This window comes from Sander vitreus, unplaced genomic scaffold (genome assembly GCF_031162955.1).
Source record: "Sander vitreus isolate 19-12246 unplaced genomic scaffold, sanVit1 ctg369_0, whole genome shotgun sequence".
NCBI lineage: Eukaryota > Metazoa > Chordata > Actinopteri > Perciformes > Percidae > Sander > Sander vitreus.
Window position 1 is genome coordinate 1,733 of NW_027595501.1, and position 72,089 is coordinate 73,821.

Genomic DNA, 72,089 nt, shown 5'->3' on the forward strand with positions numbered 1-72,089 from the left:
TAAGAAATAATTTCATTTCTCAATAAAATAAAAACACATATGAAACAATAAATGCAAAAATACAACATAAGAATATAAAAATACTTTTGTAATATATAGCCTATGTAAAACTGCTCTCAGATGTCTCACACTTTAACTGCAAACTCACAGCATTACAAAATACACATTTTAAATCACAATAAGTCCTGTGCAAATAACATACGTGTTGAGTTTTTTAGAGAGGAGAAACACAGCATTGGTAAAATTCCCTCAACACACGCCTAACAACATAAAGAGAACATACATATACTTATACGGGTGCATTGCAGGACACAAAACGGCAAATGCCAACGCAGATACATATGAAATCATAGCATGTAAGCTAGCTCACTAAAACACTCAGAACTGAATAATAAACAGAAATACACGAAAGAGAATGAAACAGTCCAACTGCTAAAAACCTATACTAACCACAATCAGCCTGTCTAATCACTTAAATACACATTAAATATAGTATTTTATACATCCGCCTCGCGCTACACAAAGTACCTACCGCTCTCGGCCAGATCCAACATCGTCTGACGAGAGCCGGGAAAATAAATAGTACGTCCACAAAACAGGGCTACAGATTAGGTGTCACTAAAGAACCGCGTGTCTGACAGTAGTTCTGCATTACATTAATTCATTTGCATGCAAGTTTTATTTATTTTTATACCGTGTATTCTCCGTGTAAATTCATGAACCGAACTGAGACACCCGTACCGTTTTGGTTCAATATGAATACATGTACCGTTCCACCCCTAATATTTACTGTATTAAATCAATAAATGACCATAGTATGTCACCAGATATTAAGCAAACATGCTAAGTTGAAATACTATCTTCTCTGATAACAATGCTAAAGCAAGTATTTTCTCCTTGGAAATTTCCATTCTGGTCCCAAAAGTCTGTTCTGGTGTGTTTTTGCCCATTTTGACACCGGGGTTGCCAGACATGAAACGCAAACACACCAAACCAACGTGCTGCAGCCATGGTAACAGCAACCACACCAACTGGATGAACAGAGACAGACTCATTCTACCCAACCTAAAAAAACTCTTCATCTTTCTAAACAGTTGCATGACCAGAGACGTGGTAAAAACCCGGTAAATATTGGACCATAACTCCAACATGTCAACAAGGTAAACAACACATCTTACCTCGCCACGTTGTCCAGTGGAAGAGCCTCTGGCAGCACCACTTGAGTGGTCACAGTTGCTCCTGGCTCAGCTGGGTGTGAATATCACTCACTATGCTAACTGAATAAGCAAGATATCCTTAAAATGGACTAGGTCTTATGACATGTTGCTCACGTCTAGGAGCAAAAGTGTTTATAAATTGCTACACTTAAAGGCAGGGCGAGAAGTCTGCTGTCATAGTGTCCTACTGCCTCCCCGATCTCTCTCCAAGAATTCTGGATAGCAGTGCACACTCTCCTGGATGGCATTCGTTGTATAGCACTCCATGTTGTACACTTGATGAGTGAGTTAAAAAAGCGCTCAAGAGAGAAGTTCAAATCCTGTGTACTTTCTCACAGACACCTGGCCGTTCGCTGCCTGTATTGGTTTGGATATTTATTGACAAGTTCAACAAATTGTCAGATGCAGCCCACCTGATTCTGACTTTGGATTGGTGTGGGGGGAGGGGGTTTGAGATGTAAGGACTTTTCTGTATTGTTGTTTTTTCCCTGTTTACCTAAATCCTAAACAGGCATCAACTCCCTGATGATGAGAAGCATACCTATGATGCTGCAACCACCATGATGTTGCTTGGCAAATGTTGTGCACAGTATTAAGACCAAAGAGCTGACTTTTTGTCTCATCCAACCACAGAAACATTTTTCTCATGTTTTCACATTAAGCGCAGTTAGGTAAACTCCAGGTTGGCTGTCATGTGCCTTTTACTGACATGGAAGCCAGAATAGCAGAGTGCTACAGGGATAGTTTTCCTTCTGGCAGCTCGTCCCATTTCTGCAGACAAACTCAGCAGTGAGAGGCCATTGATTTCTTGGTTGCCAGCCTGACAAGGGCCCTTCTTGCCCATTTACTCATTTTGGCCAGATGTCCTACTGTAAGGAAGAGTCTTGGTGGTTTCAGCGCTAGTCTAGATATAGTGGGTTTTGATCTGGACCTGGTCCAATGTGGTCTACATTCTGCATTTTCACAATAGAGTAAAGCTTTCACAACTCTGAAACTGTGTTTTTAAGATTCTTTAGCATCTCTGGGATAATGTAGTCCTTATTTGACAAGTGTAGGTATAATGACCTGGCCCAATAAGCTCTATGTGAAAAAAACAGTGTAATCTCCCTTTATTGCATTCTCATAAATATAATAAATCTTTCACAAATTGTAAAGTTTGTCTCCGACATTCTTAACGCTTTACCTAAAAGTTCTAACATGGCCTTGTTTGGCCTTGTCTAATGTGAATTCACATAAGAGTAGGGTTCCAAAGCCATTTAAACCTGGGCTGAAGGAGCACTGGTCCACTGGCTGGCGCCGTTGCCTTGTAAACACCAACATCTGTTGTTTACAACAACATCTGTTGTCAGAATATGAATACAAATATTTTTTGTTATGTGAAATAGACAATGAAAATCAAAGAATTTTTTTAAATTCCGTTCGTCACTTTTGATCACGAAAAGGTAAAAATTCCGTGTATTTCAATTTTCAAATTTAGTAGTTTTAAGAATAAACAACCATTAATCTTTTTTGTTTTTTATTACCCATTATTAAAAGTAAAATTGAATAACCAAAAGATACACGGTCAATTTACTACAACAAGTAAAATGCTGATGTATTGTCAGCTGTGAGAGCCGACAGCTGTCTGCTCTGAGCGCTGACACCGTCACTCTCTCTCTCATGTACACATTAAGCACTGAGCTGTTCCCTAAAGGAGCTATGCTTCTCTTATAATACGACGATAGCCTGCCAGATCCTACTGTATTTGGGCAAAAACTCCCAAAAAAATGCTTTCACACTAGAAACAAACCAGACCATGGTCAGTTTGATCTGGACTGAGACTACCTCTTTTGGTCAGACAGAGTTTCGGCTGTTTGGTCCAGACCGTGGTCCGGGGGAGGTTTCACACCTGGAATTTTGAACGTTTTCAAAATTAACATTTTGTTGATGTGTTTTGGTGCATTAGGAAAGTCTGGTGAATCTCCAGTTGGTTTTTGTTGAGAGTCTACAATTTTTATGGACTATTTGAGTGAACACGGCAAGCCAGTACTGTGATCATCTAAGAAGCAAAACACATACTACAACCCGGGTAGAATCCTCTGATGGGCTCTTAATTGAGTAAACTGCAAGGTAGATTATCAAGTGACAAATAAACTGTGTTGTTGTTACATTTTGAAATCTGATTATTTGTTGGGAGAATAGGTCAAGTATTTCACCAGTAATTAAAAATGATTTACTTCAGTTAATGTCTCTGGCAAAAAGGAACATTTGAACTGAACATTCTTGGTTTCTTTTGGAGGCCATTATTTCCCATTATTATCCCAGTTAGATACTCCCCTGCATGCCTTCATCTGAGCCAGCGCTTGACTTTGTGGGTGCATGAAGCATTGGCATTAAAAAATGTTTTCCCTACATGTTGTCTGTGCTTTGCATGTGTTTTGTGTTTGGCTTTTATTGTTTAAATGTAGTTGTCTTTGCCACCACAAAATGTGGTTGCCAGATTTCTCATTGTAAATATGTATTTTTTCTCTATGCACTGGGGTTGTTTTAGAGATATGTTTGTGTTTGTGGCAGCAGTTTGTTCAGGTGAGAAGGGAAGGATGCTTTGGTGAAGGGGACCTCTTTATTTCTCTACTTTGTTCTCTCTTTCTCCCATGTATGTCTCCTATCCTCTGGTGCACCACTTCCTCAACCCTCCCCCCTCCTGCTCCTTGTGCGCTCCTCTTTAGCCAACACGCCTGCCATCCAAGAGGAGAAGGGGTCTTGCTTCCGTTTGGTCAGCTCAGGGAGGCAGTGTTTGCACCCAGTGTCTACCCAACTGAGCAAACAGCTCTGCTGCTGTAGTGTTGGCAAAGCCTGGGGCCCTCATTGTGACAAATGCCCTCCTCAAGGAACAGGTAAGGCCCCCAGCCACGTTAGACATTTAACCTCAATAGGGACTAAAGGCCCTAAATGTTCTTTTCTCACTTGTATGATAAGAAGATAATGACAAACACCATTCAATGTTGCAATTAAGTTTGGTCTTGAAAATCAGCAAAGTTTTGTACCTCAATGCAACGCACATAGTCACTCAGTTCTGCCCAGTGGTCCAGTGTGCTGCAAGACTCTGTTCCTGCTAGAATTAACAAGCAATGAGAGTAGACGAACTGAGTACCAGATTTCTAGAGCATAGAGCAAGTACTTTTTATGGCACGCTGGCGCTGTGGCTCCAGAGAAGGAAATGTTGGTCTGTTATTCGGTCCAATCACATGAGTGAAATATGTCAACGACGACTAGATGGATCGGCACAAAATATTGTACAGATATCCATGGTTCCCAAATGATGATCCCTTGACTTTGATCTAGAGATACCACATAGTTGATATTTGTGGTTTTGAGTCAAATATTTTGACAACTATTGAATGGTCAATCAGATTTGATACAGACATTCATGTCCCCCCTCTGGATGAATTGTAATCACTAGTGATCCTCCGAGTTTTCATCTAGCGACATAATCGGGTCAACATTTTATTTTGACCAATACTTTGGTTTATGACCAAATACCTGCGAAACTGGCATTACCATCAAGCTCTGTACTTCTTGTTTAGTGCTAATTAGCAAATGTTAGCATGCTAACATTATAAACTAAGATGGTGAACACGGTAAACATTACCTGTTAATCATCAGCATGGTAGCATTCTCCCTGTAAGCATGTAGTATTTATTTAGCTGAAAGCACTGCTCTTCCCAAGTACAGCCTCATAGAGCCAACAGCATGGCTGCAGACTCCACCTACACACCACTGTCATTCACTATGTATTTTGTAGATTATTGTAGCACAACTAGGTGAATCTAAATCTGGCTGATGCACTCTGCACTATGAAGACAAGATGTCCTGATATACAGAAATATTTGAAGTACGAGTTTCTAATTAAATGTAAATATGTTTAGAATTATGAAAAGACGTGATATAGAAAGAATTGCCCGCAGAATTAGGACTCCCATCTTCTTCACGTTAAAGTATCCATGAAGACCTATGTTAGAAACCTGCAAAACCTTTAGTGTAACATAATCATCATTCATCTCAAGACAGTAATATGTAATAAACTTTAACATAACTTTAAAACATGGATGTTGAAATCAATCAGCATTGTAAATGTAGAATGGATGGGCAAACTCACATTACCTTCTACAGCCAGAGAGGTGATGTTCCACATCCCTAGAACCAGTCTGCAGTGCCAGGAGACCTGAGACTTGGGAGACCCTACCAGGAGCTATTGCTCCTGATAACACAGGGTCAAAGGGACACGCAAACCTCTCCACCACATTAAAGTGGTGATTCTTGGACAGGCCAGTATTTATTACAACAGCAAGATGTACTTCACATATTTTAGGATTATGAATTTCAATAAAAGACAAAAAATCAGAAACAAATTGGAAAAAGATTAGATTTGTGTCCCATTCGTTTATCACTGATACTTCCTGTCTGCATGTTTTTCACAGCCTGGCTGAATTGTTTCCTTAAGATTTCTTTTTAGATTACCTTAGCAAGGCCTTTTGCAGTAGCCATTATAGGACCCACTTTTGTTACTGTCCTGTTTGTTTTATTTAATTTCCACCAAATTTTCAATTTTCATTTCCAGTTTATTCCGGCAATTATTGTTTGTTTCTGGTAGTTGCAGTTAGTTGGATGAGATGCCTGTGCATTGTAAGGCTATTTTAAATGTTTTGTTGTGGCAGACACTTGTCACCTTTAAACCTCATGTTTTGTCAGCAGTATGTTTTGTGCAGTGTGTGGAGATTTAGTTGGAAAATGAAGTATGCAGTTTATCTTCTGCTGTGCTGATGCATTATGTCATTGTCAAATGTGACATGACAGTGCATATAGAGAAATAAGCACAATTTTTCACAATTTGTTGATGAGTAAAGTTGAACTTACTTAGGAGTCAGAACTTAATTATTCCCATTCAAGAATTTCAGACACTTGTTCTTTCTTATCAAGATAATCAAAGTCATCCCCTTTATTACATGATGTTATTTAAATAGATCTAATTAGATAGATTGCAAGTTAATGTAAATCTTAATGATGGTAATTAGAATCATACGATGCACCTTGTACCACTGACCTTTTACTTTCTTTACCAGCGTTAAGTGTTTTTCATAGCATGAATGGTCTTCATATTGATTTGGCTCTCAGTGCAGAAGAGGTTTGCTGCCTCCTTATGTTTACACTACACCAAAATATTGTACCATTGATGACAACAAGCCAAGCATTTTGCTACGCAAGGACATTTAGTCTTGGAACAAGCATAAGCCTTGTCTCTGTCATAGCCTGAACTACTAACACATTCTGGGATGCGTTTAGACATACTTCAAGTAGAAACTATTGTTTTTTTAGATTCTTCAGGTTTCTTTACTTACCAGTTCTCAAAGATTTGCGAACATGTAATTATGATTGCAAGGGCTGGTAGCAGTATTATTGATCAGATCAAAATGGTTCTCTGCATCATCGCAGCAATGCAAGTTGTTTCCAGCAATCATTGGCATGATTTATGGTAGGGACGGTCGGAATATGTCCCTACCACTTGTCTGATACCTACAATTGTCCCCACCACTAATTTGATATTAATTGCATCGGCTCTACAAAGTGTTCTCCCTCATGTTACCACTGGATGTGAAGTAGTTTCTATTGGTGTTTGTTTGCTTTGTTCCTGCCTCCTTTAAATGCAACGATATGATTGCTTGAGTGTATGTTCATGGATGAATCAGAAACAGCGCAGTAAAGAAGGCTTAATACTAGAGCCCAAGACAATCCAGGCTGTTGTGCCCCAGGTGCTTTGCCTTATGTTAAGTTTTTTTTTTGTGAGAACATTAAGCCACACAATGGCTGATCAGAAGTGTTTTTAGTTTTGGTTTTCCACCTCCGATGTGCAGCATACAGCAGCTTCTCTAAACTTTGTTTCATCTAAAGAGAGTCCCAAACAGGGTTCTGTGTCTGTTTGAATAACATGATGCACAGCAGAACTTTGTGTTTTCCTTTACATTCGTTCCATTTCCACCATAAATTGATGTATACAAATTCACCAGACTGCAGGAAATTAATTGTTTGATGCAGGATGAGGACCCCCCTCTTATATGTTGAAACAAAACCTACACCCTTGTCAGCAATCAGCTAATGCATAATCTTTAGAATATTGTATCACTGATTCATTACTATAATAGACACTAACACATGTGTTGTTAGAGCTTCATTCTACCTTCACAAGTTTTAAGAGTTATCCACTCTACCACTTTGCCTATATCGTATATGCCTTTATCTCGGCTATGAACTACAGTGAAGATGAACTCTCGGGGGGACTGAAGTCACTGTCACTGCTTTAGATTTCAGCTGGTAAGAAAGAGTGAAATAAGTCAAAATCAGAGTTGCATGATTTGTCGACCGTCAGAGGTCATATGAAGTTATTAAAACTTCTTTAAATGGCAGGAAAAAAAATGTCTGTTTAGTGTTTAGACAGGGGCAGAGATGGAGGAACACAAAAGCAATGACAGTCACAGAGTACCACAGCAGTGATGGGAAGGGTTGTGGTGTGTGTGAGGGTTCCAATGCATTTTTGTAATTATTTTCACTTCTTATTTTCACTTGTATGATAGCACTTGTATTTTTTATTATGTAGCTAAGTTCAAAGACATCTGTCCCGGTGGAATGGGCTACACAGTTCTACCAAATCCGCCTGTCAATAAGCCAGTCACCGTTCACCAGGCACCCATTGAGCCTCTACCCCTCCAACCCCTACCAACACCAGAGAGACCAGTGGAGGCTTTTGGGAAACCAGAAGAGATTATACCAGGTGAGTCTAAACCATGTTTCATCACTAGTGCATGTACACATATCAAACACATATTATTGTTGAGTGTTTGAAATACAGGTTATTGAAATCAAATCACAAATAATAACTTTTGTGCAGTTTAATAAGATAAACATTATGACGGACCTGTATTTATCCATTTTTAAGACACTTAGTCCTAGTCAAGGTTGCAGTGGTACCAGAGTGAGACAAGCAGCCCAAACATCTTTTCACCCTTCTCCCGGGTATCCCCAAGAATTCCTAGTCCAGCTGGGAAATGTAGTCCCTTCAGTGTGCACCAACGTCTCTCCCACAAGTATCATGCCCAAAACATGTACAGTATAAAGGAAGGTGGCCAGGAGGCAGACCAGTTGACCGAACCACATCTATTGGTTCCTGTTAAAGAAACGGATCTGCGGCTCAAAACCACAGCCATCTGCAACTCTTGAACTCCTCACTCGTTATCATGTTTGGCAACTCCTGCAGATAGCTATCTTAAACAGTCAAGCTTGCATCACAGCAGCTGACACTAACAGGCTGTCAATCTCACGTGTTTTTTATCATGACTTGTGAATAGGATCCCAAGATACCTGAACTGCTCAACTTCGCAGACATATTCTTTCTAATATTTACAGTAAGTTATATAACTATATTACTTGGGGGACCACACTGCAAAAGCTGTGTCCTCTGGCCTTCAGTCTAGACTTTTGGATTTTATTTCTGTATATATATATATATATATATATATATATATATATATATATATATATATATATATATATATATATATATATATATATATCAAGTAAATCCATCTCTGTGTTTGGAATGTCAAAAACTTTACATTTCCTTTCAGACCAACTCATAATAAAAGTTCACCATCAATGATGCAAGCGGTAAGCTGCCAATATAAAGACTGTGTGATATTCTCCTTTCTGTTTTAATAAGCAACATAGCAGTATTTTATACAAGCTGTAGATGAGATGATAATAATGATGATGTGACGTTTTTAAACTGCTTGTTTTGTGTAACCAGCAAAAGCCAATAATATTCAGTTTTCAAGTATATAAAACGGACAAAAGCAAACAAATTCTCACATTTGAGAAGCAAGAATCAGCAAATGTTGGGCATCTTTGCTTGATTAATTATCTAAATCTATTGCACACTGGCTGTGAACTAAAAGTCCAATGCCAAAATGCAAAGAGGTTCGACTGAATAATGCACACCAAACTAAACTCTACAATTATTGTTTTCTATTTCATTTTGTTTTCTGGTAAGCAACTGAGTCTGTATTCTCTGGTAGCCATGATGACATTTTGCTGTTGACTTGGTTATGTGTGACTATAGTATCTCACAATACATTAGGACTCTGGTAGAAATACTTTTAAACTATACATTGATTATCAATGGTTTGTGATATGTTTTCTGTCAATTGATTAATCAAGAAATCACTACAACAGTTTCCGTTGGGTTCCATTTAGGTGATTTGTTGCATTTGAAGAAGTGGATGGATTCATATGGCCTGTTGCTAGCATAAGACACACATTTGATTTAGGTTGATCATGAGGAGGCATCATCACCTTTCAGCTGGACGTCTTTCAGCGGAGCATGCCCCCTGAGTGGAAAGCCACAGTCTCATTCTGACAATTACAGAATTTGCCCTTCAACAGCTGGAGTTACCGAGACATTAATATTTACATGTCTGAAGTCAATGCCCTGTCAAAGAAATCAGCACCTTTGATGGATTGCATTAGGCATAGGGGATGCTGAAGGAGACGTGTGTAATGCATTTCTGTGCTTTTCTTTAATGAATGATTAAGAAGTAAGCTCCCCCCAACCACCACTAACTCTCTGTGGTCTTAATTTATCAGCCTCACACTGCCAGAGTCCCAGTGACAAACAGTAGTGTTCTTTGGCATGGGCGAAGCGGGCAGCAGCCCGGGGCGGCATTTTTTCATGACACATGGGGGGTGGCACGAGCACTTAAAAAAAATCCTCAAAGCGGTTTTCTACTGTATTATCTATCATTTAACCGTGTGGGGAATTGGCAAATTGGCGCCCCTGCTTGCTGAGAAGGTACCGTGCACACTGCACAGAGAAGCTGTGAGAAGGGGGAGCGGGGGACAGTTGACCTCCGGGTCGAATGGGTTGCTGGGCATAGGCGCTGATACCGTTGGTGCTCCACTAATACTGAGCACCCACGAAGCTGATCATGGTTATGTGTCAGTTAAACTTTTCGTCTCCAATCCTATCCTGAGTTGAAAGACTTCACGGCTTTATTATCGAGTTGATAGGCTTGTGTGTTCGTGTCGGCCATCTGAAATGCAAACATTTTTGGACTACTTTTTTTTTAAAGGGCGTGCGCCCATGAGCACCCATGTAAATAAATAAATAAATCGGCACCTATGTTGCTTGGTCTCCCTAATGGAACGGTCCGGACAAGGGGGAGGACGGGGGATGATAAGGATCTATCAGAGATCTACCCCAACTTTTGGACTGCTCTGAGGATTGCACTTCCTCTGCCAGTCACTGTGGCTCAAGCAGAGAGGAGCTTTTCAAAACTAAAGTTGATCAAGTCATACCTGAGGTCAACCATGTCCCAGGAACGGATCACTGGCCTTTCCGTCAGTACCAATCACTCAATAGGGGAGCAGATTTCATACGATGACATCATTGATGATTTTGCATCAAGGAAGGCCAGAAAGGTCAGGTTTTAGTTTTAGTTTGTGTTTTCTGTTCTTAATGCTATAGTGTAATAATTAGATTCTCTTTAGTGTGTTTTCACATTTGTGTGATGAAGGATTTGTTCTATTTGTTCTATTTATTCTATATTTTATTTGCATATTATTCTTAATATTTTATATTGCTCTATCTCTGCTCTTGTTACATTTTTTATATATCTGATTGTATATATTTTTGTATATATTATTATAACAACATAAGTTAAAGAGAAAATTATATTTCTCAGTTGCACAAATCCTTCATTAGAACAATTGAAAAACACACTTAAGAGAATCCAGTTATTTAACTATTGCAATTACAACAGGAAACACTTTTTAAGGTGCACAATCTCCACCTCCAACCTTTTCAAAAGACAATGAACACAATTCTGCACACAATATGACAGTATAAGTTATCAGAACTTAAAATAAATATACACTATAATATAGTAATTCTGCAAAATTCTGCAATTGTGTGTTTTTTTGTGTTTTTTTTAAGGGGGTCTCGCCCGGGGTTTGATTCAATGTAGAACCGCCACTGGTGACAAATGTCTACACTGTGGAGTGAACAGCAATCTCACTTGAAATCTCAAATGACAGCTCCCAAGTAACACTAGAAACCCTGATCCATGATCTGTCTTTCGTGTGATTAGGGACCCAAATCTTCAACATTCCCCATGTTATACTTGTTTGTAGATGACGAAGATTGAAGTGCTTTGACTCACTTCACATTCCCTTCAAACACAGCCCAGGCCACATCCCGTCAGAAGAGAGAGAGAGAGTAAACGTTGCTGAGAGATGGAGAGGAGCTTCCCCCTCCTGTTAGTATTCAGGGTCAGGGTCAGCCACAACAGAAAGGAGAAACTCTGCAACATCTTAGCCAAAGCCAGACCCAGTCCAACATGCTGCTAAGCTTCTCTGGTGTTATATTTTAGACCTAAGAATGTGGTCTAAACCTTGGAAACCTTGGTCTGTGAATAATGATATGGCATTTAGTAAAGGGATAACAATGGGAAAGAAATGGTCATTAGCTTTGAAGGTGTTTCACATAGCTGAGAAGAATTGCTTTTTCTTGTGGTCACAGAATAATTATTATTTTAGGATTAGTTTTTATTTTATTTTGTAAACTGTCTTCTCACGATCATTTAATAAAACTCTAACCTGCACACATAAGCTGTGTTCATATCAGATGTGTAGGTATGGACATTGTGGGGAAATCCCCACACAAGATGATAAACTGATAAAGTTAACTACTAGAGATAGTTACATAATTATGTCACAAAATTAAAACTTTGTTCTTTTTTCTGTGTTCAGTAGCAACAGCTGCACCAGATGAGGTAGGTTGGGCGCTTCAGAGAGTAAAGATGTAGTAGGAGTTTGCATGTACGCAGACACTGAAGAGTTGCACAATCACATTTGCATGAAGTCAGCAACATCACTGCATGACTTTGAGCTGGTCAACACTGAGCAGTGTGTAAAGCTTTAATGTGTTTATGTATACATAAACTACATAGAAATCCTTGACACTGTCCTAAATAAGTTCCAGACAGAAGTCTATGCAGAAGTGGCAGGTATCTTTTGCTCTCTGGCTTGCTCGCTGAGCTGTTTATTTTTGCCCTGTTTTTAAACTGCAGTCAGTTGTCATGCAAGCTGAATGCTAATGCTAATGCTTCATAGCAACGCCTGTATTGCATGATAGAAGCAGTGTACAGAGCTGAAATAATGGACCTTGTCCATCTGGAATTCTTGTCTGTGTCTTGTCTTCGAAGGAGCTGGTAGTTCCTGTGGTTAGCGATAGGCCACTAGTTGAACCTATCCTGCCCCAGCTATCTCCGGGTGTATCTACTGTCAAGATCGAGGCAGCCTACCCAGGTGTCTGCTTCACTTCCCTTAAAACGTTGTGCTACGGTGGGCAGTTTAGGACATCTCAGACACTGCTTATCAAGCTCAGAGCACTTTATAGTTTGTCAGGTCCAGCTGTGCTGTAATGTTAACATTAGCACACTTATAATTTTAGCAAAACATTTGAGAAAAACACTTGAAACAATAAAACGCATGCTAATTTGTGCTTAAGTGTGAGAATGTATAGCTAAGGACGAAGTGCAGCTCAGACTGCTGAGAGTACAGAGGAGTCCACTGCTGATAACATTAATCTGAGAAGTCCTAAAATGTAATCTTTACACCGGCATTAAAAGAAGTCGTAATTCATATATTCATTCATTCATTTTTTTAGTACTGCCATTTGTATATCTTCTTCTAGTGTTTTATCATTTCAAGCCACAGCCATGCTTTCAGAACAGCAGAGCTCCTTTACCGATGGAGCTGCCAATTTTCTGGAGGCCTCTCTACTTTCTAGGCCTCTATAAAAGATAAAGCCAGATTGATTCTTATACGATCATAGATTTATATAACTTATAGGATTGTTAACTATCACGCATATCAGTGTAAACTTATACTAAACTGTTCAAACAACAGAAAATCTAATGTTTCTGTCATCCATTTAGCAGCCACAAGGGAGATACATTTTCAGTGCAGAAGATGTGTGTGCAGCGGTTATACAGGCAAAAACAGAGCACCTAGAATTTATGTATATATATATTAGACTTAACATTTCCATTTTCCTCTGAATATGTAACTGACATTCAACAACATCCCACCACAGACAATATTCATGATGGGTTGTTTTTCTTATGAGCATATGTAATGATGTACAGTGAAAAACACTCATTGGGCCCTCCATTAGATTTACCACCCTGCTACCAAACACAGTCCCTATGTTTCTGTAAATGTATCAGCTGTTCATAATGCACTGTCTAGTTAAACTTCATCCTGAAAGTGCTCCCTCTGGAGATTAAGATGTGGAAACCGATTTGTAGAAACATGAAACAGGTGATGCATGCTTGATTGTGACCATAGACTGTAAAAATGTTGGACGAAGCTTCCGGGTCTGAAAAGTGAAGCCAATGCTGAAGCCCCTTAAAGCTGCATTCTCTCTAACTTCCAGCAGGGGGAGACTCCGCTGTTTATAAAAAAGAAGTCTGTTTCTATAGAAGTCTATGAGAAAATGGGTCTACTTCTCACTGGATTTATTACCTCAATAAACATTTTCATAATAAGTTTAAGGACTCAATCGCTAGTTTGAAGTCTTCTTCAATACAGCATGATGTTCATTTTGTAAATGATGGTCCCATTTATTCTAAAATAGAGGATAAAGCAGGGGATGCTTTAGGACCTGTCAATCAGGCCAGAGGCTTATTACTTGCTAATCATGCTAACACTGGGGACATTACAATAGACCTCAACTTGTTTTTGGATGTTGTCCGTGTTTTCATCTCAAACTTTGACCCTCGCACTGTGTGTTCTCTCTTCATCAAAGTTAACTGGAAAATTTGGTTGGCTAAAAATTTCTTGTTCAGTCAAGCTACCTAGCTAGCGCTAGCGTTAGCTGATAACTTAAGGGAAAGTCTGCAGATTTTCTTGTCTGTAGTAATGATCAGATGGTATTAAAGGTATAATATGTGCAATCTACTCCCTATTCTGTTAGTGCAGCACCACAGACCACAAATTAAGTCGAAACCTTGCATGCATGCTGTTTATGCCATATTTTAACCCTATCATCATCAGCATGACCAGAACCAGAACAGTTTTCTAAGATTCAGTTTGGGTGATTCTGACAGCTGTTGCCTCACATTTCTCCTGATAGCTGCTGAAGATGGTACCCAAGTCTCCTATTCTACTTAGAGGTTCAACAAGCGGAATATTCAGCCCTTCTGCAGAGTACTGAAGTAGTTTTCTTTGCCTATCTGTAGACTTCCTGTGATGGAGTCTGGTCATTCTCCTTTAACCTTTGTCATCGTCAGTGCATTTCCATTCACAAAACTGCCGCTGATGGGTTAGGGTTACCATGTCATCAGTGAAGGATGGCAACGTCAATTTGTCTGCATCTGTCTGTCTGTTTTTTATGCAGGGCAAGGTATCTCAGCCACCACTCCCTAGATTGCCACATACATTTGGCAGGGATATTCAAGGTACTCAGATTATGACACTGAATATTTTGGTGACACCCCTCCTTTCATTCAACACATTCAATCAGAAAAAGTTGGCCAATGGTCCCTAATCCCTCTGAAAAGGCCACATTGTACATACTTATTGACACAGCTGAGAACAGATTGTCGCAGTGAAAGTCTTTACAAGAGAGACATAAACAGGCAGAAGAAAATAAAGTATAGCAGTCATCGGTTCAGGGAGATTATAAGATATGCAAACATAATTAAGAAAATTATATGACTTGTGTAAAAGTGACAGGATGAAAGCATGGCATTACTTTTTTGAAGGAAAGCAGGACCGTACAATCCACATGTTCTATTGCAGATGGAAAACTCATCTGTTGAGACTGCACCATAAATAATAGAAGAAAAAAAAACACATGTTGACTTAATTAAACATCTACTGGATGGAATTAATGTCTTTTATTGTGTATTTTTTGATTTGGTAGAGGTTGTTGAGAGGAGCTCTCCACCTGAACCAGTGGAGATCCTGCCATCTAACGCAGGCCAGGACATCGCCCCCACCCAGTCAGCTGGTAAGACTAAACACACACACACACACACACACACACACACACACACACACGCACACACACACACACACTGGGATCATGTCCTTGGTATGCACTAAATCTTAAAAGGGACGGTCACAAGTTATAGGTGAAGAATTTACAAACAGATTTAGATTTTTGGTCTTCTGGTGGCTTCCTTAGCACTTCCTCTGTCTCTTCTGCAGTAGGAATGTATTTTCACGCTGATATTTTTAGCAGTATGGCGCCTTCATTTTGTGATAATGTTACAGTTAGCAAATGTTGCCATACCAACAGCCTTGTTTAATAAGACAGCTTTGGAGTTGTTGGGAGCCATAATTCTTCTCTTTTCATAAAGCTAGGCTAGTTAATTCCTCCTGTCTCCACTCTTTGTGCTAAGCTAGGGTTATACGTAATTTATACCTCTGTGCTGGACGCACAAAGATGACTTGATATTAATCTTTATTGTAACAATTCATTTGAAATCATTGGTATAGATTTTTTAAATACATTCTTAGCAGTTTGACAAAAAACAGTTCAATGTCCAATTATCTATTAGCTATTTTGGGGTCTTTATCAGTGGATGGAGTTTTCTCAGTCCAATACTGATTGAATATTTCTTAAAACTGATCGTCTCATTAAGGCTTGGTCACACAGAAAGAAGCACAGTGGAATTCATCCACGCGTCCTCATGACCTAGGTGATGCCAGAAACTACTGTAGCTGACGGGATAACCGCTAACACATTAGTCAGCCATTAACTAGTGGCCATGATCTAATAGTCAAAATTTCACTCCTAGCTAGTTTGCTTGCTAACTTGGTAATTAGCAAGCTAACTAGCTAACCTATAATGGCATATTAGGTAAGACGTTAAAAAAAAACATTACGGAAGGGGGGCAATATTCCAAGAACAAACTAACTCCTATTGTACTGCGTTCCGGACACACACCAACCCCTGCGAGCAATCGCGGCCATTCAAGTCAACACTTGATATTCCACTAGCCGCTCCGCGTCCCAGAAGCATGTGTGAAGCGGATATGCCATGCATAATTGCCTTGGTGAAACATCAGTTTGAGATGCAGATGGAACAGATACCTGCACCATTCAGATGGCTGTAAACTGCCAACTGTGCAAAGGAAGGCCTTCCAGTAATATTGGCAGCAGAGAATGCGCCAGAGAAAGTGTTGATACATGTTCAAAAGAAGCCTTCCCAATGCCTGCAAGCTATTATAGGAACAACTACCCAAAATAGCCTAAACTCAGTTGGAGCACATTCACAGCAATATCACTTCAAAGTCTGAATCTTTATGATAGTATGCTGATTCTGGACTAAAATCACGACTATTTCCTTATTGCTTAATCCAATTGCAAAGTAATTTGATTAGGTCATCCACTGCAGGCATAATACAAGGCAAGCTTATGGTGTGATGAAGTTGATCCAATCTCGCAAAGTGAAGTGATGTGGTTCCTTCACAAAAAAACTATTAGTACTAAAGGTTTCCTTGTAATTTTTTTATAATTCAGCGCAGTAGCTGGGCCAGAGCATGCTTAACTCAACAGGTAACATGACCAATTGATCTTTAGACAAGTATTCACGAAGAGCTGAAACAACAAGACATATGCAGAAGCTGTCACGGTAGCAAGAGGACAAGATGAGTTCCTCATTTTGGAGATTGTCTTCATGACCTGCTGTGCAGAAATCCACCTGAAAACCAGGCAACTGGTGTGCTTTGGTAAATTGGCAACAAAGAAATGAAACTAATGAATCACATTATCTTTCTGTTCAGTTTTTTGCATTGCACTCACCCTGCACTCAATTTTTTGAGGCTGCTTTGTGGTGCATGTTTTGAACTTGTGGTGCTTTTCTATTAAGCTCTTAACCTGTGGTACATTAATAGTATGTTGTGCTTCCTCATGGCTCTTATCATAGTATTTTGTGGGACCCATTACTAGTTCTAAAACTGCTGCTATTTCCTCTCTCTCTCTCTCTCTCTCTCTCTCTCTCTCTCTCTCTCTCTCTCTCTCTCTTTCTTGTGGCCCAGAGGTGGATGAGTGCCAGATCAACCCTTATATTTGTGGCCAGGGGATTTGTTACAACACAGCAGAGGGTTACACCTGCCACTGTGATGAAGGATACCACCTGGATGACACCCAATCCATGTGTGAAGGTGAGGAGTCCAGTCCTGTGGTCACAGCCAGTTATTGAGGTCAAAGGTCATCTTGTGCATGTCCATGTCAGCTGGTTGGCCTAAATAATAACCAGCTTTGTATGTATTGTGCAGACGGAGCAGGGCACCACTCACAGCAGGCCATAAGACTGCTTGTCTTATGACCGAGTTGTGTTAAGATACAACAGTAACTTGAAATGAATTTGTTCGTGTACAAAAGGCACAGAGCTTATTTCCAATTTATCGGGAACTCGTTTAGATTATTTTCCTCAAGACCTTCTAATGTACATTAAGAAGTCATACACCTCAAGATAAACCCATGGATGAGTTGCATTGGACTCGTCTCTGAATCACAACGGCGTGATAAATAGAATGCAATACCACACCCGCTGCGCCGATTCTCCGACCAATCTCCCGCTCCATTGTCCCCTCACTCGCGAGCAAGACCCCAAGGTACTTGAACTCCTTCACTTGGGGTAAGGACTCATTCCCTACCTGGAGAAGGCACTCCATCGGTTTCCTGCTGAGAACCATGGCCTCCGATTTAGAGGTGCTGATCCTCATCCCAGCCACTTCACACTTGGCTGAGAACCGATCCAGTGAGTGCTGAAGGTCACAGGCCGATGATGCCATCAGGACCACATCATCTGCAGAAGCAGTGATGAGATCCCCAGCCCACCAACCAGCAACCCCTCTCCACCCCGACTACGCCTCAATATCCTGTCCATAAATACTACAAACAGGATTGGTGACAAAGCGCAGCCCTGGCGGAGGCCAACTCTCACCTGAAACGAGTCCGACTTACTGCCGAGAACCCGGACACAGCTCTTGCTTTGGTCGTACAGAGATTGGATGAGAAGGGACCCCCTCACCCCATACTCCCGCAGCACCTCCCACAACATCTCCCGGAGGACCCGGTCATACGCCTTCTCCAGATCCACAAAACACATGTAGACCGGTTGGGCATACTCCCAGGCTCCCTCCAGGATCCTTGCGAGAGTGAAGATCTGGTCCGTTGTTCCACGACCAGGACGGAATTCACATTGTTCCTCTTCAACCTGAGGTTCGACTATCAACCGAACCCTCCTTTCCAGCACCTTGCAGTAGACTTTACCGGGGAGGCTGAGAAGTGTGATACCCCTGTAATTGGCACACACCCTCTGGTCCCCCTTTTTGAAAAGGGGAACCACCACCCCGGTCTGTCACTCCTTAGGCACCGTCCCAGACTTCCACGCAATGTTGAAGAGGCGTGTCAACCAAGACAACCCCTCCACACTCAGAGCTTTAAGCATTTCTGGACAGATCCCATCAATCCCTGGGGCTTTGCCACTGTGGAGTTGTTGGAGTTGACGACAATCCCCCATCGTCCTCCAGCTCTGCCCCTACCATAGAGGGTGTATTAGTCGGATTTAGGAGTTCCTCAAAGTGCTCCTTCCACCGCCCTATTACCTCCTCAGTTGAGGTCAACAGCGTCCCATCCTTATTGTACACAGCTTGGATGGTTCCCCGCTTCCCCCTCCTGAGGTGGCGAACGGTTTTCCAGAAGCACCTTGGACCAGACCGAAAGTCCTTCTCCATGTCTTCTCCAAACTTCTTCCACACCCGCTGCTCCTCTTTCACGACAGAGGCTGCAGGAAATGCTCCGCCAGAGGTGTGAGTTGAAAGTCTGTCGGACAGGGGCCTCCTCCAGACGTTCCCAATTTACCCGCACTACCCGTTTGGGCTTACCAGGGCTGTCCAGAGTCTTCCCCCACCCCCTGACCCAACTCACCACCAGATGGTGATCGGTTGACAGCTCCGCCCCTCTCTTCACCCGAGTGTCCAAAACATACGTCCTCAGATCAGATGAAACGATTATAAAATCGATCATTGACCTTTGGCCTAGGGTGCTCTGGTACCAAGTACACTTATGAGCATCCCTATGCTCGAACATGGTGTTCGTTATAGACAATCCATGACTAGCACAGAAGTCCAACAACAACCACTCTGGTTTAGATCAGGGAGGCCGTTCCTCCCAATCACGCCTCTCCATCTGTCTCCATCATTGCCCACGTGCGCGTTAAAGTCCCCCAGCAGAACTATGGAGTCCCCCACTGGAGCCCCATGCAGGACTCCACTCAAGGTCTCCAAGAAGGCCGAATACTCCGAACTCTTGTTTGGTGCATATGCACAAACAACAGTCAGAGTTTTCCCCCCCACAACCGGCAGGCGTAGGGAGGCGACCCTCTCGTCCACCGGGGTAAACTCCAACGTAGCGGCGCTCAGCCGGGGGCTTGTGAGTATCCCCACACCCGCCCGGTGCCTCACACCCTGGGCAACTCCGGAGAAGAAAAGAGTCCAATCCCTATCCAGGAGTATGGTTCCAGAACCGAGACTGTGCATAGAGGTAATCTGATCTAACCGGTAGCGCTCCACCTCCCGCACAAGTTCCGCCTCCTTCCCACACAGAGAGGTGACATTCCACGTCCCCAGAGCCAGCGTCTGCTGCCCGGGTCTGGTCCGTCGGGGCCCCTGATCTTCACTGTCACCCGTGTGGCAGCGCACCCAACCCCATCGGTTCCTCCCACAGGTGGTGGGCCCATGGGATGAAGAGATGGATGCCACGTAGCTTTTTCGGGTTGTGCCCGGCCGGGCTCCGTGGCAAACCCGGCCACCAGACGCTCGCTGACGAGCCCTCCATCTGGGCTTCCTCCGGGCAGGGTCACTCCATCTCTTCCTTGGTCACTCATAGGGTTTTTGAACCATTCTTTGTCTGGCCCCTCACCTGAGACCACTTTGCCTTGGGAGACCCTACCAGGAGCACAAAACTCCAGACAACACAGCCCTCAGGTTCATAGGGACACACAAACCTCTCCACCACGATAAGGTGATGGTTCCCGGAGAAGAGTATATGACAAATGATATCTATATATATGGATGTTAGCAACTTCAGCTACATAAAGGAGTTAAGCATTGGGTTCCCTTCAATTGTACACTGATGTTGTCCTGTGTTGTGTGCTCTGGTGTGTGTGTCCAGATGTAGATGAGTGTTTGGAAAGCCCATCTTTGTGCTTTGGCGGTCGCTGCAAGAACACAGAGGGCAGTTTTCTGTGTGTGTGTGCGCAGGGATTCCTCGTGGATGAAGAAGGAACCACTTGTGTTGGTACGTACCCAGCCTTAAGGCCCTATTGAAACTGAAGGAATTATTCCATTCCTTTCCTTTCCTTTCCTTTCCTGTTCTTTCCTTTCCTTTCTTCTGGCAAATGAATCGCCGTTTTGAGGGGCTTAACATATGCAAACACTCACCAAAATTGGCGGTCAGATCAAGTCTGGTGAAAATGTACGTATTTCAAGGGTTTCGGGAATAGGCGCACAAAAATGGCTCGTTGGCACCCCCTACAAAGTTACAAAAATTGAGCCCCTGCAGTACGTTTAACGTAGACTAACAAAACTTGGTACACATATGACGCATGTCAAGATGTACAAAAAACGTCATTGGAGCCATACCCTAAACGCAACAGGAAGTCTGCCATTTTGAATTGAAAGTTCGAAATTAGTGCGATTTTGGCCATTTCCACATGTCGTACTTTAAGGAATTCCTCCTACAGATTTCATCTGATCAACTTCAAATTTGGTCTGTGCCATCTTAAGACGTTAAAGATGAAAAGTTATTAAAAGAAAAACTTTTCGTCATCGGGGGCGCCCATTTTGTGTGTTTCGCCATCGAAACAGGAAGTGTGTGTAATTTGAGTGTACATTGTCCAGTTGGCTCGAAACTTTTCAGGATTCATAGAGTCCAACGCTGAGGACATCTACAGGCAGATATTGGCTCAAAGTCATAGCGCCCCCTACTGGCAACATGAAGTACACCTAAAAGTGAAGGTGCTATACTTAATAAACTCCTCCTAGAGATTTCATCAGATCAACTTCAAATTCGGTCTGTGTCATCTAAAGACATTAACGATGAAAAGTTATTAAAAGAAAAACTTTTCGTCAAACGGTGTGGGCGTGGTGGCCATTTTGAGCATTTAGAGGCCTGAGGACATCTACAGGCAAAAATGGACTTTTGGTCATAGCGCCCCCCGCTGGCAACAGGAAATCCGCCTTAGATGACAAACATCATCCGATTTACATGAAACTTATAATGTGTGGTCTACATGTGATACTGAGCCGGCCCCTATACTTTAACTACACCCATGTACTTAGGCCATGCCCCCCTCATATGGCTTTTGAACCGTTCAAGGTAGAGTCTTATTTGAGGTATCAATGAACTCAGCAGAGAGTTTCTTTTTAATTGGTGATGGTTTGACCCACCCCCTGTGTTGTAGCCACGCCCTTTTTTTTAATAACTTATGACCCGTTTGATGTAGACCATTGTGTGAGGTATAATTGAACTCAGCGGGGAGTTCCCTTTTCATTGGTGTCGATTTGTAGTGTCTGAGTGCCACGCTAATGCACGGTCGCAAGGAGCGGCGTCCGCCACTAACCCCGATGTGCACACAGGATCGAGGGCCCATCCAACACTGCTTGCAGCTTTAATTTTTATTTGTAATCTTCTGCATGTGTGCGTGCTGCTATGCGTCCCTGTGTGTGTAACAAGCATAGTGTGCGCGCACTGTGCATAAGCCTACGAGCATTTTACTAATGCGCTGTTAAAATAACAATGAAATGTTGCGTTATTGACTTTAGACCAGGTTTTTGTTGGTCAGTGGCATGATCAATTTTTGCTGCCTCAAGATAGCAATACACCCAGAATGCACCTGAACACACCTCCCTGTAAGACCAGCACGCCCATGGGCCACAGATGGGCACAGGTGTATTTGCTATTTAAACGATGTGGGAGCTGGACGGGAAATTGACAACTGCGTCGGTCTTAAACTAGCAAAGACACTTGCGTCGGGCTTTTTTATGTGAGTTGTCTTTTTGTTTTTTTCCACTTTGCCCATCCCCTGGGAAATGAAGACACATGGTAAACCAACAGGGATAGGACCCAATGCAGACAGACTGCTGCCTTTCAATGATTTATGCCCAGTGAAGGTATATACAGGCAGGTGCAGGTAGGTGGGCAGGGCCAGAGTCAGGGCCAGGGTAGTTTGTATCCACGACGTTCCAGTTCCGGGATTGGTCAGGTGCCGTCGGAAATTCCTCCGGATGTCTTTCATTTAGGCCGGATATCCGTCCCCTTCCTCTTTCTTTGTGTTGGCGTTCTAACCTCTGGTGGATTTCTGAGGACTATGGTTAACTCCTCAGATCTCTGCAGGGTAAATCCAGACAGCTAGCTAGACTATCTGTCCAATCTGAGTTTTCTGTTGCACGACTAAAACTACTTTTGAACGTACACATGTTCCACCAAAACAAATTCCTTCCTGAGACTATTTAGCAGAGGCACCATGGCATCGCCCAAGACGATTGTGATTGGTTTAAAGAAATGCCAATAAACCATGTTTTTCTCCCATCCCGGAATGCTGTGTGGACTAGCCAGACCTTCCATAGCAGCGCTGTGGAGGAGGGTCTGACGAAGCGAGACTAGGCCCAGGGTAAATTTCAGGTTGTGGTTCACAAAGCACACAGCAACTTTGACGATCTGACAGTGAATGCCAGTTCTATACTGCAGGACTGACGAGGAAGAGTGGAATCAGGTGAACAGGTGGGCCAGGATGTCAGGTGACTGGCACTGGAAGGAAAGGTGTGAGTGCAACTGGTGGACAGTTAGAAAATGACAATCAACACACCTAACAACAGCAGCTGGAACATTTTGAATACAATGATTATAACGCCAAGTACTATTATCATTATCATAATTTTCCTAATTGAGAAGAAACAGATTGTCCTAAAAATAAGGGTTGTAATAAGAATAACAAGGTTAACAGCTGCATTCAGATTGTTCAGATTCAGATTGAACACGATGTAAATATTAACATTTCCTTATCCACGGGTTTTCATCCTCTGTGTTTATGTAGCCATAGCTAGTCAGCCACATGCACTGACCATGTGCAGAGTGTGTGACAGCACTCCAGTTCTTTCTGTTATTTTCCTCAGTTGACAGTTCACTTTCTCTTCATGTCTCTGTACCTTTATTAATTGGAGTCATAAAAAGCCTCAAGATAAGATTTTTTTTTAAGTTGAAATATTTTAAACTTGCAGAGCACACACATGCACATTTCATGTCAAAACAAGTCAAGCATTAGGACACTGTGTATGCAATGCATAACCACAGCCTAAGGCACTGGTCAACACTTGGTCAGACATGAGCTCTGCACAGGAACAAGCGCATACTAATAGAATTATAAGTCAGTGGAATCTTGGACAAGACCAGTGACCACATTGTTACCAGCGTCTGTACCACCCTCCTTCGTCCCCCTTATTGAGATATACATTTGAGGCACTCTGTCATTACGTGGTTTCCTGCCATTTCAACGCAGCCTTCCCCACCCACCAAAATGATACTGAATTAGGGCTGTGAGGGCAAACAGGACTGATGGTTGTTTCCCCAGAGCTACAATTAAATCTCTTCTCTGTGGAGAAGAGCTGTGGAGGATGAGGGATCAGATTATGACTTCTTTGAGAGGTTTATATGGATGTAGATATGCAAACAAGGTATCTATTAATAAAACCAATACAAAAACAGGCTCAGGAGTTTTAAAAAATATTTTGGAATCCTAAAAAATGAGTCATTACACTCTGGCGCAAAGTCAACCAACCAACAACCAGACTTTGCTACCATACATCCTTTTGACTCTTGTTTTCTCCATTTCGGAGGGTGCAGTAGTGGGTGTACAGGCTGAACAGGAGGGAGCTGAACACATAGCCCTGGGGTGGTCCGGTGTTCAACATTAGAGTGGGGAAAGTGTGGCAGTCAATCCGAACTGTCCGGTCATGGAAAACCTGGAAAAGTCATGAAATTTCACAATCTGGTTTTCCAGGCCTGGTAAAGTCATGGAATTAGTAAAATCCTTGAAAGGTTTGGAAAAGTCATGGAATGTTGTTGTGTGCAATTAAATTAATTGTTACAGTATTCTCACGCACACACACTACGCACTGCACAATCCCTATAGAAGCTACGCTACTCTTATAACTAATCAAACTGTGTCAACACCCTATGGATAAAGGATTGAAACACTACATGTTTGAAACATATACAGGAAAATATGAATCTTTACGGAATAAAACAGTTATATTTTAAAAGTTACAATATTTTAGAGCTCCAAATGCGGCTTTTTCGGGGAAGCTACTGGGAACCATATTTCAATCCATGCCTTTGCCCCACTACTACTTTTAAATTGTACTGAATTTTTGAGATGGACAGAATGTGCAGCCTAGGGTGTTCAGAGAGGGAGATGAGAAAGACAGTGTTTGTGTGCGTTTGTGCGTGCGTGTGTATATATATATTCTAAAGTAGTTCCAGATCTTGCACATGTCTCTCATGAATGCAGTTCTTGTTGCCTAGTATTGACTCCCTTTATTGCAGACCTCATTCACCCATCATAAATGTGGGAGTTTATTTCCTGTTTGCTGGTATGACAACAGACTTGAAATAAAAATTGATCCAAGCCTTTTCTTACCACCAGAAGACCAATGAGCTAGTTTTCAAAGATCAATGGAAATGCATCCCCGACAGTGCCAAGGCTCCTTTTCATGCTCATGTAATAGAGGTTTCCATTTTCTTTATGGAAATATTTGCTAAGACAGTCAACTTTTCAGTCCGTGCTGCATTTTTTATTCTTAACCCCCCCTTTTTATTACGTTTATTACAATTTGGGTTTTATTTTAGTAGCTCTGGCCATCAGTTGTGGACAACATTACCCACAGAAGTTACAGCTTAGATCTCAGAACAAGGTGACATCACTAAAATAGGTTCAACGAGGGGGTGTCATGCTGTCTTGGTAGCTAACCCTAGCCCACACAAATACCTTTGAGGTTTTCATAAGTTACAGAACGGATGGCCAGAGCTACAAAAATCAAACCCAGTTGTAATAAAGTGTTGATTTCCCATAAGCAGTGATGACGCTAAGTCATCAGCAGGCAGAACCACTCTAAGCCACAATGATTCAGCTGTAGAATAACCCTAGAAATATAAAGTGCATAATAACTGCAAATATCAAGTGCCATTAAAAGAAGTCATTAGCTCACAAACATGCATTTGGTCTGGGCAGAGTTTGCATGAATGACATCATGGCTTTACCATTCAAAAACCTTTTGGCTTATTTGACCAGAAGGACTTTTTTTGTTCATGCATGTCACACTAAAACTTGATAAAACTGAAAACATCACTTCCTGGGTTTAAAAACCTTAATAAAGAGTTCCACTGTAGCTGTTGGAATCCATGGATCTGGATCAACACATTTACTCTACATAAACAATATGTAATATGTAGGGCTGTCAAACGATTACAATTTTTTAATCGCGATTAATCACTGAAGTTCTATAGTTCATCGCGATTAATTGCATGTTTTATCACAATTAAAATTCTATTATTTTACATTTTCAGTACATTACAGTTTTTAAGTACATATTAACAATGGAAAACAATTCTTACCAGTGTATCTTGATTGGGAATCAAATGAATGCAAAGAAAGTGACTTTATGAACTTGACTATTATTTATTTACTGTAAACAAATGTGTGAATCTGTCATTATTGCACAATTACTACAAGTACCTAACCTAACTGAGATGTAACACTAACACGTTGCTTATACAGTACAAACAAAATGGTCCAAAAACCAGATGCCACAGCAGGACATTTAACCTTTACATTTTTAACAAGGATTGAGAACAATTGACTGAGATGTAACACTAACAACCACCGTTAAGGCAAACGAGTGCAAAGTCCAGCCAGAGTCCATATAGTGTTTAGTAACTCCTAAATAATGTTGATTACTCACTGACGTCCAGTGATCAGCGGTTAATGAGACAGAGTTTGGACTCTGCAGCAGTTCCAGTTTAGCTGCTTTCTCCCTGGAGTACAGGCTGTGTATGGTGAAACTACTGTCCCCCTCGACAGCAGTATATAAGACGGGTCAGAACATGCCAACCGTAGCACTTCTTTAAGACCCGAGTCCTCTACATGCTGACAGGTCTGCAGTTAGTTGCCACCCATTTTGCAAGAGCTGTAGTAATTCTTTTGGATTTGGTTTCATCCAGAAGTCGGCAAGTAGCACTCTCCAAAATACTGCTTTGCCTGAGCCCGCTAGCATCAAACTGCGTCACGTTAATATGCTTAGCTCCGTAGGTGGTAGCTCCAGCTTGATGTGCTTCGGTGATATTTTAATTCGGCTTTACACAATGTGCATATGGCTTTGACTTGTCTACTGAGCCGTCCGGGAGTTTTTTTAAAAGAAAAGCGCCATTAGAAGTGTGTTGCTGCTGTCTTTCTCCATGCCGGCAGCCTGCCTGCATTCTGCAGCAGAAGATGTGTTATGAAGAAGTACGGCAGCGCCAAAGGGTCAAAATAGTAGCCGTTAGGCACGACGCAAAGCCCAGTGAAGTGTAAAATAAATTAATCACATGCCGACATGCGATTAATGCGATTAAAAAAAATGTATCGCATTGCGTCGGCCCTTAATCGCATCGCGATTAACGCGTTAACGCTGACAGCCCTAGCAATATGTAATTTACCTACTGTTCAGAAACTGAAGTGCATGTCGACATGTGAGTGAAATCCTTAGCTTAAATCTTTGCATTGTGCCTGTGTGATGCAGTGGCTCCTTTGTGTGTCCTGTTTCAGATGTGGATGAGTGCCAGTATGAGCGGATCTGTACCCGGGGCCACTGCCAGAACACTGACGGCTCCTTTCTGTGTCAGTGTGGGCCCGGCTTCACCCTGTCCCCGTCTGGAGACCACTGTGATGGTATGATACATGGACACATTTCAAGGACCATACTACAATATTAAAAAAAGAATAATAAACTGTTTATTGAGTTACACCAGGCTTATATACTGTGGCGCCTGCACATTTTCGCGTAGGCATGTCCTGATTGGACGGCTACTTTTATGCAAATTTTTGTGTGCAAATGCATTCTCAGGATTGGAGAGGAGAGTATTACCCATAGAGTCCAGTAGAGGGCTGAGCCTGTGTGAGATAAAACTTCCTCCATCAATCGGTTTATTCAAATGTAGCCAGGTTTTTTTTACCATTCCATATAAACTAGGGCTGTCAAACGATTAATTTTTTAAATCACGATTAATCGCTGAATTTCTATAGTTAATCGCGATTAATCACATGTTTTATCACATGATTAAAATTCTATCATTTTGCATTTCAGAACAGTTTTTAAGTCCATATTAACAATGAAAGCCATTCTTACCAGAGGATCTTGACTGGGAATTAAATGAATGCAAAGAAAGTGACTTCATGAACTTAATTTTAAGAATTGTATTTGTTATTATTTATTTACTGACGTTCTTCATCAGTGTGTAAACTTGTAAATGTGTTGTAACTAAACTTGCTTTGCACAACATGGTGCACCTAACATTGGAATGCTTTATAAGCACTACCATGACACTTTTGGTCCTCCATACAAAGTCATAAGGGAAATGAAAAAAAATTAATCCATGTTCCACTTGCACACAATTAATATTTTTTTAATATATGTAGTCAAGCTCAAATCTACCCATGAATACCTTTACATTACTGGTGCTACCCGGAACGTTTTGTCAACATGATCAAAACATACTTTTGATTGTATGTATATCTCTCTAAATAACAGTTTGAACCTGAAACTAATAAGACTGCTGTGTATATTCCAGATGTGGATGAGTGTGTAGAGGAGCCTGGGCCCTGTGAGGCCGTGGGCCAGTGTGTCAACAACATGGGCTCATACAGCTGCAGCTGCCCACGGGGGTACCGGCAGATCAACGGCACCCGCTGCACAGGTACACGCACACACACGCACACACGCGCACACACACGCACACATGCACACACACACGCACACATGCACACACACACACACACACACACACACACACACACACACACACACACACACACACACACCATACACACACAGTTACACACACACACACACACACATACGCATACACAAGCAAGCACACACACACACACACACCCCCACCCCCCCTCAGTGGTTTCTGTTTTGTGTCCTCCCAGATGTTGATGAGTGTGTGGATGAAGCAGAGCTCTGTTCCCCCCACGGCGAGTGTCTCAACACAGACGGATCTTATCTGTGTGTATGTGAGAGGGGATTCACTGCAAACCTCGACACACCCTCCTGTGATGGTAAGACACACACACACACACACACACACACACACACACACACACACACACACACACACACACACACACACACAGGCTTTGGATACACATAGTATTAATATATAAAATACATTTTGGGTTTTGGTCTTTTTAAGGGATTTGATGACAATAAGAAAATGTAGAATATTGCCATTCTTACCTCTCAAGAGAGCCTTCAAAATGTTCCTTTGGAAGTCTGACAGTAAGTGCACACTTGCTCTGAGTAGTGAGCCAGGATGTAGTCAGTGTGAAGCTCTCTATGAATGCTGTTGTTTGACTTTGCCTTCCAGTGGGCCATTAAGAACAGGAACAAACCTAGACTCTAGAATGCTGACATGCTCGGACAACATGTCGTTTGAACCAACTCTTTTCTTGGTATTACCCGACCCTAAGACATGTTTAGACGCTCCATTTAGCATTGCCAACTTTATAGTACTCTGTGTGGTCCCTTGGCTTATGTCAGATAGTACGAATATCTTGGTTGTAGGAGGACTTCCTTACTACCTTATTGTTATTACCTAGAGGTACTGTATACTGCTAGTTAAATATGAGTTATTTGTATGCTCTCTACATGAAGACTTCTTTGCCTCATTTATCTCAGCTTGAAGGACTTAGCTACTGCTAGTGATATAGTTTCAACATACAAGCACTTTTACATTGTATATTAGATAAGTGCTGCTTCAATATCAACACTGAAGAAAAGGTTGCATGTTGATGTTATGAAAAGCAATATTAAAGTATCTATTTACATAGCCTATGATTTCAAAATGTACAGCCATATAGGAGATGTTCATTCTGGTTTATTCCATCACGTTTTCCTTTGTCACTGCCTGCATCCTTATGTTCTTCTCTCCATGTATAAGACACAAAATAAATCTTCAAGGTCTTTCACATATAGATGTTGCTCTTATTTCCTTTGCTCGTGTGCCAGAGCTGTTATAAAGCCATTTCCTACTTTAGAAAAAAACTGAGGGGAAAGAAAAAGACGGAAGCCTTCGAGCTGGCTGTCTCGACGAGGAGGGATATTTGTTGCTCTCTGCCTGATTTATGCAGGGGGCTGAGAATGAGTGTGTGTGTGTGTGTGTGTGTGTGTGTGTGTGTGTGTGTGTGTGTGTGTGTGTGTGTTTATGAAACCAGTTCAATTGAAATCCAGCTGCTTCAATTGCAGAAGTATTCTGTTTAATACACTGAATTCAATTTTCACCTTCCATGTCACATCCTTACTCTGTTTGGAAGGAAATATAGGAAAACACAAGAGACGTGGTGTGTATTGCTAAACGTGTGTGTATGTGAGTTTCAATCTGCAAACAATTAGCATTTATCTCTTTATGTAAGCAGATGTTCATACAATGAAAACATCTACAATAAAATAAGAAACAAAGTGCTGGAAAGGATAGAACAAATCACAGAGAAAATTAAAAACCAATCAAGGAAAAAGCCTGTGACACTTCTGGCTTTGTTTGTGTGTTGTCCAGATATTGATGAGTGTGGGCTCAATGAGACGCTGTGTGGCCCTCATGGCTACTGTGAGAACAGACTGGGCTCCTTCCGATGCCTCTGTGACCAGGGCTACCACGAGTCCGTGGATGGCCAAGGCTGTGTGGGTAAGTGTTGACCTGTTGCTATGCCTACATTAAGCTGGACGTATTATAGTATATTCTGTCGATCATATATACAATCAGACTTTACACGTAAACTTCAGGCAAAGTTCTAGCATACTGTGATAGTTTGCTAATAAGAGTCAGAAAACTGGTGAATGATGTCAATCCATTAATGTAAGCGCAAACAAGCAGCAAAATATAGCCACACTTCACACCAGCCTTGCATCTATCACTACATGTTCATGTGTACATTTGCTGTCTGCCACCAAGCACTTTCCTCCTTTGAGATAACTTTCACTAATGAAGCAGCATGTCCAGCCAACCCTAGCACCAGAGACCTGACTCGGGACCTGTACGGGGCGGATCAACAGTATATGGGGTCAGTCAGGTCCGGGTCAGGTCCTGTTCTATCACCGTGGGTCCCGGGTCTCTTTAAACATCATGTGTAATACCGGAGTGATCAGACAGCAGAAGTGCTGTGTGTGTGTGCGTGTGTGTGTGTGTGTGTGTGTGTGCGTGTGTGTGTTTGTGTGTGTGTGAGTGAACTGCGTCGGGCCGCACAGGGACATATGTATCACCAAAGCAGCCAGGGCTGTAGTACTCAAGACGTTTTTCTACTGTCACGGACTTGTCTTGGACTCGTTGGTATTTGGACTCCGACTCGTCTCGGACTCGGCCATTGGACTCGCCAAATATTCTAGTTGGTCTCGACAGAGTTCAGCGCTATATGCTTTTTTTCTAAAGTAACTTTCTCCTTCAAACAAAACCATAGATGAAGCACGCTTGTTTAGAAAACAGGTGTTGGTTTAATTCATAATGGATTTAGAATGGGCGTTGACATTGGTCACCTGGTATACACCTGGCTGTGTCATAAACATTTATCATCAGGTATCAATCATTTTCATTTTGGCCACAGACACAATGTCAGTGCGCACTTTATACTCTGGATTCTTTAGGACAAGGAATTAGTTCAAGAATGGGAACATGTCAGTTTTTTTTGTGAAACCTGTGTTGCTGTTCTTTGTTACATTATCCATTGGCAGTCCAGAATGTTCTTGTTACACCAGAATAACATTTAAAATGTGAAGTTGCACTTCAGCTTTATGTGACTTAAAGTGCTCATGTTTTGCTTTTTGGCTTTTCCCCTTTCCTTTATTGTGTTATATATCTTTTTGTGCATGTTATGGGTTTACAAAGTGAAAAAGCCCAAAGTCCACCCCAAAGGGACTTACCATCAACAGAAAACACTGTTCACCAACTGCTCCAAACAGCTCTATTGTAGTCCAGCCTTTACTTCAGAGACAAACGTGGTCACTTTGTAACACACGTTATAATGCTCGCCTAGCTGCTAGCATGGCACGCCCTCATACTCTGCTTCTGACTGGCTAGTAGTCCTTACCTAGCTACTGTCAGGGCACACCCTCATACTCTGCTTCTGACTGGCTAGTAGTCCTTACCTAGGTACTGTCAGGGCACACCTTCATACTCTGCTTCTGACTGGCTAGTAGTCCTTACCTAGCTACTGTCAGGGCACGCCCTCATACTCTGCTTCTGACTGGCTAGTAGTCCTTACCTAGGTACTGTCAGGGCACGCCCTCATACTCTGCTTCTGACTGGCTAGTAGTCCTTACCTAGGTACTGTCAGGGCACGCCCTCATACTCTGCTTCTGACTGGCTAGTAGTCCTTACCTAGGTACTGTCAGGGCACGCCCTCATACTCTGCTTCTGACTGGCTAGTAGTCCTTACCTAGGTACTGTCAGGGCACGCCCTCATACTCTGCTTCTGACTGGCTAGTAGTCCTTACCTAGCTACTGTAACTTTAAGTGAAATTATATAAATACTTAAAATAAATAATATGGCTTTATTTGATCCTATAGTGTGTTCCTCTGCATTTGCTTTTTGATTATTACAAAGAATAAAGCAAAACGATCATCTTAAAATAGAAGATATACTCTCTTACATCACAGTAAAGCAGGGGTGCTAAGCAGCTGGGGGTGAAGTCTGCTGCCCCCACTCAGGGTGTGGCTGGGGCGAATTTGGAGGTACCAACATGAACACTAAGGAGAGCAACTGACAGAGAGAGCACCGGGAAGCCTGGCTAGTTACACTATAAATAGTCTCGTATTGTCAGACCTTCCTCCACAGCGCTGCAAAGGAAGGTCTGACTAGTCCACACAGCATTCCTGAATGGGAGAAAAACATGCTCTGGTTTATTGGCATTTCTTTAAACCAATGTGTTTCTTAAAGAAACTTAAGAAAGCAAAATCGGCATGTGGTTTCCGCCTAGAACATCATTGGTGTAGCAAGCATCAGTGCTATCGGTGAGGTGCCTGCAGAACCCAAAGGATACTTAAAGAAGAACCCCACCCAGCTAAGGCTTGTTACCCTACTACCGTCTGGAAGAGCTGGAAGTACCTGCTGTCCTACCACCAGACTACGGAGCAGCATCCATCCTCAGGCTGTGATACTCCTCAACTCACCTCATCATCTGTACCCCACCATAAATTAATGACATGGAAGTTTCTGTAATGCTGGTTTGTAATGTTTAAGTGACACGCGGGACAAGAACAGGGTGAAAGTCCTGTGTTGTTTGACCCATCCACCACATCAACCTGCCTCCTTACTGTTCATACTACGTCATCTTACAGCGCTGAGCTGCTTCTCTGCCCGGTGCGTCCCATACAGATGCTAAAGGGGGCCTTATGCGTCTCTATCTGACACTAAGGGCCACTGACCAAGCATCAGTATTTGACAAGTTGGGAATTAAAATGAGTTGACCATGGTGAGAGGCACCATGAAGGAGATCACATTTCAGTAGCTGTGGGAGGGGGAACGGAGCACGTTGTGTTTGTTTGCAAAAAGTTCATGTGTTTTTTTGGTCATGGGCAATATATGACAGAGTTAGTCTCACAGACAACTGTGCTGCTAGTATGGAAATATGAAAGGTGAGCTGAAAAAGATTAGGCAAAGTGTAAAGAGCTAAACCAAATCGAGTTAGTATAACCTCACCGCAGGAAAAAAGGCATTGCTTAGAGACACATTTACCGCCATCATGTGGTCTGGAATCGCTGCACTATCATTACGGACTTTCTCATCAGTCTCACTCAAGAGTGTATGGCTGCAGCCTGGAGACCTCCCGTCTCATGCCTCCCGTCTCATGCCTCCCGTCTCATGCCTGGGCATGTCCAACGGTAAATTCAGATGTTCAGAATACGAAATCTCTAATTATTTTCTAAATGAAGTCACATTTAAGTTAGTGAGCATGAGCAATTAATTGAAGGCCGTTTAAACTCTTAAATTAAGCCATACATAGCCTATAGTTGGCAGATTTGTGGATGTTAATGTCTCCTGATGTTAACGTTTGTTGTTTATTTGATGAAACCTGCGATGACTTTACTTTTTTTTTTTATTAATGCTTTATTTGCAAATTCATAACATTAAAAGAAAGGACAAGTGTAACATAAAAAGGTATGCCAAATGAAAAAATATAGCTCAACAATGAAGCCACCCATATAATACTAAAATTAATACTTTTTAACATGAGACCAGAGAAGAGTAGGCTACAATAAAAAGGTTTTCATGCTTCACATTAGAAGGATCTGATACCTAAAATTTAGATAAGAGGAGGTTTACCAATATTTTATTATAGGCTAAATCTTTTTAATCTTCTATAATTTCGAAAGCTCCATTTATGGATATGAAATTTGACAACAAAAATTATGGATTAATATAACATATTGGTTAATCTCCTCCTTTCTGAAATCATAAAACATTTAAAACTGCATCAGGGTTTAAGCGTTTGTTTAAGCCATATTAGAGGGTTTAATTTCGAGGTCCGAAAGGCGCATTACTGACGTGAGGCCTCCTCAAGTGTAATATTGTGATTATACAACAATAGTTACCAACAAAATAAGTGATAATCAATCTGTATTCATAGTGTGGAGCAATTCGCTCTTGAAATACAAAAAAAAACAAAACAGCAGACAGGATTTCTAGTCCGTCCCTGTTTAGTAAACCAGCCAATTTGAGCTATAGCTTTGTAGAGACCGTGGGATTTATCAAACTGAATCCCGCCCGCACATATAAAAACAAAACTGCTTTGCTAGCTCCATCGTGTTGTAACTAAGACATCTGCTGAAAAAATAATTGTATTCATTAGCATGATTGCCGTTCTGTTTAGTGCAAAAACATCGAAAACACCGTACGAAAACATAGCAGACCAGACACAAGCTTTTATTTAGAAAAGTCGAAGTTCTGGGATGGCACCAGCCGGGAGGGCATGAGACGGGAGGTCTCCAGGCTGCAGCCATACCCGATTTGTCTCACTCGGGAGTGGCTCAGACAAGTGCAACACTTAGTGGTAAAATTTGGTACACCGGTCGGGTCTGGTGTTTAGCTTAAAGGTGCTCTAAGTGATGTCACGCATTTTTTTAGGCTACAACATTTTTTGTTACATACAGCAAACATCTCAGGGGAGATACCTGTCCCCTGAACACACTGAAAAAAAACACGGTCTCTGTAGACAGCCCAGGCTCCACAAACGCCAACAAAAACAAACTGTGCCAACCTGCACCACCAAACAGTCTTCCAGCGTCCCAGCCAATAACCGACTAGAAGGATTTGGAGGTAGGGGTTGGGGGGTTAGTGTGCGGAAGCACGGAAGGGAGGGAGAGGGGAAGGGAGGAGGGAGGGGCGAGCTAGCATCGTTTTGTTTGAAAATACTTTGAACGTCAACAAGAAGTGCCATCACCCAACATCGCTTAGAGCAGTGGTTCCCAACCTGGGGTCAGGGGGGTGGCAAAGATCACAGGGTGTGCGCAAGTCTTTATCTGGTTTGAGGTTGAAAATATTTGCACATGTTAAACAAATTATGATAATACACTAGAATATATAATTTATACAAAAGTCTGTATAAAAACGATGTATTTTTGTTCTCACTTAAAATTGTAGGCAGGCTACTTAGTACGCCAAACCCCCGGGACCTCTTAACCTGGGACCTTTGCTGTCATCAGGTCAGCTGCTAGCTGCTATCATCCTCGTTTGTCCTGCCGCCACAGCATCACTATTTTATGAACGAAACATGTCGGAGAAACGTAAAAGTGCTGATAACTACTCTGTATCAAAAAAGAAAGTAAGGCTCTATCTCGAGAGTTACCTCAACTTCGGTTTTGGAGGGGGGGGCTCAGCTTTTCTTAGACATAAGTACGGGGAGCGCCAAGGAAAAAAGGTTGGGAACCACTGGCTCCTAGCACCTTTTAATAAAACCAGTTTCCAACTTTCTACACCCGCCCATGCCTAGTTTCACGTACCAGTTCCACATAGACTGAAACTTCAACTTCTTTCACCATTTCTATCTTAACTGCCACTTCAGTTGTCTCACTATTTATGCTTCCACTGCCACTTTTGACACATTTGTAGTGCCTCAATGTCAAGAACAACCTCATTTCGTTTGATATCTTCAACTTGAGCTATTATTGCCACAGAAAGATACCAAAAAGCTCCAGTGTCAATTTTTAACTGACAAACATTTTAACAGGAATTTTCGTCATATAGTCTGGACTTTTCCAGTCTAATAATACATCTCAAATGAATGTCTGGTGTCTCTTTAGGTTGAGATAAATGAAGGCCCTAGCTATTATTGGAGAATTTCAGGTATTACCCCTGCTGTGACCTATGGCCTCAGTTGTTTGTCTCAGATAATCTTTGAAAGCAACATTACCAAGTATTGCAGACACACTATCCCAATGAGGACTACATGGAACTAATGTTGATGGGAGTTGGTAGTCTCCCCAAGATACCGAGGCTCCACCTAGTCCATTTTCCTCCAGCAAGAAGGAACATCAGAGCAGACTTCCCCCTGCTGAACCCTGATAGAAAACTTCCCCTACACACATTCTCCCAGTGACTAGCCCTGCCAAAACACACACACACACACACACACACACACACACATAAAATACAGACCAGCACGCTCTTATCCTCATACCTCAATTGAGTATGTGCTTACACACACTTCCCATCTGGGCTTTGGCAATGCTACTGGGTCGCACCCAAGTTCAGTCCAGCCAGCTGCCTCCTCTTCACTGCCAAACCATCTCACACACACACACACACACACACACACACACAAAATACTGAAAAAAAACAAGCATGGTGGTGTACCACTAAACATTCAGAATGTGTGCGGTCCAAGGGTGTAATACAGTTTTTTTCTATTGCTTAAGCACTATTTTGAAAACAGGGACTGGTTTTTCAAAAAAACTACACCCAATCAGCAGAACCACACACCCAATTAACAGAACACCTCAGACCCTTTGCAAAATGAAACACTACTGTTACGTCTCAGAGAATTTGAGGAGCAGAGCAGGCGAGAGTGGTTAGAGCTGGAGAGTGGTTAGAGCTGAGGGATTTATTACAAAAAAAAACAAAGTACACACCAACAAAAGGAGTCCGTAGTGCAGCAGGCAAAAAACTAATTCCAGAATGTGGTGGACCAGAGAACAGGGAATCCAAAAAACAAAGGTAATGAAAAAACAGGAACTTGAGAAGAAAGAAAATCCAAGGATAAAAAGACAGCATAGAACCCGACTGAAACCGACACATGAAAACACTACAACAATCTGACACAAGACAAGGGGAACAGAAAGGGTGTTTCTCAATCTCAAGAATGCAAAGAACGGACTTGTGTTCTTGCTGGTTGTTCTTGGAAGAATGAACCCGCAAGTTCACAAGCACAGAAAACTCTGTTAACAGTTTGAGACGATGCATTCTTCCTGTTATTGCTCAACCCCCCCCCCAGCACAGAGGCTACCTGCAGGGCTCCAAAATAACAGCTAGAAATAAAAACCACAACAATATAACCACTTTGTATTTAAACAATCTCCGGACAAGAAAACCTCATAATGCTACAACTATTGCAATGATTTTGAAAAATAAAACTTATTGAGCTTTAATTTTATTGTTTATGGTTTAGCTCAAACACTCCTTACTTATTCAAAAGAGTGGAACATGATCCCTACTATTATTAGTGTATAAGTTTAAGTCAGTTTAAATTAAAAAATAAGTAGGCATATGCACTGGTGTGTCCTAGGTGTTCATATTAGTGTTATGTGGAATTATCATTTCTATATTATTGTAGTGCACTGTATATGCCCAGGGAGATGGAAATTAACAATTAAAATTATAAAGGTTGGTGTCTCCCCTTTAGTCTACATAACATGCCATAGCATGTTACCACTTTATGTACAACTGTTCATTTATCATACAGACTGAAACTCAACTTCTAATAAATCAGAAAACAAATACACCAAAAAAATATGAACTAAATACTAAATCTAATGTATACCTATGGCATCATTTAAACAAGTCTCCCGAAAAGAAACGGGTATATCTGTCTCCCCTGCCTCTGCCTGCTGCGCTGTGTGTGTGAAGCTGCGGTGTGTGTGTGTATGTGTGTGAGTGTGTGCTTGTGGAGTTTAACTCTATAAAGACAGTTAACCACAGGTTCCCGTTAATCTTATGATGGACATGTGTTGTGATATTTAAACAAACGAACCGTCAACGGCGAAATAAAAGCCTCTTATTTACGAGAGCAGTCTGAGAGACCTCCAGCTTACAGCGAGGTGTCTGAGCATGACTGGCCCAGCCACGAGCTAGAAGACGGGGCAGGTGCCTGCTGGCTGTCTCCTCACTTCATGGAGCTTCTCAACTCCGAAAACTTGGGAGCAAATTGTCAATTCGGCAAAGGTTTTCGCAAGACTGCCTATATTCAAAATCGAAACAGTTAATTTCTCGCCAAAAACGTTCTCAGTAGTGAATTTAGTGATGAATAAGATGACGAAAATTATTAAAATTGTCCCGTTGTTGGTCTTTCTATGTACCGGAAACCTGACCATCATTGAATGCCGAAATGAATGTTGGGATACGGGTGCTGCGAAGTTCATACAAGTTACCAACCAATGCATCCTCGGTAAAATGGGCGTGTCAAAAACATTTCCGGGAATTTTAGCTGTTCTTGGTGAAATGCGAACTTGTGTATTGGGACAGTACTTTGGCAACACGAGATGATGTTTCACAGGGACACAAGTCCATAGAAGAACACAGATTGAGAAACGCCCAAAGACTAAATACACCAGCTAACGAGCAAACACGGGACAGGTGACAATAGGGCTGGGGAACAGGTGGAACACATTAGACAATCACATGGGCGGGAAAACTAAAAGACAGGAAGTAAAGCAAGACAAGACAAGACAGAAAACCAGACCAAAATAAAACAGGAAACAGAAACATATACAATAATCAGAATAATACACAATCAAAACAGGAAAAACAGAACATACACCATCAGCAGAATAATACACGATGAAAACAGGAAAACAGAAACCTACAAAATCACAACTACACTAATTTATAAAAAACATATTTTGTTACAATATGAAACACGTTTCATATGACTTAATTCAGTTTGAACCAGTTACACACTGCTGTTGCTAACCTAAAACACGTGTAGAAATTCTTCTTCTCAGTGATTAAAGTACTGTAAATGAAGTACACAGAGAAAGTGCAAATATACAATACGTCCACCAAACACAACACAAGACCAATGCTGCAGACTGAGGAAAATATAATGTATTTCTCTCCACATACCCAAATCAGTCAACATGGAAAATCACAACAAAACATGTCCCAGTTTCCATGCTACTACAGTAGTGTGCATAACACTGTTAGCTCAGCAAACAACAGACACACATAAAATACTGTATCCAGTACAGGTTACAATTACAGTAAAAAAAAAAAAAACTGAAAATACAGTACAGAAAATACTAGACTTACCTGCTGCATTTTTTGATGTGCTTAAACCTGATTGGTGTGTCTACAATTAAGCAATCATGTGTTGCGTACCTGATGGCTGTGTTTCACAGATCGGCTCATAGGTGTGGTCATTTGACAGTCAGTGCTTTGGAATTGTAAGGAAGTGCAAAAAGTGTGAGGCAGACATTGTGCTGTGTGATAGTGGTGCACATCTGGGCCAATGTTTTGCTCCTTGAGTGTAAGGTTTTGATAATTGTGCTATGTAAAGATAGCAGGATTGCTACTAAGTCTGTTCCGTTCTGAAGATCCATTGGAGCAATTCTAATTCTTAATTAGAATGGGAATGGCCATCCTGTCCAGCATGAAGAGCCAAAAAGAAATAGCACATCATTGCAAAGAGCCGCTGACACATGTTGCACACAATACATCAAAGTGAGGAATAGGCCTAATGACATAACACAGGTCTGATAGCCAACACTTCAAACTGTCATCTTTGGAGAGAGGATAACAACAAACATCTCTGAGGCTCGTCTTCAGTGTATGGCTTTTAGAGCGAGATCTTCCATGCCAGCTGATATGATGCCAATGTGACTGTCTCTGAGTGCTTCATACATTCAAACACACACACACACACACACACACACACACACACACACACACACACACACACACACACACACACATGTGGGAGTGGCCAGGCTAGAGGTGGTGCGGGGTGTTGTTGGATGACCACCAAACACACGGAGAGACAGAAAAAGATAGGGAGCAAGAGAGAGAAAGACAGAGAGAGAGCATTTTTCAGTACTTTGCGGCATTTAGCGGCGCTTGGCAGCCATTCGTGTCCCTACTCTATGTATGTTCGTCAAGGTTGCACTTTTACTGGGACGTGTCCACTTCTTGCTCTTATTTAACTTTAAATTTAAATTGTTTCTTAAATTTTTAGTGTTTAGTTTTGTTGTTTTGTTTTTAATCTTTTTATTTCATTTTGTGGGAGTAACGCAATTGTGTTGTGATACTGTCAGACAGTAGTGCCATAATACAATAAACAATAAAGCCTCTTATGTCTTATTTTTCTGATCTTACAGTCATCTTTCATCATTCACAACACAAAATTGCCATTTATCATTTAATGAGAGTCACTGTAAATCCACAGAAAATGTTTGTAGCTCATTAAAATGCAGGCCCGCTGCTCTGGAACATTGATGGAGAATATGAGGCATATATAGATGGGAAGAAATATATTTCATATGTATCATTGTTTTGTTTCACTCTGAACTTGCCCACCTTTTGTACACACTTGATGAAGCACAATCCTAGTAGGCCGTGATTGTTAGTTTCTTCTTCTGGTCCTGCTCTGCAGATGTTAACGAGTGTGAGCTGCTGAGCAGTGTGTGTGGAGAGGCCCAGTGTGTGAACGCTGATGGTTCCTTCCTCTGCGTGTGTCCCAGCGGCCAGGACTATAATGTCATGATCGCCAAGTGTGAGCCCGTTCCCACAGGTAACCCATCTGCAGCTTCCTGAGCACAGCAGGCTGAATAACTGCTTCATTACACTGCTGTTCCTCCATTCAAGTCAGTAAAGTGAGGTACACAATCTTCAAACAGTAGATAGTGACGCATAATGCATTAAATTATACAACAATATATAACAATCATTAATACCTCAAGATTCTGCATCACAAACACGTGAGTGGTTAGAGAGGAGGAAGGAGAGTAACACCACTCAACTTCAGCTATCACAAATCAGTTTTATGTGAAATAACTAAATGTAACTGGTGTTAAATCCAACTTGGGGCACCACGCTTCAAAAAGGGAACATTGATATCCAATTAATTCAGTCTCAACTCTGCAGGTTTCTACAGTGACCGTAATGCGCATTATCAAGTTCTTTATAAATGAAAGGTTTATTGACTACAAACACAACTTATACCTAATCAATTAATTATTTAATCTTTTATTTAATTTATTAAATGAATGAATGAATGCCATGATGCATGAATAAATGCAATAAATACAGCAGTGAACATATAATGAAGGATAACTTGGTAAGATGTATGAGCTTGTGGAGAGCACTTGGGGAGTCAGGGTTCAGAGCGACATCGGTGTTAATCTCCAATAAAGTGTGGTCCTTGCATCAAAATCAGAACTTTAAAACAAACTTCCTACATTTTATATATGTTCAATAAACATAACACATCAATTATAAACATTTCATTTTGCATTGAAAAGTCCTTGTCAGTGTTTCCAGAGTTCACAGTGCCGTGTATAACTTTGCAGACACACCCTGGACTGTGAGGAATCTGCCCTTAAAGGGGTTGGTGCTACCAATGGCCAATGGTCCTTTAGTGTCCTCACAGAGTCTCCTCTGGGAAAGATTTATAACTGAAGTCCATATTTGCTTTTATAAGGACAAATTCAATTAATTGTCTTGTTATTGCTAAAGAAGACCAGCAAACGATCTGATATAAACAACAATAAATGTGCTTCAACCAGACACATGCATGTTAAACTGCACTCGCAAAAGTATACATTACTCCATAATCAAATCCAGACACGACTGTGGAGGTATGATGTTTTATGCAAACAAAAGAATCATTTTTTTCCTGGCAGTATCTTCTCAAAGAACAATGGAACCAATGGCAGAACAAAGTAAGACAATCTAGGATGTAGTTTAGACCACCACTTACAGGTAAGCAGTAGGGGAGGCTGTGGCACAGGTGGTGGAGCGGACCAATTGGAAGGTTGGTAGTTAGATCCCTGGCTCGATTTACATTTACAATTAGCATAAAGCCAACATAGAGAACCTTTCACTTTATCTGGCTTTGAAGCACAAATGAATGGGCTCTTCACCAATGCATTCAACACTATGAATAGGAGGTCAGGTATGAGTTTTTTTTTTTAATTCCTTTATTCATCTTTCAGTGACATCAGTGGAGCATAAAGAGTGCTACTACCGTCTGAACGACAAAAACCTGTGTGAGAGTGTGCTGACCAGCCATGTCACCCTGCAGGAGTGCTGCTGCACTCTGGGAGCCGGCTGGGGAGACAACTGTGAGGTGTACCCCTGTCCTGTCAATGGCACAGGTGAGGACCTGTCAATACCACACAGAGATACACCTTTTGCTATGTTTCAGTTACACAGTATACCACGGGATTTTAAAAGCATCATTTGAACACCTTAGTACACTATGGTTGTATGATGAAGCTAGGGAGCAATAACTGTGTTGAGTTCATTTAAAGAAGTGTGCAGCTTTTAACATCACCACAGCCCTGTGCTTTGTACTGTATGTAAGTTCACAAAATCTGATTCTGACTGATTCACTGTCACTGTGCATACTGCTAGCAATCACACTCAGCCCCTTAAAGACTTCATGTTGCCAAGACTAGACTACTGCGATGCATTATGGTCCAGCCTCAGTCAGAGTTCCCTTTATTGGCTTCAGCTGTTTCTCAGAGACCTGCACACTGCTCTGAGTGAAACAGTATTGCTGACTGGACATCATTCAGTTTTTGTTATTCTAGGTAAACTGGCGTTCCAGTTACACAATGTCAGGAAGCAGCTACCATGACACAACACTAAGTAAATCAGTGTCTTACCCATTTTAATAAGTGAGCAGGAACTGAAGCGCTCTGTTGGTCTTTACGGTGAAGTGTACCTAATAAAGTGTCCCTACAGTATATGTACTGTAGGTATGCAAATGCTCATACCTCAGTGCTCAATGGACTCTTAACCTGCAACGCTCCATGTCGGCCCCATTCAGACCAGTTTGATCAGATGTGTCCGTCTGGAAGAGGATTCATTCCCAATGGAGACTTCCTATACGGAGTGGCCACAGCTGACAGCTACAAGGGTAAGACTGAGCTCCTCCTAGAGTACACAACTTAACACCATCCATAGGGTTTCATAGTTCTCCCTCACATAGTTGTACCTTGACCTATTCCATGTGCTGTGAGTCATCTCCTGAGCTTTCTATGCCATTTTTTTTTCTGTTGCAACTCCAGCCAAGATAAATGAGAAATTACATCAGGGTTTGGGCATCGGCCTCTTCTGTAACCCGACCAGCCCACCAACAGTTCAACTTCCTTCACTGCTGCTGCAGCTGGATATACTTGGCTGTTGTCAAATTGAAATTCTAAAAGGAGAGCACTGACAAGCACCACAGACAACAGTGTATTGGGTTGATTGATATGTAGTCAGTGGGATTAACTCAACCACATCTAATGATTTAAATATCATTAGTGAATTTCTGACACGTCATTGCCTGGTCAGAAGCTTTGGGAAAGACCCGAGAACATCCTGATGTGTCCTGCCCAGTGTTGGGTGTAATGCATTACAAAGTAACGTAACTACTTTTTCGGGTAAAAAGTAGTGTAACGCGCTACTACTGAAAAGTTGGTAACGAAACGTAGTTCCTTTTTCAATTCAGCGCAACATTACTTTTCCCAGGGACAGATTTGACAGTGACGCTGCCTTCTCAGCTGCGTGCTCACAAGCTCCACACAGGCCGTGACAGAGGCTGGTGTAGCAGAGCAATCATGGCAAGCGAGAAGCAGCCAAAGCTAACTTTTGAGAGCGTTTTAAGCTTTGTGGCTTTTTGCTAGATGGCGCTCTGAGCCAGGCAGACACAAAGCTGACAACCTCACAGATGGATGCGGTGGACATGGCTTCATACATTCACGCAGCGGACCGCTGCACGGACACGCAAGAATTTCCAGAAAAAAGGCTGCATGTGTCTACGACAATGTACAGACCATCATGGCTGCGCCACCGGTACAAGTCGATACAGACATTACATAGTATACACTAACACCGTGTAACGCCGATGACCTGCTGATGCACATTCAACCCGCGCTGGACTCGTTCATAATGAATCAGCCGTCACTCTGTGAGGAGAGAATCCAGTCTGCAGTGGAGTTCAGACACTTCACTGATAAACCAGAGATCGGCTTCATGGTCAAAGATAGTTTTTCTATAATTAACTTCAGTCTCTGCCAGACACCCCTGCTTTTAAAAGTAACATAAAAGTAACGAGTAAAGTAAAAAGTTACTTTCCATAGGGGTTAACTAAGTAAAGTAACGGATTACTTTTTTAAGAAGTAACGAGTAATGAGCAAACTACTTTTTAAAAGTAACTTCCCCAACACTGGTCCTGCCTCACCCTGTTCTCATGTTGTTATCTAACAGAGGGCTCCTCTGACACTCTGTTCTTCTCTCTGGCTGTTTGCAGATGCAGATGAGTGTACTCTGTTTGGCCAGGAGGTGTGTAAAGGAGGCTTCTGTCTGGACACTGTGGGCAGCTACGAGTGTTACTGTAAGACGGGACAGGACTACGACGCTGCCAATCTGCAGTGCACAGGTCTGTGTGTGTGTGTGTGTGTGTGTGTGTGTGTGTGTGTGTGTGTGTGTGTGTGTATTAAATGTGTGCTTTGCTTCCTGTCCTGTAGACATGAATGAGTGTGTGGATAAGTCTCTGTGTGCTGGTGGACAGTGTCTGAACACAGATGGCTCGTACATGTGTTTCTGTACCCATCCCATGGTGCTGGAGCCCAGCAGTAACCGCTGTGTCTTCATTCCTGAGGCAGCTGGTAAGAAAGGCTTTCATCTCCCATGCACACATTCTAAAAATGTCCATCCAGGAAATTCTTGAATTTGAAACTTTCAGTATTGTCAAGTCTTTATGATATTTAAGCCATTTCAATCAGGAGAAACTTCATTGCAGATATGAAAAGATTTATTTGTAAGTTACATAAGCAAAATATGAAATGTAGAAAGATTTTGGAGATTAGATTCCATTGTATTGAATATGTTTAAAAGGGGTAGAGAAACCCAGACATATCCCCCAAAAATGAAGAGACTTAGTGATGGAAAGACGAGTCAGGCACATACATACCACAATGGGCACCACAGATCTGTACAGTGAACAAGAAGGTGTAATTACTAAAGTAGGTGTAGTAGGTTACTACATAAACAGAAAACATTCTGGCCCAACGCCCGATGAAAAATTAAACTCGGCCACCGGCCGGTGCAAAACAGAGCCTCAGCATACGGCCGGCGAAAAATAAGAAAGGCAAAATAAAACTCGGTGACCACCAGATGAAAACAAAACCTCGGCATATGACCGCCGCAAAATAAGAAAGCAAATTAAATCTCGGCCATCAGACCGGTGAAAATAAGAAATGCAAAATAAGAAAGGCAAAATAAATCTCGGCAACAGCCGGAAAACAAAACCTCGGCGACTGCCGGAGCAAAAAACTAAACCTTGGCTGATAGGCCGAATGTAAAAATCAGAAAGGCAAATAAATCTCTGCCACGGAACAGTGGCGAAATAAAAGGCAATGTAAGAAAGGCAAATACAATTTTGTGTGTATGTGTGTGTGATTGCAGAGCAACATGAGGTGGAACAGACGGACTACCAAGGTATCTGCTGGCAGACGGTGACACAGAGCATGACGTGCACGCGGCCGCTGAGTCCCGACAGGAAGACCACATACACAGAGTGCTGCTGTCTGTACGGCGAGGCCTGGGGCATGGACTGTGCCCTGTGCCCCTTCAGGAACACTGGTACACACTGCACACAACAACACACACACTGCTCTCATGTTTGGAATGTCTGTCACACTGCAAGCCTTAGTGCTCCATTCTGACTTCTCGCTCACATCAGGGGTTTTGTTTGACTGTTCACTTTATTTTTTAAATGTGGGCAATATTGAGATTCCAGCGTGAACTACTCACAGTTCTGAATGCGCTAAAGAACGGTGACAAAGACGTGGCACGCAGCAGCTGTAGTACAGAAGTAAACATGGAGGCCAGTCTTTACGCTTTCAGTTAGAAGTGGATGTGCAGTGGAAGCCAGGAGAGCAGATGAGAACAAGGATGAGGAGAAAGAAAGCAACATGTTTTATTATTTTTCTTTGTGGTGTGTGTGTGTGTGTGTGTGTGTGTGTGTGTGTGTGTGTGTGTGTGTGGATACAGAGTGGAATGTCTACACTGAAACAGATTCCCTTCAAAATGTTATGATGTCAAGGGCAACTTTTAATCTGTTAGAGCCTTTCCACAAGACTCACAGCGAGTTCAGGCAAGTCATGTCGCTGAGAAAGTGTGTAGGAGTTGGGCTTCCACCAATAAGGGCATACATGACACGACTACCATAACAACAAAGCCATGCACTCCAGGAAAACATCAAGTGGGCAAGAATGGAGGACAAACCAAGCAAGTCTTATGCATCTCAGTTATCAAAGGCAAACTAACTGTTCGACATCAGTGACAAACAAATCCCAACAATCCTGAGAAGCCCATCAAGAGCCTCAGAGGGTGGTACAATGCTGACCTCAAAGACACCCAGCAACTGGAACAACTCCGGCAGGATACAGTCAGTAGCCTTAAACAAATCAACAACAGTGCTCGTCGGACCATAGTGACACAAGAGGTGCCAGACAGGGCTACTCGACAAAGTAGGAGGGCATTGAGAAGAGGAAACTCACATTGAGCGAGCTGTGGAGCAGGTAGACAAATAGGCTGAAGCTTTATCATCAGACACATCTATGATGTCCTGCCCTCTCCCACAAAGCAACGAAGAGCAACAAAGCCTTTGTAATTTTGATTTTAATAAGTCCAGGGCTGCCAATAATGAGAAGAAATAATTTAATCAAAGAGCCAGTTGGTTGTACTTGATGTAAGACAAACCTATAATTTGATTTACAATACTGCGAACATTAAAATGAAAACATCACAAATAATTAATGTTGTACTTGTGAGTGTAACCCTGTATTATGTAATGAGTTTAACAAAATGAATAATACATTTCCATTTTATTAATTAATACAATGTTATTGTTGATCTCCCTGTCTCTTCACACACTCTTAACCATATGTTTCCTCACAGTTAGCCATAGCTGCTGAATCAGGTGGGCCTACCGTCCAAGACCAATCATAGTTCTGTTGCTTCTGATACACATATTTCATGTTAACCTAAATACTTGCCTTAGGCTACATCATCAGAGGTAACAGGCACCAAGACCAACATTTAACAGCATGGCATAGCCTAGGAGGATCATAACCGTAAGGAGTAGGTTAACAAATGATGGCTGATTTTGATTTTGCATGATTTTGCAACTGTTCCACAAGGCTGTCCTTCAGAGCATCCTGTCCTTTGGTTTGATCTGTGGTTTTGGAAACGTGCAGCCTAGACATGAAAAGGTTGAAGCGTAGTGTCATTGGCTGTCAGTTGACAACTTTGGTTAAAAATCGCCAAAGTTTCCCTTTAATTCACCAAGTTAGATTTTAAAATATGCTGGCTACATGCTGTCTTTCTCTGCCATTGAGAGGCAGACCATTAAACCAGCAATCAAAAGTCATTTAGAATTCCAATGTCAATGTTATGAGTTACGTTAAAGCTACAAACTAACGGATACAGCCCTAATGGTAACTGTGACTGTTAAAAATAAGTAGTATGCATCAGATCTATTGCTGTGCATTGATATTGCTGCTGCCATGCTCTTCAGATGTGTTCTAAAACTTCCCTCCACAAGCATGATTTGATGACTTGATCTGGGAAAACATTCCTGGTGCCCATCCCTGATAGCTGTATTTACACCACATTTCCAGTCTGTGGAACCACTGACTAATGAGTGGACTGGTCATCTCTGGGTTCTCACACCTATTCATTAAGGCAGAACCTGGCACCTCCTGACGTTTCTTATCTTTTCTCTCTCTTTGTCTTTCTCAGAGGATTATGCATCCATGTGTAACCTTGGCGGGCGGCGGACATACGGTCATGACGCCCTTGTTGCCGGCCCCGTCCATGAATATGAAGTGAGCCCAGACTATTCACCATTACCTGATCCTGTCCTGCCTTTTTACGACAATGAGGAGCGTGAGTATTTGTCTTTTATGAATCATTTATAGTAACAGAGGAATAGCACTGAAACACAGGGTTTAATGCAACTAGACCTTAATCAGTGCTTTACAAAGTTCTTGCTAGTAATGGGGCCAAGGTAAAGAATTGTGAAGTATACATATAGAGTTTATCCAGGTAGCAGTACAACCTTAATAAAGGCATGTCTACTTGTGACTCCGTGTCACTGGTTGTGACCAGCTCAACCAAAAGGTTTTTATTTTGTTTCTTCTTTTATCTGGATCATTTTAAAGTGACCTCAGGAGAACAGAGAAAAAACAGTCATTAGTCTGAACAACCTCCTCCCCCCCCCGGTCTGAGGTATAACCAGTTACTACCATAATGAACAATGGAGAATACAGTGGAACAATTATTGGAACGCATTTGGCTCAAACTATCAACGCTTTCATTATGAAATACTGTGATTAACAAGCCATTGTGACCATTTCATTTGTCTAAAAATAAAACATTGAAGGCGTCTTTGCTTCCCTCTAAAAGTTATCAGCTAAATTTGGTATCCCAAATAGCATTTATATATATATATATATATATATACTATATATATATATATACTACATATTTTTTTATTTAAAAGGAACAATGCACATTAATCAACATGAGCACAAAGTCCAACATGTAAATGTGCCAGATTTAGCCATGCAGGCTAATTTTCCTCTGCAGTCGCTAGCATTTTGATGACATTAGCTAAGCTACAACACATACACATAACCACAAAAACTCAGCTTGTCAGCTGTCAGGGCATGTGTCAATAACCTTGTTGTGGATGGCATTCCTGAGGCCCAGAATGAAAGCTGGAAGGAGACTGAGGACAAAGTCAGGTGTGTGATCAATGAGAAACTTCACCTGGACAGTAGTCAGATGGTGATTGAACGTGCACATAGGACTGGCAATCCATCCGGATATTCTGGAAAGAGACCTAGGCCTATTATGATCAAATTCCTCAGATACAGAGATACAATTGCTGTTCTGGGAAAGGCTAAGGATCTGAAAGGCACCAACATCTATGTGAATGAGGACTACACTGAAGCTGTCAGGCAAAAGCTTAAGGAACTCATTCCAGCCATGAAAGCTGCCAGAGAATGAGGTGACATAGCCTACATCCGACATGATAAGCTTATTGTCCATCCCCCCTGCCCAAAAGCATAAGGATTAGAAAGGCACCAATGGCCAGGAGCTGGAGCTGGAGCCAGGAGCTGGAGCTAGAGACTAGTTCTCTGGTTTCCTTAACTTGCGCTCATATAGACTGAACTGAACTACATTTATTATGGAAAGTAGGCGCATTGATGATAAGCATCTCCTTCCTGTTTCAAATGGTTTTGTTATGGCCCATTTGAATGTCTGCAGCATCAGAAATAAGGTACATGAACTTAACTATCTGATTACAGAAAACACCATTCATATCTTGGCCGTATCGGAGACCCATCTGGATGCTACTGTTCTTAACACAGAGATTAAACATTGGGGTGGCATAGCATCATATATCAGAAATAACTTTCCGGCACCACTGTGCTCTGAGTTTATCTCAGATAGTTTAGAATTTCTATGGGTCAAAATGCATCTTCCTCACCTTAAGCCGGTGCTGATCAGCTGCTGCTATCGACCTCCCAGGACTGATGTGCAATATCTAAATGATTTATATGTGTTAATTGACAGAGTTACAGATGTGAATGGTGATATTTTTTTACTTGGGGATATGAACATAGACTGGTTTGCGAATCAATGTCCAATGAAACAAAAGAGAGTTTCATCGATCAATACTTGTAATCTGTCTCAGATGAGCTCTCAACCAACCAGTCTTTACTAACAGTGCTGGCCATATTTCTGCCACTTGCATAGACCATATTTACACAAATATTCCTGAATGCTGCACTAAACCAGTTTCTCGATCTGTGGGTTTTAGTGACCATAATATTATAGCAATTACCAGGAAAACTAAAATTCCTAAATGTAAGGGAAATACAGTGGTGTGAAAAAGTGTTTGCCCCCTTCCTCATTTCCTGTTCCTTTGCATGTTTGTCACACTTAAGTGTTTCGGAACATCAAACCAATTTAAACAAAAGTCAAGGACAACACAAGTAAACACAAAATGCAATTTGTAAATGAAGGTGTTTATTATTAAAGGAGAAAAAAAATTCAAACCATCATGGCCCTGTGTGAAAAAGTGATTGCCCCCCTTGTTAAAACATACTATAACTGTGGTTGTCCACACCTGAGTTCAATTTCTCTAGCCACACCCAGGCCTGATTATTGCCACACCTGTTCACAATCAAGGCATCACTTAAATAGGAGCTGCTTGACACAGTAAGGTCCACTAGACCTTAATCAGTGCTTTACAAAGTTCTGCTAGTAATGGGGCCTAAGGTAAAGAATGTAGTATACATATAGTTTATCCAGGTAGCAGTACAACCTTAATAAAGGCATGTCTACTTGTGACTCCGTGTCACTGGTTGTGACCAGCTCAACCAAAAGGTTTTTATTTTGTTTCTTCTTTTATCTGGACCATTTTAAAGTGACCTCAGGAGAACAGAGAAAAAACAGTCATTAGTCTGAACAACCTCCTCCCCCCCCCGGTCTGAGGTATAACCAGTTACAACCATAATGAACAATGGAGAATACAGTGGAACAATTATTGGAACGCATTTGGCTCATTGATATCAATGCTTTATTAAACTCAAACTATCAACGCTTTCATTATGAAATACTGTGATTAACAAGCCATTGTGACCATTTCATTTGTCTAAAAATAAAACATTGAAGGCGTCTTTGCTTCCCTCTAAAAGTTATCAGCTAAATTTGGTATCCCAAATAGCATTTATATATATATATATATATATATATATATATATATATATATATACTTTTTTTTAACTTTTACATATTTTTTATTTAAAGGAACAATGCACATTAATCAACATGAGTACTAAAGTCCAACATGTAATGTGCCAGATTTAGCCATGCAGGCTAATTTTCCCTCTGCAGTCGCTAGCATTTTGATGACATTAGCTAAGCTACAACACATACACATAACCACAAAAACTCAGCTTGTCAGCTGTCAGGGCATGTGTCAATAACCTTGTTGTGGATGGCATTCCTGAGGCCCAGAATGAAAGCTGGAAGGAGACTGAGGACAAAGTCAGGTGTGTGATCAATGAGAAACTTCACCTGGACAGTAGTCAGATGGTGATTGAACGTGCACATAGGACTGGCAATCCATCCGGATATTCTGGAAAGAGACCCTAGGCCTATTATGATCAAATTCCTCAGATACAGAGATACAATTGCTGTTCTGGGAAAGGCTAAGGATCTGAAAGGCACCAACATCTATGTGAATGAGGACTACACTGAAGCTGTCAGGCAAAAGCTTAAGGAACTCATTCCAGCCATGAAAGCTGCCAGAGAATGAGGTGACATAGCCTACATCCGACATGATAAGCTTATTGTCCATCCCCCTGCCCAAAAGCATAAGGATTAGAAAGGCACCAATGGCCAGGAGCTGGAGCTGGAGCCAGGAGCTGGAGCTAGAGACTAGTTCTCTGGTTTCCTTAACTTGCGCTCATATAGACTGAACTGAACTACATTTATTATGGAAAGTAGGCGCATTGATGATAAGCATCTCCTTCCTGTTTCAAATGGTTTTGTTATGGCCCATTTGAATGTCTGCAGCATCAGAAATAAGGTACATGAACTTAACTATCTGATTACAGAAAACACCATTCATATCTTGGCCGTATCGGAGACCCATCTGGATGCTACTGTTCTTAACACAGAGATTAAACATTGGGGTGGCATAGCATCATATATCAGAAATAACTTTCCGGCACCACTGTGCTCTGAGTTTATCTCAGATAGTTTAGAATTTCTATGGGTCAAAATGCATCTTCCTCACCTTAAGCCGGTGCTGATCAGCTGCTGCTATCGACCTCCCAGGACTGATGTGCAATATCTAAATGATTTATATGTGTTAATTGACAGAGTTACAGATGTGAATGGTGATATTTTTTTACTTGGGGATATGAACATAGACTGGTTTGCGAATCAATGTCCAATGAAACAAAAGAGAGTTTCATCGATCAATACTTGTAATCTGTCTCAGATGAGCTCTCAACCAACCAGTCTTTACTAACAGTGCTGGCCATATTTCTGCCACTTGCATAGACCATATTTACACAAATATTCCTGAATGCTGCACTAAACCAGTTTCTCGATCTGTGGGTTTTAGTGACCATAATATTATAGCAATTACCAGGAAAACTAAAATTCCTAAATGTAAGGGAAATATAGTACATAAAAGGATGTTCAGGAAATTCATTCCGGAAATTTTTTTGGCAGATGTTGGTGCTGAGGAGCCTGAGGCCTCCTTAAATATCTTTATGGAAAGCTTCATGAAGATTGTTGACAGGTAGCCTCATGAGACCGACCTGATCTCGCGAGCTCCAGTTTTCTACTCACAGATCAGTCTGGCATCTTGAGATAGAGAAAATTTGGAGCCGTTCGCCAAACGACCGACCAATCAGCGTTGGTTTTGAGGCAGGTTTAGGTGTGACGCAACGAGAAGCGACTGTTCAGTATAAACAACATGGCGGCTTCCACGGATGAGATGAGCGTAACTATCGCGCAAGTTTTATCCAAATTAGAAAGTATTCCTTCATTGAAAGAAGATTAAAAAAACGCACTGGAGGCTTTTCTCGGAGGAAAAGATGTTTTTGCTCTTCTGCCGACTGGTTTCCGCAAGAGTTTGATATATCAACTGTTTTGTCGTGAAGAAAATTAGCCTCGTGAGACCGTCCTGATCTCTGGTGGAGACAGGTTAGTGATAGACAGATGGTTTATCCAATCAGCCAGTGGGCCGGGGGCGGCATTCTTTCATATCACATGGGGGGTGGCACGAGAACTTAAAAAAAAAAAAAGTCCTCTGCGCCACAAAGCGGTTCTCTGTTATCTATTGTTTGATTGTGTGGGGAATTGGCAAATCGGCGCGGAGCAAGACGAGTCTAAACCTTTCTTTTATGGCAATGGTCTAATTTTTGGTCCCAGACAGTCCGTCCCTGTCGATGACATCATTGATGATTTTGCATCAAGGAAGGCCAGAGAGGTCAGGTTTTAGTTTTAGTTTGTGTTTCCTGTTCTTAGTGCTATAGTGTAATAATTTGATTTTTGTTTAGTGTGTCTTCACATTTGTGTGATGAAGGATTTGTGCTATTTAGAATATTTCTATATTTTATTTGTATATTGTTCTTAATATTTTATATTATTGTTGCTCTCTGCTCTTGTTAATTTTTTTATGATTGTATATATTTTTGGCACATTTATGTATATAGTGTATATTTATTTTAAGTTCTCATAATCTATACTGTCATATTTTGTGCAGAATTGTGTTCATTGTCTTTTGGCAATGTTGGAGGTGGAGATTGTGCACCTTAAAAAGTGTGTTTCCTGTTGTAATAGTTCTTTTTTTGGGGGGGGAGGGGGAGCACTCGAAGGGGGTCTCGCCCAGGGCGTCATTCAATGTAGAACTGCCACTGCAATCAGCTAACCAGTATTTTCGCCCCTTCCCAAAAGTTCTCCAATGGAAAGTTCCCAGATGGATATGCCGAGCAAATGCGAAGCAATCCATCTGGTGGAGTCAGGTTAGCTGATAGGCATGCCTCTATGAGAAAGTATATTGTAAAAGCGAGACCAGCTCCATGGCTGAATGAGACTATAAAGAGCCTCATGAAGGAAAGAGATGAAGCCAAATCTACATTAGTAAAGTCTGGATTAGTGGAGGACAGATTCAAGTACTGTCAACTGAGAAATCAGGTTACAAAACTGAATAGATCAATGAAAAAAGAATATTACAATTACAATAAATGCTGTAAAGCAAGATGGTACAGAGCTCTGGAAAACCCTTAATAAAATAATGGGGAGACAGACAAATGGAGGGGCTTCCTTTGTGGAATCAGAAGGCATGTTTCTGACCAAACCATCTGATATTGCGAATTATTTGAATGATTTCTTCATAAATAAGGTCCATGCACTAAGGCAGAATATTGACAATACTGATTATAATTATCTAAAGCTCATAAAAAATAATGTGATGTTAGACAAGAGTTGCACTTTCCACTTTAATAGTGTGGAGGAGCGGGAAGTGAGGAAGTTGTTGAAGTCCCTGTCCGAACACAGCTCAGTGGGTACTGACATGCAGGACAGTAAAGTACTTGGCCTGGCAGCTGACTATGTTTGCGGTCCGTTATGTCAAATATTAAATGCATGCTTAATGAAAGGTGTTTTTCCCACTATCTGGAAAGAAGGTAAAATGAATCCCTTTCCTAAAGATGGCAGACTAGCACTCACTGGGAAGAACAGTAGACCTATCACTATTCTTCCAGTTCTTAGTAAACTGATGGAGAGAATAGTCCACTCACAAATACAGGAATACTTTGACTGTAACGGCTTGAACACAGATTTCCAACACACTTATAGACATAACCATTCAACTTGTTCCGCCCTTACAGTAATGAAAGGTGACTGGCTCAAATGGATAATTTAAGATGACTGGTGCAGTTTTACTTGATTTTAGTGCGGCATTCGATGTCAGAGATCACAATCTACTCATCGATAAACTAGAATGCTATGGATTTAGTCCAACCGCCATCCAATTTATGAAGAGTTATTTCACAAGTAGGACGCAACGGGTTCATTACACTGGCAGCTGGTCTCACTCAAGGTCTTGGACTGCGGGGTCCTGCAAGGGAGCTGCCTGGGACCACTCTTATACGCCATCTTCAGAAAACAATTTACCATCAGTTTTGTGTAAAGCAACTGTACAAATGTATGCTGATGATTCCACATTGTATTATGTTGCAAAAACTGTCAGTGAACTGGACAATGTTTTATCAGCTGAGTTAAATATGGTTTTTGATTGGATAAAACAAAATAAGTTGGTACTGAACATCTCGAAAACCAAATAAATTATCTTGGGATCGAGTCATAAACTGTCATCTACACCAAAGATGAGTTTGAACTTGTCTGGGGAACCTATAGAACAGGTAGATAAAGTAAAATTGCTGGTCTTTCTACATATTGATACCATAGTGAAGAAGCTGGGTTGTGGTATATCTATGGTGAGGAAATGTCTTTCTTATGTCCCTACACACATCGTAGGACAGGTGACTAAATCTTTAATTTTATGTCACCTGGATTATTGTGCACCTGTATGGTCATCTGCATCTAAAGGTAAACTAAAGAAATTACAGACTGCCCAAAACAGAGCTGCCAGGTCAGTATTACATTGTCCCATAAGAACAAACACTATCAGTATGCACTGTCGACTCTCATGGTTAACGGTAGAGAACAGGCTGGCTTTCAATACAATTCAATTTTTCAGAAACACTGTCTTTTCTTCTCAACCCGTTTTCTTATATAACCAAATTGTTAGGTGTGATCAGGTTCATTATCATTTGACTAGGTCAGCTGATGATGACCAGATTATGTTACCACGCCGAAAATCAAATGCTTTAAAGGGAACAGTTATTTATTGTGCCATCAATCATTGGAATAATTGCCCACTGAATATACGTAAAATGAATAGCAAAGTCTCTTTCAAGTACCATCCGAGATTTCAGATTGTGAGTAGAGAATGGACATATTTACTGTATGTAATTCTGAATGTAATACTGTAATAACTTATTCTGAATCATTTCTGATGATGTTTATAATGATGTCCACAATGTTTTACTGCTTTTAGATTATCATTGTTAAGTGATTTCATTTTCTTTTTGTTGTGGACCCCAGGAAGAACAATAAACAATACAGCACACGTGCACAGCTAATGAACGGGCATCTGAGTGTGTATTATACTGTGCATCTACAGTTTGACAGTTATGAGTTCTACAAACTGCTGGAAGTGAAGACAAATGTGTTATTGGGTATTATAAATATTTAGGTTCAGCTTCTCTAAGGACAAACACTAACTTATGTTCTCATTTCACAGCGCTTTGCTGCCATCTTGTGACAATAAAACTAATAACATGTTAGAATGAACTTTAAACGGATGCTAGTCCTGGTTCCAGTCCTACAGTGGCTGAATCCTCAGCTGGAAAGAAAACCTTTGCCTCTGATGTCTCACAGTGGACAAATACAAGATTGAGAGCGGCTCATATAATACATCAGTGTGCTCAAAATTTGTGGAGTGTGAAAACAGAAAGTATAATGCCACAGTTAAAAGAATCCCTAATTAGCCATAAGCAGTTCCTGTTTCCAATGTACCCATGGATGTACCGACAACTACCAATGGATTACTTTGATACTGAATTTAAAAATGTGATGTTCTCAAAACAGTTCTGGAGTAGTTTTGTCCTTTTCTGCTACAGCTCCATTCAAGGCCTTTGAGGGTTTGCAAGCAGAGGAGTGTGGGATACTGAATGGCTGTGAGAACGGTCGGTGTGTCCGGGTTCAGGAGGGTTACACCTGCGACTGCTTTGATGGATACACCCTGGACCTGTCCCGCATGGCTTGCATTGGTAAGAGGGCAATTACACACATTTAAAACACAGAAACACTAACTTTAAAATATCTGTCATGTTTGATGTAATTTCTGTCCTCCTCTGTCCATAGATGTGAACGAGTGTTCAGAGCTAAACAACCGGATGTCGTTGTGTAAAAATGCTAAGTGCATCAACACAGTGGGCTCCTATCAGTGTGTGTGTCTGCCAGGCTTTGCTGCCTCTGACAAACCCAACTACTGTGTGGTCCCAGCAACACACCAAACAGCAACACACACAGGGAGCATGGACGGACACTAGGGGGCGACAAGAGACACTATAACCACACGCACAAGCTTGTATCACTATACTTATGAGGACGTCCACTGACATTCAGCCACTGCAAAATCCTCAACACTAACCTTAAAGCTCCCTGGTTTGGTTAAAGTGTCGAGCAGCACTCCCAATCCAAAAATACCTGTTAGTCAGAAGACATCTAGAGGAAAGGTAGAGATGTGGGGGTCAAATAACACAATCAGGGAGTATACCAGTTGAAAATCTTTTTATAATTTTTGCCCAACATCTAAATCAAACCAAAAGAACATACACCTTAAACCTTGCCTTTGAAGCCCTGTTCTGATTTTACTCCATCATTTAAAAACTAATCCAAATTCACATCTGCCATTTACCAGTGTCATGTATTTTTACTCACCTCCTGCATTACCCCTCTATTCTACAGCACGATGGATTCTTTTTTACAATAATTGTGTTACTTTGGGTCCTTCATCATTTTAGTAGTTTTCCAATGTAGACATTTTAAAAATAAAACATTTGTAATATTATAAAGTACTCCCAATTTTAAAGCCTAATTTTGTAAAAAGCATAACAGTATCGTTTTAATGAATTCTCACAGACTTCACTGTCAACATTGCAACTTGCTCTGGTTTCTTTGGTTAAAGGAATAGTTTGACATTTTGGGATATGCTTAGTTGTGTTCTTTCTAGGAGTAAGATGGAAAATGTCATGTCAAATATATGCAACAAGGCTGAGTGGCAGATTTCTTAATACATCCATGTTTAGCAACATGATGTTTAATTATGGTGTATGCATTTCAAATTATAATTTTATTTGTTAACACTAAAACGATGGTAATTGCTTAATTGAACTCTCCCCTTGACCTAAGATGTGTGGTTTGACTAGTGTGTCTTCAAGGGCCATATCACTATTTAAAATCACTTAGTAGACACTTGGTCCTTAAAGTATAGAAATACAACAAGCACACACACACACACACACACACACACACACACACACACACACAGTACTTAATCAAAGCCCATATATTCTGCACTGTATCAGAAATCTAACTACATGAAACAAACAGTAATTTACTTGAGATGAAGATTCAACTTAATCTACTATGTGCCTATGTGTGGGATAGAAACACAATTGTATAAAATGTATGTTTTGTCTGTTGCTTTTCCAAGTCTGTTCCTTATTTTGTTTTGAAGTGGCGTTGTATGTGTGTTATAAGAGGTCGTTTTGCTCATTTAACGTATCGACAAACCCTATGGACTTGTGCTGGGGGATCCAGTTGTTATTTTCTACCCAGTCTAACTGATTGTGGATATTTAATTCTGTGAAGAGGCCAACTGTCTGCTCCCTCTCTTCCTCCTTCCTAAAGCATCACCTAATCATGTAATATCCACATTTTGATGTTCTAAAGAACTTTGCCACTGTAAAGCCTTTGGAATAAGCTTTTGTGGGATTTTGTCTTTGTGGTCAAAGAATGGTAAAATGTGGTCATAAAATTACTTGTTTTCTGGGACATAAGAAAATTCCAGGATTCATGTGTATTACCAAGAGACTTTTTGTTTCCTGGTATTCCTTCCCTTCTTCCTTCTTTAGACACATATGTTGAGAAGACTGAAATGCGTTTTATTTTTCATACTTCACTTATCTGTGTTTTACAGCAAAGTCTTGCCAAGTTGTAAAGCTGCTATGGGACAGCGATGGGAGAGAATAAACTTTACATTGTACATTTAAACCAAGTGGAGAAAACAGCTGATGTATTTGTAATTTGTACATGAATAAATAACATTTTCTATGAATTCATATTACAGTGTACATTAAACCCATTGGTAATAAACCACAAATTGTGATATATGTGCATTGGCTGGTCACTTTTTACTGTTTAAACCTGATGCATTGGCAGTACTTTTTCCACCAGAGAACCGTGGGGTCTGGCACTGGGCCTTCAACGTCACAGAGTTCCGACACACACACACACACACACACACACACACACACACACACACACACACACACACACACACACACACACCCCACCATTACAACTGATTGTCATTAGCTGACTGTGCTAATCGCATGTCGATTTATAAGAAACAGTGGCAATCCTAGTCTTTCCAAACTACAGACTGTTATTGTTGATATAGCTAAAGTTAGCTACATTAGTATAATAGTAATTCAACCTATAACATTTGGTAACATTACCTGATACATCCAGTCTTGTGCCTATATGCTCTGACAAGCAAAAGCCCTGTTTTATATTTTAGGGAACTGTTATGACTCTGCTCTTAGGCCACGGCAAAGAGGAAAAACACCATGATAAAGTTTAACATAAATGTAATTTATTAAATCAAATCAAACCGAATAAGACCAAATTAAAGGATTATTAAGGTGTGGAGTGGGGTTGTCAGTACAGTCAGAAGTGTAAGTGTGCATGTGTGATAAGGTGTGTGTGCATGACGGAAAAGGTGCATGCAAAGCATAAAGATAAACTAAACCACATAAACAAACCAAAAGAGAATGCAACATAACCAGGGAGAGCAGGAACAGCAGCAACCAGCCACAGGCAGAGAGAAAAAGCTGCACTGCAGCCAGGCTTAAACAGCCGGGGCACACTCAGGTGTTCCAGGTTACTCTGATGAGCTCCTGCAGAGTCAGAGAGACAGGGGGGCAGCCACAGACAGCAGGGGTCGTCACAATTACTATTCCCAAAAAAGCTGTAGAGTGGCAACATGCTGCAGACGCAGTTAATGCCACAGCCTCAGAAGGTCAGACTGTGGCTGATATTAAAAAGAAATGGTCCGTTATTAAAGTTAATGCAAAAAAGCGCCTAGCACCAGACCAAGAAAGTGTGTCTGCCACAGGCGGGGGAAAGGGGACACCAAAGCTGACCCCCATTGATGAGAGACTGGCGGAAATAATTGGGGAATCCCATCTGAGTGGAGTTTTGACAGAGGCAGAGGGGGACACTAATGCACAAGATGCGCCTGATGACACGGGTATGTGTGCTTCTTTACAAGCGACACATCACATCCTGTTCCTGCTCTCATGTTGCTTTCTCTTTTGGTTTGTTTATGTGGTTTAGTTTATCTTTATGCATTGCTTGCTTCCATCCAGCACACACACATCATCACTCATGCCAAATACACCACACAAGTACATTTTTGTTCAACTTCATCATGGTGTGTTTCCTCTTTGTTGTGGCCTAAGAGCCAGGTCATAACAGTAATGCCCATGTGCTAGTTTAGCTGGTGATCATGTTAACTGGTGAAATCAATGAATATTCAACAAGGCCCTGCCCTGCGTTCTGCTCTGCCTCCGTCCCTCGAGTGCCAGAGGTTTACGTTTTCATGAAGTGTTTGCAAGTGAGACAAAATAATGGATATCGCTGAAAACATCACCAGTTTATGTGTAATACATGTCCGTTTAAGCATTATCCACACAAATACAACACATACTGTATGAACGGAAAAAAATAAAAGGAAACAACAGTAGCTGGGATTCGAACCTTGGATGTCATGGACAAAAACAGTTGACAGACTAGCTTCTACATCATCTATAGCACTACACTACACACCACTGATATGATTTTGTGATTTCTATCTATATATTGGACTTTTAGTCTAAGTTAACACAGGTTAACATATGAGAGAACTATACGCCCATGTTAACTGGTGATATCACAATTTAACATGGGCAAATGCAAGCTTGGAAACATTAAAGTAGGTTAATCTTTGCCTCACATACCAAAACCTAACTGATGTACAACAAACTGGCATAACCCCAGTTAACACTTTATTCCATTTTGGGGATAAAAATGAAACACGTCAGTCATGCGCAAACGTGATCATTTCTCATTGTTATTGTGGGCCATCTCATACGAAGAATGTGTAGGCCGATCTCAGCACAAACAGTCTCTTTCAACCTGTGCCACAAGTCAACTCATTATAGTTGTGTTTAATTTCATTAGACCCATATTAGGGTATGTCTGTGTCGACCCAGAATCGTGATTTTTGTCTTATGGTAGCCTATACACTATTGTTATGACCATATGGCCATTGAATGTTTTGCAGCAAGTGCTGATCCTCGTTTTCTCTCGGGTTACTTAGTGTTATCTTAGTCTCGGTTAAGTTATGAAATGAGTTGCAGCAAAAGTATAGTGATTTGAAGTGAAGAACATATGAAGCTTATTTTCTCCAAGTTTTACTTTTATTTATCCCACACGTAATTTGTTGGCCTACTTTGACGACACAAAATGGTCATTATGGTATATGATTACAAAGCTTCGATGTACTGAGAGAGTTTGATACCATTCAGATATGTTGCTGTTTCATATTCCTAATATGGGTCTAATGAAATTAAACACAACTATAATGAGTTGACTTGTGGCACGGGTTGAAAGAGACTGTTTGTGCTGAGATCAGCCTACACATTCTTCGTATGAGATGGCCCACAATAACAATGAGAAATTATCACGTTTGCGCATGACTGACGTTTCTCATTTTTACCCCCAAAACGGAACAAAGTGTTAACTGGGGTCATGCCAGTTTGTTGTACATCAGTTAGGTTTTGGTATGTGAGGCAAAGATGAACCTACTTTAATGTTTCAGGGCTTGCATTTGCCCATGTTAAATTGTGATATCACCAGTTAACATGGGCGTATATTTCTCTCATATGTTAACCTGTGTTAACTTAGACTAAAAGTCCAATATATAGATAGAAATCACAAAATCATATCAGCGGTGTGTAGTGTAGTGCTATAGATGATGTAGAAGCTAGTCTGTCAACTGTTTTTGTCCATGACATCCAAGGTTCGAATCCCAGCTAGATCTCTAGTGCGTTGTTTCCTTTTATCTTTTTCTGTTCATACAGTATGTGTCGTATTTGTGTGGATAATGCTTAAATGGACATGTATTACACATAAACTGGTGATGTTTTCAGCGATATCCATTATTTTTTCTCACTTGCAAACACTTCATGAAAATGTAAACCTCTGGCACTCGAGGGACGGAGGCAGAGCAAAACGCAGGGCAGGGCCTTGTTGAATATTCATTGATTTCATGCAAATATCACCAGTTAACATGATCATCAGCTAAACTGGCACAGCCACACTGTGTCCTACAAACAACATTTGTTTCATCTTTTCCACCTCTCTAACAAGAACTTCAACTTCACATAGAATTAAATCTTTTAGATTCCCTCTCTGCGTTTGGCATGATGTTGGTATGAATGAATATTAATTAGGAGCGTTTCACTGACTATTTATAGGCAACTATGGGCGTGACATGAAGTTGACAAAGGTTCACCACATTTAGAGTTGATTGTGATTCATGAGATTTAAGATTGTGATTTGTGAAGAGAAACCAGTGTAGGACCTGGGTGCACACTGTTTTATGAATATAAAACATATAATTTGTGTGCAAGCACTTCCTGTGTTTTGTCTGTATGCCACATTTTGACGTGAATCCTATGCACAGTTCTTCTTTCACCTCAAAAAGATTGCATATCTCTGCCCATCACTCACCTTCTCGTCTGCCAAAACTCTGATTCGCGCTTTCATCACATCCAGAATCGACTACCGCAACAGCATCCTCAACAGTTCATCTGCAAAAGCCTTAAGAGGAAGTGGGGAATTAAAATTGAAATCTAATTATGAAGTACCAAGAGAATATCAGACACAAGACAATGTTTCCTAAGGACCTTGTTGTCCTCAGAGGTAGCTACAGTCGTGCCATCAAATGATATATGTGTTTTTCCTCAAAATGTCATTGTATTATGTGTTATGTGTGACCTTTACCAAAGCTTTAGAAGGGTGCTGATGTGGCTTCAATGTTTCATTGTCAGTGGCTTTTAGCTTCTGCCAAAGTAAAGACCCATTTTATTTATTGATTTATTTATTTAAAGGGACAATGCACATCAATTGACATTTTTTGTTTACACTCAAAATGTCAATGTGCCAGTTAGCAAAAAGTCTTTGATCTAGTGTTTTTTTAGATCAATTTTTTATTTTTATATTTTTGAACATACAGAACAGATGAACACAATTGAACAAGAACAAAAACCCTCTCCCACCCTCTGTGGTCTCGAGGAAAACAAAAACAAACAAACAAAAACAAAAACAGAAATCACACCTTGCCTAATCTGTCTCCTCTAGATCTTGTGATACTGAGGTCATTAGGACTGAAACTTGTGCTGCTGCGTTTCTCCATAGGTCTATAGTTGATGATTTGACTTTGTTAATCCTTGCTATAGAGAGCTCAAGCATAACTACGTCTAGGAAATACGCCAACCACTGTTTTATACAAAGTGAGTGGGGGGGGGGGAGAGCCAGCATTTAGCTATCATTTTCTTGGTTGCGGTTGAGCCGGCTAGCCAAACTTTCTTCTGTCTCCCAAGCAGGTGTAGTTTAGAGTTGTCATTAAGTCACAAAACCTACCAGGTCAGTAGGAATTCGATATCCTATCACATCAGATAGTATTGATGTTGTTTTATTCCAGAACTCATGCACCTGTTCACACTCCCAGACCATGTGCAGGAAAGTTCCAGTTTGTTCAGGTTGACAGAATGTACAATAGGGAGTAGGAATGACTTTAGAGATGTATCTCTTCTGATGAGTCCAGTATGTCCTATGACATATGTTGAAGTGGATCTGCTGGTGATTTGGGTTCTTGGAACAATGGAAAATGTCCCAAACTGCCTCCCTACCTCGCTCCCATTTCCTTACTTTTGGGAGTTCTCCTATGGATACTTGCGTCAGTTTAGCATAGATGTTGGATGCTAATCCTCTCACAGGAAAATCAACAAACCATTTAATAACTGGGTACCGGCTCAAGACTGTTTCCCCATGGTACTCCATAACATTTTAGGGCTGATCTTAAGCGCAGATACAAGAAGAAGGATGTCCTGGGGACCTCAAAACTAGCTCTTGGGTCTTCAAAACTCAACATACCTTTCTCATTGAATAGCTGGTCTAAAGTATAAATGCCTCTGTCACTTCACTGCTTACAAGCAAAGGGTTTGTTACCAGATATTAAGTGTGTATTGTGCCAAATTGGGGTGTCCAGATGCCACTTGTTGGTGTAGCATAGTTGCTCCTCCACCTGTTTAAAGTTGGTCAATGTGTTGGTGATAAATGGACACACACCTGCAAAGGCAAGGTCTTGCAGTTTTAGACCTCCAGTGTGGTTTTGCTCTATTTCTCTCCATGGGACAGTAGATGAGGGGTCCATCCACACTCACACCTATAGCTGAAAGGCTCTGTGATACACTTTAGCCTCCGTGCTGTGAGGTACGTTGCAGGGTAGAGTATTTTAGCCTAGGTTGTTTATTATTCCAAATATATTGCCGAATTAAGGAATCAAGTTTCTTCCAGAAATTTATCGGTGGGGGTAAGGGGATCATTGTAAGAAATTCACACGAGGAACTATGTTCATTTTAACAACAACAACCCTGGAGCGTAGTGATGCCGGCAGTGCAGACCAATTGGCCAGATCCCTTTGAACACTACTTAATATAGTTTCATAGTTGTCCTGGACAACTCGCTGTAGGGATGCGTGTATGGTGATGCCCAAATATGTAATTTTGCTTTGGGTTGGTATTGTAACACTAATGGCTGATGCCACATGGCTGTTGTTCAATAAAAGGTTAGATTTATTCCAGTTAATTTCATAGCTGGAGATTGAGCCAAATTCGTTAAATAGTAAGAATGTTTGGAATAGAGTCCTCAAGATCAGCAATGTACAACAAAATATCGTCTGCAAATAATAATATTGAGCTGCTACTGGATTTAATCTGGATATTACAGATTTTATTTTGCCTTATGGCTTGGGCTAATGGTTCAAGAGAGATTGCAAATAGCATGGGGGAGAGCTGATAAAACTGCTGCCGTTGTTGGAAGGTTTTTGGCTTCTTCTATTACATGAAATAGTCTGCGTACATTTTCTGCATTATGACACTTGAGTATAAAACCTGATTGGTCGAGGTGGACTAGCTTCTCGATAAAGCGCTCTAAGCGGAGAGCCAGGCCTTTGGAATAAAACTTAATATCAGTCCCGATGCGGCTGATGGGCCTGTAATTTGAGTAATCCATATGATCTTTACCCTTCTTTGGCATAACGGAAATCGGCGCGATGTTGGTTTGTTGGTGGAAAGTACCCCTTTCTATGGCTGAAGTTAAAGCTTATAAAATGTAGGTCCTAATATGTCAAAATACTGTAGAAGAAGTTCTAAAGGAATTCCATCCAACCCTGGTGTTTTCCCTTTTTTAACTGTTTTTAATGCTGCTTTAAGTTCCTCTAAGGTTATCAGTTGACCCAGTTCTTCTGCCTCTTCTGGGTCAAGAAGATGCAGGTTTAGTTCTTTTAGAAACTTCTGGCACTGTGTCGGATCTGGGTTGCAGGAGGACTCATACAACTTTGAGTAAAAGGATTGAAAAGTGGCGCTGATATCCTTAGGATTTGTTGAGATACCTCGGTCTGTGCAGATGCTGTTGATAGTAGCTCTGGATTCGCTTTGTTTTAATTTCAGAGCAAGCAATTTGCTTGGTTTACAGCCGTTAAAATAGTAATTTTGCCTCACTCTGTGCATTATGAACTCAGCTCTCCTTCTTAGCAGCTCATTCAGCTCTGTTCGACTTGTGACTAGAAGAGTTCGTGTAGATTTAGAAAAACAAGTCTTAAGAGATTGCTCTAACGATTTACAGCATTCTTCCAACTTCGCTATCCTTGCCTCTCTTTTCCTCTTCAAATTGAACGCAAAGGAGGATGTAAAATCTCGAATAAATCTTTTAGTTGCTTGCCATGTACAGTTGAAACCAGATATTTACATACACGTCAGAACTTTTATTTCTTTACTGTCATCAGAGTTTTAGATCAATCAATTTTAATTTTTGCATTTCTTAAATGTCATAATCGAGCGAGGGAGAATTTCTATGTATTTTATTTATCACTTTCATCAAAGTCAGAAGTATACATACACTAAGTTTATTGTGTCTTTAAACAAAAAGAAAACTCCAGATGATTCCATTCTGAGTTTAAGAAGCTTCTGATAGGTTAATTGATTCCATTTGAGTTAATTGGTGGCACACCTGTGGATGCATATAAAGGCACACCTCAAACACAGAGCCTCTTCGTTTGGCATCATGGGAAAATCAAGAGAAATCACGTTCATCTGTTCAGACAATAATACGCAAGTATAAAAAACATGGGAATGTACAACCATCATACCGCTCAGGTAGGAGATGGATTCTGAGTCCCAGAGAGGAACGTTTTTTGGTGCGAAATGTGCGAATCAATCCCAGGACAACAGCAAAAGACCTTGTGAAGATGCTAGCTGAAACTGGTAAGACAGTGTCATTATCCACAGTAAAACGAGTCCTGTACCACCATGAGCTAAAAGGTTACTCTGGGAGAAGAAAGCCATTACTTCAAAACCACCATTAAAAAAGCCAGACTACAGTTTGCAACTGCACATGGGGACAAAAATCGTAATTTCTGGAGATATGTCCTGTTGTCTGACGAAACAAAAATTGAACTGTTCGGCCATAATGATAAACGGTATATTTGGAGGAAAAAGGGCGAAGCTTTGAAGCCTCAGAACACCATCCCAACTGTGAAGTATGGGGGTGGTAGTATAATGTTGTGGGGCTGCTTTGCTGCAGAAGGGACTGGTGCACTTCACAAAATAGATGGCATCATGAGAAAAGAAAATTTTGTGGATACATTGAAGCAACATCTGAAGACATCAGCCAGGAAGTTAAAGCTTGGGCGCAAATGGGTCTTCCAAATGGACAATGGCCCCAAGCATACCTCCAAATTAGTTACAAAGTGGCTTAAGGACAACAAAGTCAAGGTATTGAAGCGGCCATCAGAAAGCCCTGATCTCAATCCCATAGAACATTTGTGGGCGGCACTGAAAAGGCGAGTGCGAGCAAGAAGGCCTACAAACCTGACCCAGTTACACCAGTTCTGTCAAGAGGAGTGGGCCAAAATTCCAGCAAACTATTGTAGAAAGCTTGTGGAAGGATACCCAAAATGTTTGGCCCAAGTGAAACAGTTTCGGGGCAATTCTACCAAATACTAAGGAAGTGTATGTATACTTCTGACTTTGATGAAAGTGATAAAAAAAAAAATACATAAAAATTCTCCCTCGCTCGATTCAGACATTTAACAAATGCAAAAAATATGTTAATATGTATTGATCTAAAACAGAAAAAGTTTACTCTGATTTAATGTATGACAGTAAAGAAATAAAAGTTTGTGTTTTTTTTCTGAAGTGTATGTAAATATCTGGTTTCAACTGTATATGCAGGGTAAGAAACTGAGTCGGTATTAATTGATATAAATTCAGCCAGTTTGGTTCTAAATTCTGTATCGAAAGCTGTGTTCTGGAGAAGAGAATTATTAAATTGCTATCTCCTCGATCTTTCTCCTAACATATCACAGCGGAATGTGGTTATCAGCGCATTGTGGTCAGACAGAATTGCTGGTTCTATAGCTATCGTGTGAAACATTGTCTTAAGTTCACTGGAGCACAACATATAATCAATGCGGGAGTGGGTGAGGTGGAGTGTGGGGGGAAAAAAAGGTGTAAGCCCTGCTAGTAGGATTGTGCATCCTCCATATATCTGTAAGATGGTGGGATTCCACAACTGCTTTAAACATGTCCGATATGCGTTTTTTGGGCTTTCATGTGATTGACCCCTGATCTATCCTGATTTAAATCAAGTACTGCATTCATGTCTCCTCCTATGATTAGTAAATATTTGTTGAGAGAGAGCAATTCATTGGTTAGGCATGGGAAAACACTTTCATCTCATGTAGCCGGTGCATATACTAAGACAAAGGCTATTTTCCTACTCCTTATCGTGGTAAAGATAAGAGATCCTGCCTGATAAGTCTTTACTGCTTTTGTCTACGGTGAGTGCGCATTTCTGCGACAGCAACATGATGGAGCCCTTGGTTTTGGTGTCGTCACTAGATGAGGCAGCAACCTTAAAGTATTTATTTTGATTTACATCTCTTTTACGTAAATGTGACTCTTGTATAAGCGCCACGTCTATGTTTTTCCTTCTTAAATAGTCCAGGAATTTAGCTCTTTTGATCGGCCCGTTTAGGCGATCAAAATCTGCAGCAAATGGTCAACTATTAGCTCTGAGCAAGGTGTGACAAAAACATAAAAAGTAAAATAAATCCCCTAACCATCTGAGACCGCAGACCCTCTCCCCTATCTATAGGCAAGGCAGCTTTATTTGTAGAGCACATTTCAGCAACAGGGCAATTCAAAGTGCTTTACATGAAAACAGATTAAAAAATTAAAAACAGATTTACATGAAAACAGTAACAAATTAAAAACAGATAAAATACGAGAAAAAAAGTTACAGTGCAGTATAAGAAATTAAACATTGAAGAGCAGGTAAAACAATTAAATATATAAAAGCAGATAAAATAACTTTCCTGGACTCAGTGATCCAGTTTTTGGAAAGCCAAAGCTTTTTGACCAATATGACAGATATCTCAAGCAGTCCGGTCCATATTTTCTAACCATCTCACCCACTATGGGTCCAGATGCTTCGCATGGCTTTGAGGTTTCATTCCCCATAGTTACAGAAGCTTTTCCTTTAGTATACTCTTATCATTTTCGATGTGGTCGTCACCGCAAAGCTTAGTTCTTTTCTTCGGCAAACCTTGCGAAACCCGGTACAGCCCTGGAGACAAAAATCTCTTAATAGTCCAGAACGTGTTCTTAAACTATTTTATTTATTTTAAGTCTGTCTCTAAATAGTCAAGAACTCGCTCAGAGTGTTTATAGATTATCTTTTTCTTTTACTAACTTTTTGACCAGCCCATCGTCTCTCTTCTGTCAACTATTGTCAGGCCTGCATCAGAGAAATAATCAGAGAGATGTCCGTTTCTGCAAAAGAATGTCACCGGAATAATCATAAATTCAATTCTATTATTTGTTTTAGGAATTTCTCTTTATATGCTTATATAGATTATTATACAGTGTCAACAATGCAGCTTCAGTATAAGAAATGAACAGTTATTTAAAAGGCAACATCAGAAAGATAGGTCTTCAGCCTTGATTTAAAAGAACTGAGTTGCAGCAGACCTGCAGTTTTCTGGGAGTTTGTTCCAGATATGTGGAGCATAAAAACTAAACGCTGCTTCCCCCTGTTTAGTTCTGACTCTGGGGACAACAAGCAGGCCTGTCCCAGACGACCTGAGAGGTCTGGGTGGTTCATAGTGTCGTAGCAGATCAGAAATGTATTTTGGCCCTAAACCGTTTAGTGATTTATAAACCAGCAAAAATATTTTTAAATCAATTCTTTGAGGCACTGGAAGCCAGTGTAGAGACTTCAGAACTGGAGTGATGTGATCCAGTCTCTTGGTCTTAGTGAGGACTCGAGCAGCAGCGTTCTGAATCAGCTGCAGCTGTCTGATTGATTTTTTTTTTTTTAGGGAGACCTGTGAAGACACCGTTACAGTAGTCAAGTCTACTGAAGATAAAAGCATGGACAAGTTTTTCCAAATCCTGCTGAGACATAAATCCTTTAACCCTTGATATATTTTTAAGGTGGTAATAGGCTGACTTTGTAATTGTCTTAATGTGGCTGTTAAAATTCAGGTCTGAGTCCATGACGACACCAAGATTTCTGGCTTTGTCTGTTGTTGTACACACAGCGTCCTCCAGTCAAACTCGGTACAGTAGCCTAAATACCGTTAGTCCACGGGTGCTGAGTCCTCCAGTCGTGGCCCCGGCACCGAACGCAAAGTCCCACCGCTGCCCTCCGGTTCCTCTGTTGGTAACGGTCCACGGTGCATGTAGTGCGTCTTCCTCCACTTCTAGTTCCAGCCAGAAAACACCCGGCTCCGTGGCTGCAGCGAAGGCAAACTCTCTCCCTCCATAGATCGCTCCCAGGGCGGGCAGGCAGCTAAACGAGTCAGAGTTGCGTTCAGCGTGTAGTTTGTGTTGGAGTTCCTTCAGGCACCCGAAGCTGCCGGACCGCGAATGCCATGCAGTCAGACTGCTCCGGCTCACATAACATAATTTCCTGCATCTCAGGTTCTGCCTCGATGTGATGCTTTGAGGAATTAAAGTCTGCCAACACTCCTTTCATTGCGTTGTAGATCACTCATTCAAGCACACTTAGCTGCCTCTCCAAAACCCGAGCAATTAAGTCCTCTATGTTAGAGAACGCGTTCACATCAGTTGCTCCATTAGCTAATGTTCCATTAGCCTCCGCCATGCTAACAAATTTCTCTGAACAAGTAAATTGTTTAGGCGACAGCAAGACCCGCTTTTTCGTGCCTGCAGGCGTTTTACTGAGCCACCATGATAACAGACAAAACGGTTTGGCGTGAAAGAAAAAGTAATAGACCTGGTTATTTAATGAAATATGTAGGTGAGTGTGGGAGCCTCATTCTCTTGCAACCATAGCAGTGGCTGGTCACGTGATCCCTCCTTAATCTACTGTTTTTAAAGTTTGCTTATACAGGGTTTCTATTGGTTTCTATTGGGACCAGCTTGTGAAACAGTATGATATATGGGAAAAGATCATGGCATGCATAAACCGTTTGGCTGCCTCTGTGGTTAGATATGGCCTTATGTGTCTAAAGTTAGCTAGATTATATCTGATAGTATTAGCCACCTTTTTAACATGCTTTTTAAAAGTTAAATTAGAGTCTAAAATTATACCAAGGTATTTAAAATCAGACACAACCATGAGGTTTTCAGGATTCAGGATTTGAAGTATCCTATATGTAACTATAAGAAGCAAGACAGTTGCAAGCCTTTAATTAGAGTTATGTAAAGCTTTTGATGGGACAGTTAGGTCCTAGAGATGTGGTGACAACAGCTGCGCAGAGGGGGCCCAATTTAATTTTTTTTCACGGGGCCCAAAATTCCTGGCGGCGCCTCTGATGTTAGGCAAAGGCGGTCTGTTGGTGAGAGCACCTAAAAGTAACCAATCATAGGAGGGCCAGTGCCTCCCTGGTTTCTGCCCCCAAAAAAGGCAAAAGTCAATTTTATTTGATGCCTGTACAACTACATTGTTGAATTGGTGCGCAAAGAGTAATATCTACACGTGAAAATTCCAAATTCCATATTTCATGTTCCAAGGTCCTTGTTTAACAAAATAGGCGGTCTACAGTTTCTTCTAAAATGTGCCTTTGAGGTAAGCACAATTCCCATTAAACTATCTAGTTTCCACAGACAGATTCTCCAGTTCTGGAAGATAATGATCAATTAACAATGATCATAATTTTTCTCCTTACAGCTCAACTGTTTGGAACAATAGGGTCAATCCTAAAACATAGAAAATCTATATTTCAGAATTACTGGTTTGAGAGAGACATTTTGTTTGTCATTGATTTTATTGGATTGTAATGTTAACATTTTGACTTATAAAACTTTTACCTGTTTTCATCGAGAATTCAAAAAGCTTTGTAAAACGATTCCAATACCTTTGATTCAGCTAATAAAAAATGTCACAATGTATGCAAATGTTATGGCAATATTACCAAATGTAGTTAGTGAACAGTGCAATTTGTATGAAAGGACATTTTATAAGTTCATTGGTAATGTTTTGAAATCCAGGGTGTTTCAAAACTTACAGTACATTAATGTACATGTCTCGGAGTCAACAACCTTATCTAAACTTGGCACAAAAAGTAAGGAAATTTGTGTTTGGTAGATTATTTCTTTGTGGTAACAATGGTTTTCAGCAATAAATCTTATACCGTTGGAAAGCCTGTTTAGTTCCCTTTCAAATGGTGCCCCATTTGTAAGGAACATGCATTTGTGGGATGAGCAGCAGCGCTGAGTATGTGGGTTGCGCCCATGAAAAATTTGCCAAATCTTCCATGATTGAAGTTTGAAGAAGCAAGACATATTGGCAATTGAACAATTTATTCATTTCACAAACAGGAGCCTCAGTAGCGTGTGGAAGAACCATACACAGCCACAACAGCCTGGCACCTCCTCCTCATGCTGCTCACCAGCCTGGTCACACACTGCTGTGGGATGGCATCACATTTTTCAACCAGCAGTCCTGACCTCAACCCCATTGAACACTTGAGGGATCAGCTTGGGCGTGCTGTTCGTGCCAGAGTGACCAACACAACCAAGTTGGCTGACTTGCGACAAATGCTGGTTGAAGAACCAGCATGAGGAGGAGGAGCCAAGCTGTTGTGGCTGTGTATGGTTCTTCCACACGCTACTGAGGCTCTTGTTTGTGAAATGAATAAATTGCCAATATGTCTTATTTCTTCAAAC

At 41.1% G+C, this 72,089-nt stretch overlaps 1 protein-coding gene across 1 annotated transcript; it reads left to right on the forward strand.

Annotated features, from left to right (window-relative positions):
• Nucleotides 1-3,790: 3,790 nt before the first annotated feature.
• ltbp1 (latent transforming growth factor beta binding protein 1) lies at nucleotides 3,791-58,671 on the forward strand (the record flags this gene model as incomplete). The annotated part of the gene is made up of 20 exons (XM_078245083.1): nucleotides 3,791-4,093; nucleotides 7,849-8,022; nucleotides 12,054-12,076; nucleotides 12,509-12,611; nucleotides 15,235-15,321; nucleotides 17,357-17,482; nucleotides 20,499-20,624; nucleotides 27,187-27,309; nucleotides 28,209-28,334; nucleotides 28,573-28,701; nucleotides 30,195-30,323; nucleotides 40,493-40,630; nucleotides 42,054-42,215; nucleotides 42,893-42,982; nucleotides 44,360-44,488; nucleotides 44,577-44,717; nucleotides 45,517-45,693; nucleotides 47,857-48,003; nucleotides 56,397-56,546; nucleotides 56,641-58,671. Coding segments are annotated over 20 exons (2,771 nt in total), but the record flags the coding sequence as incomplete, so codon positions are not given.
• Nucleotides 58,672-72,089: the final 13,418 nt, after the last annotated feature.